This window comes from Sus scrofa, chromosome 14 (assembly GCF_054392235.1).
Source record: "Sus scrofa isolate SSC_HxYL_T2T_F1_AM1 chromosome 14, Sscrofa_HxYL_maternal_Yorkshire_Landrace_v2.0, whole genome shotgun sequence".
In the NCBI taxonomy this organism is placed as follows: domain Eukaryota; kingdom Metazoa; phylum Chordata; class Mammalia; order Artiodactyla; family Suidae; genus Sus; species Sus scrofa.
In genome coordinates this window covers 17123884-17195572 of record NC_139396.1, presented here as the reverse complement: position 1 = coordinate 17195572, position 71689 = coordinate 17123884, and the positions used below count along the sequence as shown (strand labels likewise).

The 71689-nt window shown below is 45.7% G+C and overlaps 1 protein-coding gene across 1 annotated transcript; it reads right to left on the bottom strand.

Annotated features, from left to right (window-relative positions):
* Positions 1 to 39029: 39029 nt before the first annotated feature.
* On the bottom strand, positions 39030 to 46863 carry LOC146396362 (NUT family member 2G-like). Its single transcript, XM_084997523.1, has 6 exons — positions 46713 to 46863; positions 44116 to 44812; positions 43049 to 43177; positions 41865 to 42036; positions 41141 to 41436; positions 39030 to 40689 (listed from the first exon to the last, which is right to left on the bottom strand). Exons 1-4 carry the CDS (start codon positions 46738 to 46740, stop codon positions 41895 to 41897), a joined length of 996 nt encoding a protein of 331 aa, XP_084853649.1. The 5' UTR covers positions 46741 to 46863; the 3' UTR covers positions 39030 to 40689; positions 41141 to 41436; positions 41865 to 41894.
* Positions 46864 to 71689: the final 24826 nt, after the last annotated feature.

Here is a 71689-nt window from a genome sequence, read left to right as displayed (position 1 = left end):
CTCCCAGGTCAGTCCTGGGCATGGGCAGGTTCTCTGTGGTGGCCAGGCCTCCACACAGAGCCAGCTGCTGGGGAGGCTGGGCTGATGCCTATTCTCTGGGGGGTGGGGTGACCCAGTGAGCTCATTGAGTCCCCCAGCCTGCAGAGTCCCCACAAGGCCTGTGGTGGGTATTTGGCTCTGGGGCAGCACCAAGGACAGCAGGTTGTGCTGAGGTTCCAGGAGGAAGGTCAGGGTGGGGAGATCCTCCTCCTCCTTACTGGAGCTGTTCCCCAGCCCTCAGGTCTCCCTAAGAGGACAGGTCTCCGCAAGAACCTCATTGGCCCTGGGTCCTGATCGAGGTCCCTGAGGAGGATGGAGGGATGTCCTGACCTCTTGGAGAGAGAACTGAGCCTTTGAGCTGTAAGGCCACTCACTGCTGGCTGTGCCTTAGAAGGGCCTTGAAATCAATCTCTGGTTTGCAGGATTCTTTGGTGACCCCAGTCTGACCCCAGCGTTAGGGAACACAAGAGTGCCTTGGTCTCTGGTGGCACTCCAGTGGCATGGCTGCAGTGTTTGGGTTGTGCCCCAGGGCTGGCCTTCCTAAGAGCACAGGCTGAGGGTGATCAGGTGGAAGGGAAAGTGAGAGACTCTAATGTCCATTTCCTAAGCCTAGAGCATGCAAATTGGAGGGCAGTGCTGGGGGGCCATAGACCTGTGTGTGGGTGGTTTTAGGGCCAGCTGAAGCCTCATGTGCCATGGGAGGGAGAGGAAAGTGGGCACATGTAAGAGTCACATGTGAGGAAGTGCAGAACCTTTAATTTCCCAGGGGTGTCCCCACCAGCCCACTTCTTAGGCATACCTCATGGCGCTGCTTAGGCATGGAGGAGGGAGAAGAGTTAGAAAACTGACCATGTCCATAACCCAGAGGGACAAAGGTCAGGTGAGACCCCCTTCAGGGGCTGTTCTAGTGGAAAGACTAATACCACAGTGCGGTTAAAGGAACAATGTTGGGACATTGGCCATCCCTAGGTCCCTATTTCTTTTTTAAATGTATAAAACTTTATTTTTTTCTTATCTTTTATTTATATATATATTTTATCAACTGTACAGCATTGTGACCCAGTTACACTTACATGTATACCTTCTTTTTTCTCACATTACATGTTCCATCATAAGTGACTAGGGCTGCCCAGCAGGATCCCATTGCTAATCCATCCCAAAGGCAATATTCTGCATCGATTTACCCCAAGCTTCCAATCCAACCCACTCCCTGGCCCTCCCCCTTGGCAAACACAAGGCTATTCTCCAAGAGAATTATTTTCTTTTCTGTGGAAAGGTTTCTTTGTGCCGTATACTATATCCCAGATATAAGTGATATTGTATGGTATTTGTCTTTCTCTTTCTGACTTGCCTCACTCAGGATGTGAGTCTCTAGTTCCATCCATGTTGCTGCAAATGGCATTATATTTTATTGATAAGTAGGATTCCATTGTGTATATATACCACATCTTCCTAATCCAATCACCTGTCGTTGGACAATTGAGTTGTTTCCATGTCTTGGCTATTGTGAATAGTGCTGTAATGAACATGTGGGTGCATGTGTCTTTTTTAAGGAGAGTTTTGTCTGGATAGATACCCAAGAGTGGGATTGCAGGGTCACATGGTAGTTCGATGTACAGATATCTAAGGTACCTCCCTACTGTTCTCCCTAGTGGTTGTACCAGCATCCATTCCCATCAACAGGGCAGGAGGGTTCCCTTTTCTCCACACCCCCTCCAGCATTTGTTATTTGTGGACTTATGAATGATGGCCATTGTGACTGGTGTGAGGTGGTGTCTCATATTCATTGTGATTTGCATTTCTCTAATAATCAGTGATACTGAGCATTGTTTCAGGTGCTTGCTGGACATCTGTATATCTTCCTTGGAGAAATGTCTCTTCAGGTATTTTGCTCATTTTTCAATCGCATTATTGCTGTTCTTGCTGTTGAGTTGTATAAGTTGTTTGTCTATTTTAGAGCTGAGGCCCTTGACAGTTGCATCATTGGAAACTATTTTCCCCCATTCTGTAAGGTGTCTTTTTTTTTTTCTTTTTGGTTTCCTTTGCTGTGCAAAAGCGTGTATGTTTGATTAGGTCCCATTGGTTTATTTTTGCTTTTATTTCTATCGCTTTGGGAGACTAACCTGAGAAAACATTTGTAAGGTTGATTTCAGAAAATGTGCTGCCTATTTTCTCTTCCAGGAGTTTGATGGTGTCTTGTCTTGTATTTAAGTTTTTCATCCATTTTGGGTTTATTTTGGTGCATAGTGTGAGAGTGCGTTCTAGTTTCACTGATTTGCATGCAACTGTCCAGGTTTCCCAGCAGTACTTGCTGAAAAGACTGTCTTTTCCCCATTTTGTATTCTTGACTCCTTTGTCAAAGATTAATTTCCCATAGGTGTTTGGGTTTATTTCTGGATTCTCTATTCTGTTCCATTGGTCTGTCTGTCTGTTTTGGTACCAGACGCACACTGTCTTGATGACTGTGGCTTTGTAATAGTGCCTGAAGCCTGAGAGAGCTGTGCCTCCTGCTTGGATTTTGTTTCTCAGAATTGCTTTGGCAATCATGGGTCTTTTGTGGTTTCATAAAAATATTTGGACTGTTTGTTCTAGTTCTGTGTAAAATGGAGTGGGTAATTGTATCAGGGTTGCATTGAATCTGTAGATAGCTTTGGGTAGTATGGCCATTTTTACAATATTAATTTTTTTTCCATCCAGGAGCATGGACTATCTTTCCATTTCTTTACATCTTTAATTTCCTTGATTAATGTTTTATATTTCTTGGCATATAAGTCTTTCACCTCCTTGGTCAGGTGTATACACAGGTATTTGATTTTTTGGGTTGCAATTTTAAAAGTTATTGTATTTTTTTATTCCTTTTCTAATATTTCATTGTTGGTATACAGAAATGCGACTGATTTCTGAATGTTAATCTTATATCCTGCTACTTTGCTGAATTTGCTGAGCAGTTCAGGTAATTTTTGGGTTCGTCCTTGGGGTTTTGTATTTATTGTATCTTGTCATCAGCATAGAGTCACAGCTTTATCACTTCTCTTCCGATTTGGATGCCTTTTATTTCTTTGTTTGTCTGATTGCTGTGGCTAGGACTTCCAATACTATGTTGAATAATAGGGATGAGAGTGTGCATTCTTGTCTTGTTCCAGATTTTTGTGGGAAGGCTTTCAGCTTTTCTCCATTGAGTATTATATTTTCTGTGGGTTTGTCTTAAATGGCTTTGATTATGCTAAGGAATGTTCCCTCTAGACCCACTTTGGTAAGGGCTTTTAATCATAAAATGATGTTGGACTTTGTCAAATGCTTTATCTGCCCCTATTGAGAGGATCATGTCATTTTTGAGTTTCGTTTTGTTAATGTGATGTATGATGTTGACTGATTCACCTCTTCTTTTTTGGCAGCATCTTTGGTTTTGGAATGAAGGTAATGGTGGCATCATAGAATGTCTTTGGGAGTATTCCTTCTTCTTCAACCTTTTGGAAAAGTTGTAGGAGTATGGGTATAGGTTCCTCCTTGTTTGTTTGGTAGAATTCACCTGTGAAATCATCTGGTCCTGGACTTTTATTTGTAGGGAGTGTTTTTATGACATATTCAATTTCATTTCTAGTGATTGGTCTGTTCAGTTGATCTATTTCTTCTTGATTCAGTTTTGGTGGGTTGTACATCTCTAGGAAGTTGTCCATTTCTTCCAGGTGGTTGAATCTGTTGGCACATAATTGTTGCTAGTATTCTCTCATGGTTTTTTTTTTTTTTTCTTCTGTAGTATCCATTGTGCCTTCTCCTTTTTCATTTCTGATTTTTGTACTTTGGGTTTTTTTTTTCTCCTCTTCTTGGTGAGTCTAGCCAGAGGATTCTCCATTTTGTTTACCTTTTCAAAGAACCAGCTCTTGGCTTGATTGATTTTGTCTATTGTTTTTTGAATCTCTATTTTATTGATTTCCTTTTAGATCTTTATGATGTCCTTCTTTCTGCTGACTTTAGGTTTTTCTTGTTCTTCTTTTTCTAATGCATTGCGGTGGTGGGTTAAATTGTCCATTTGAGATTTTTCTTCTTTTTGGAGAAAGGCCTGTATTGCTATGAACTTCCCTCTGAGCACTGCTTTTGTGGCATCCCATGGATTTTGAGTGATTGTGTCTTCATGATCATTTGTCTTGAGGTATTTTTTTTTAATTTCCTTCTTGATTTCCTCATTCACCCATTGGATTTTTAGTAGCATGTTATTTAGTCTCCATGTAGTAGGTTTTTTTCTCACTTCCTTTCCTGTGACTGAGTTCTAGTTTCATGCCATTGTGGTCAGAGAAGGTATTTGAAATAATTTCTATACTCCTAAATTTGTTGAGGTTAGCTTTGTGCCCCAAGATGTGATCAATTCTTGAGAATGTTCCATGTGCACTTAAGAAGAATGTGTATTCTGTTGTTTTGGATGTAATGTCCTCAAAATGTCGATTAAGTCTCACTTTTCTGGTACTTCCTTTAGGATCTCTGTTGCCTTATTGATTTTCTGTCCAGGGGATCTGTCCATTGATGTGGGTGGGGTGATAATTCTCCTACTATGATTGTATTCCCATCAATTTCTCCTTTTATCTCTGTTGTATTTGTTGGAGGTATCTGGGTCCTCCAATATTAGGGGCATATATATTGATGATTGTAATATCCTCTTCTTGAATGGATCCTTTAACTATTCAATGGTATCCTTCTTTGTCTTTCTTGATGGCCTTGATTTTAAAGTCTCTTTTGTCTGATATGAGTACTGCAACTCCTGCTTTCCTGTCTTGTCCGTTGGCATGAAATCTCTTTTCCCACCCCTCACTTTCAATCTGGAAGTGTCCTTTGCCCCAAGGTGAGTGTATGGTAGGCAGCAGATTGAAGGATTTTGCTTTTTTATCCCAATCTGCCACTCTGTGTCTTTTGATTGGAGCATTCAGCCCATTGACATTTCAGGTGATTATTGATAGATATGTATTTATTTCCATTTTAAGCCTTATTTTCCAGTTGATTCTATGTTTCTCTTTTCTTCCTTTCCTTGTTTGGTTGGGTGATTTCCATTTATTTTATGCTTGAGTATTTTCTTTTCAGTTTTTGTGAATGTAGTGTTCGGTTTTGATTTGTGGTTGCCCTGTTTCCTTAAGTATGTTAACCACTTCCCATATCTGCTTACTTTAGCCTGATAGTCATATAGGCTAAACACATCATTAAAAAATTAAAAAAGAATCTATTTCTTCTTACTTCCCTTTCCCACAGTGTTTGATTTGGATACCTTTTCTTTTTTTACATCTTCATGTTTAGGTCTATGATGACTTATTTAAGTGATGGCTTTCCAATTGTGGTTTCCTCCATCCTATATCTTCCTTTTTTTTTAATTACAGAAGCCCTTTAAGTATTTGTTTTAGAATGGGTTTCGTGTTGCTGTACTCTTTCAGCTTTTGATTGTTGGAGAAATTCTTTATTTCTCCATCTATTTTAAATGATTTTCTTGCTGGATAGAATATTCTAGTTTGCAGATTTTTTTCCTTTCAGTGGTTTAATTATATCTTGCCACTCCCTCCTGGCCTTTAGTGTACCTGTAGCGATATCAGCTGATTGCCTTATTTGGGTTCCCTTGTAATTAACGCTTTGCTTTTCTCTTGCTGCCTTTGGAATCTTCGCTTTATCTTTAAATTTTTGCCATTTTTATCATAATATGTCTTGGTGTGGGCCTGTTTGGGTTCCACTTGTTTGGGGCCCTCTGTGTTTCCTATATCTTGTTATCAGTATCCATTAGATTTGGAAAATTTTCAGCCAGGATTTCTTCAAATGTATTTTCAGTCTGCTTTTCTTTTTCTTCTCCTTCTAGAATCCGTATTATGCATAAATTTGCCTGCTTTATATTATCCCATAGGTCTCATATTTCTTTCATTTTTTTCCATTTGCTTTTCTGTCTGCTGTCCTGATTGGGTGATTTCCATTATTCTCTGTTCCACATCACTAATTCTTTCCTCTGCATTATTCATTCAGGTCTTTATTGCCTTTCCTTCAGTTTGTATCTCTGCAAATGAATTTTCTAGTTTTCTTGGCTCCTCCTTATATGTTCTCATTCCTTTCTAAGGGAATCTGCATTCCTGTTCCTATCCTCTCTTAATTCCTTCCGTATTTTCACCCTGTCTCTTTTGAACTCCAAGTCTGTCAGACTGCAGAGGTCTTTTTCCTTGTTGACTGCTTTGGGTGAATTCTCCTGTTGTTTTAACTGGGAATTCATTTCTGAGGTTCTTCATCTTGCTTGTGTTTTTCTTTTTGTGTGAATTTGGGGAAGCCAAACTGTATTTTTGTAAGTCTGTGTCTATGCAAGAATACCCCTTTGTATCTTTTTTGGGGGTTACTCTTTATTATTGGTGTGGGGGTTTGGATCTTTGCTGTCTCTTTCTTATGCATGAGAAGTCTGTTATCCCCATGATGCTCAGTATGTTTTCAGGGAGAAGAGGGCAATGAGTAGGGCCAGCATTCAGGGCCTGGTCATTGGGCTCTCAACAGAAGCAAAGACCTGCAGGAAGGCAGCACAGGTTACTCCTATTTACAGGGCCCTAGGAAGCAGTAATGAGCTCAAAAGTACCTTCAAGGTGGCCAGAGAATTTGGCTGTAGCTGCAGCAGGGTGTGTGAGTTTCCAGGGATGTGAGAACATCAACAGCTTGTGTTTGATTTCAGTGTCCTCCTCTGAGATGATTGGAATGGCAGGTGGTGCCTGTTCAGGGATCCCTAGTGGGAGTGGGCCATGAACATCTAGCTTCAGTGGTAACTGTGTTGGTTTGCATCCACCACCTGCAGACCATGCATGAGGTGATCTGTCTGTCTTAGCCCACATAGGAGGTGCTGCTCAGGCTGCTCCGAGTTGCAGGATCCTGGGAAGTGCCAGAGATCTGGCCTATGGGTACTGCCCTGAACATTCAGTAGTGGCAGCAGCAGGGCCAGTGTGTTCCCAAGGGTGCAAGAGAACCAAGAGTTGATTCAGTCACAATGCCTTCCTCTGTGATGCCCTTGAGGTGAATGGGGCTGCAGTAGGTGCCTGTTCCCCAACCCCTAATGGTGTCAGCTCACTGCCACCGCTGGAGCTAGAGATAACTTTGGTGGTTTGCCCTATCACCTGTAAAATCATGCAAGAAGCACCTGGTCCTGCTTAGCCCTGACAGGATGTGGGAAGAAGGTGCTCTTAGTTGCAGGTTCCTAGGAAGGGACAGTGATCAAGCATATGGGCACCTCTTGGAATGTTTGGCAGTGGTGGCTGCAGGGTGAGTGTGCCCCCAGAGGAGTGAGAGCACCATCAGGTGAGGTTCCATTGTAGTGTCCTTTTCTGTGATACCCTCTGAAATGGTTGGGTCTGCAAGTAATTTTTGTTCAGATATCCCCAGCTGTGGTAGGCCACACCACCTCTGGAGTCAGGGATAATTGCAGTGGTTTGCTCCTGCCACCCACAGGTCTGGTCCACCATGGGCTAGCAAGCAGCTTCTCACTGCTCCAGAGCCTAAGTCTCAGTGCTCAGCAACCCCCCCCCCCCGAGAATCTCAGGCTGTGGTGTCTGTGCCAGCAGTTCAGATGATCTGTGCTTCTCTCACTCTGCTTTTCAGTTCTCAGGCCTGCTGCTGTGCTTTCTTCAGTATGTTGGAGATCCCTCTGACTCAGCTGATCTTTCTGTTTGTTAGGTTGCTTCTCAGGGTGTGGGTTCCCTTTCTCCTTCACAGCTCCCTCTCAGGAAAGCGAGTCCTGTCCTGATTCCTTTTCTCTCTCTTTTTTCTTTTGTTCTACCTGGTTATGTCAGGAGTTTCTTGCCCTTTTTGGAGGTTTAAGATTTTCTGCCAGCATTCAGTTGATGTCCTGTGTGAATCCTTTTAGATGGAGATGTGTTTTTTTTTTTTTTATGTGTTTGTGGGAGAGGGTGAGCATGTCCTCTTGCACTTGTGCCATCTTGCCTCTACCCCTAGGCCCCTATTAACTTTGTCTTTACCTCCATTGGGCAGGTGGGTAACTGACCAAGGCCCCACTTTGGGGGCTGAAGTCCCTGAGGAGCTGGACTCACTAGAGCTGGAGTAAGCAGACCCTGTTCCCCCTTCATCCACTGCAAGTTCTGAATCTGGAACTCATCCTCCACTTCAAATTCCATGAACCTTGGGGGTGTTGAGGGTCAGGCCTCAGTGAGAAAAAGGCCTGGGCTCTGGAGCCCACTGAGGGCAGCAGGACTGAGGGGATGAGGAGAGGGTGTCCTTGGGGCTGTCAGGGCCTGTGAGGTGCTATTCCAGCAGGGAGCCACTCTAGGGCAAGTACATGATCTGGGCCACCTCCTGCTTTACCAGCCCTGGAGGGCATGGCCCAGCAGAGACCCAGGTTGCTTAATTGAACCAGGACTACTGGACATATGGTGGCCCATGGGGGCCCCTGCTCATGCCCCCCATCCTTGTGTGTTCCACAGGAATGGTGATGGCCAGCAGCCTTGTCAGGCAGGTATCCCCACAGTAGCCTTGCCCAAATCTAGGTCCTGGGTCTGGAAGTGAGAGTTCTGGAACACACACCTGACACAGGGCTCAGGAGAGGCTGGAGATGGGATGCTAAACTTAGCAGACAGGCCTCACGTTCCTCTGAGAGGTGCTTATTTGTTTGGTTTTGGTTTTGAAACTAGGGGATTCCCATGCAGAAAACCCAGGGAAGGCCAGTCCACTGCTGATGAGGAGAGGGGTTCCAAGTGTTAGATCAGTGATCACTGGCCACCCAGCACACTGATTGGGGTGGAGTGCATTTCCCTGCACAGTCCCTGTGCCCAGAGTGGACCCTTCCTGGGCTCCTAGGGTTCCCAAGACCATCCTGAGGCCTTATGTCAGGACAGGGACAGGTCAGCCTCATGTGGGGGCAGTCCTCCTGGTGGAAGAAGGACAGAATAGCCAAGGTCTCCAGGTGAGGGGAGTAAGGCCTCTGGGATGCAGGGAACAGTATGTGTTGGGTGCCAGCCTCCTCTGTTCTCTCTGCTGGTCACCATCACAGTCATATCCTGCCCTGCGGTCTGGCCCTCACCCACCCCCTCGTCCACCATGTACCCCACAGCCCGGGATGCTGACTCACTTTGCCACCATCTCATAGAATTTCATCCTGTCAAAGCTGCTTGTGTGCTGCCATTCCTGCATGGCCCAACACTGTCCCTTCTCCAACGTCATGGTTGGTTTCAGTGGGCCAGAGAGTGAAGCACTGGGCTGCAAGCCCTCAGGGTCAGTCTCCACTTACAGCCCCACCTCCAGCTGCCTGAGCACCTCCATTCCTTCTCCTCCATGTTCCCCACCACAGCCTGACTGAGGGTCAATAGTGTGAGGGGTGGGTGTCTGTAGAGCAAGACAGGCCTTCCTGGTTTCTCTTGCCACCACCTCACACTCCCCAGAGGATGAGCATCCACTCCCAGGCCATAGCTGGAATGCTGTGCCTTGGGGAACTCTTTCCTCTCCAGGACAGCAGTGTCATATAAAATTCAGCATCATCAATGAGGGAGGGCATGTGCCAGGATAGCTACTAACAGGTCAGATAAGCCCAAGGACTCTTCTGCCTGGTCCTCTCAACTAGGTGTCATTGTGCCCCTTTTATGAAGGACCTTCAGTCTAGGAGAGAGATTCCTTCCAGGCTCACAGCTCTAGTAGGAAAGAACCTTGCCTTAAGAGAGCACTACCACCTCCTTGTTGTAACTGGAAGTCTCCAGAACAACAAGGACCACATATGCATAAAACTCTCTCCTGAGCCTGCCTGTCCTATGCCTCCTCTGAAGTGACAGTCCCTGGCCACCATACACCCAACTTCTTGTTGAAAGGATGCAGCAGCACAGAAGATGGTGCCATTCACCTCTTGGCTCCTGACATTACAGAAGGACCCTCTCTGACTGCTAGTCTGTGTTAAATTTACCATGGAAACACAGAAGGTAATGTGGCTGGACCCACAGGGTGGGGGTCAGCTGAGAGAAGACACTGAAAGGATGTCATGAACTGGACATGTGACACATGTGAGTGACAACATGCCTCTTCATGGCATGGACATCACCCTCAACCTTCCTTCTGTCTAGGCTGAAGGATTCCTAGAAAGCTAGCCAGTGAGTCCATGGCCAGTTCCTCTTTAGTGAAGGCTCCAGGTGAGCTCATGAGCTCTCCAGAATGCACTCAAATGAGGAAGCAAGAGAAAAGTTCTGCATTAGGGCTCTGGGGCAGGTGCTTCTGGGCCAGAGATTTTAGGCACTGCCAGCCTTGGGAGTTCTCAGCTCTTGCTGTTCAAAGAGTCATCCTGAGGGACCCCATTCTTGGAGGAGGATAGGTTGTCTGCCCTGGATGCACCATGTGGCCATGGGCCAGAGCTCACTGGGGGCAGACTGGGGCCAGCTGGGCAGCTGATTGTGCAGCTTGAGGAGGAAGGCCTGTGACCCACTCTCCCTTGCAAGCCTGAGCTACTGCAACAGCCAGTGTGGCCACAACACTCTCCACTGCAGGGGTTGCTAGGAATAGGGTTACAGGACAAGCAACAAGCCCTCCCACTGAGGGCCCCAGGAGCTCCCTTTGGGGGTACCTGAGTAAGGCCAAAGATCTGAGTCTGGTGGGGCAATGCTGGCTTTCCTTCTGATCTGACTTAGACAGTGATTTTGCAAACCCCTGGGGCACTGAGGTCATGGTCAGTATTAGCCACCAGAGATGTCCTGGTGAAGGCTGGCAGGAATAAGGTGCTTCCAGGTGGGAGTAATGGGTTCATGGGTGGTGGCAGGTGCAGCCCCAAGGGTGGCTTCAATGGGGGGCCAGGAGTGGATGGAGAAAAGTGGAGTGCTATGAAATGGGACAGGGAGGCATGAGGCTTAATGATGGCTGCTGTGCTGAGCATGCTGTGGAGATGCTCTTGAGACAAAGGAAAGTGGTGAATGGAGGAGAATGGGCAACTGGGAAGGGAGTTTCCTGGTGAATCAGACTGTACATCTCAACAGGCAAGGGCATTTGAACAGTGGAAACTGTGCAGTCTTGGAGGGTTTTTCATGTTCTCATCTCCAGTTGAGAATTATTCCACTGGTGAATTTGTTCCCATGCACCAAGTTCCCTGCCTCCTGTCTGCTGAGAAGAGGTTAGGCTCAGCAGCACTCACTCAGAGAGCCTCACTAAGGAACTTCAACACTCAGCCCTCACAGACTGTCCCCAAGTCCTGGAGCTTGGAGCACATCTACTCTGAACAATGCTCCTCAGCAAGGTCATTAGCATATAGGGACCCTCTCCAAGCCAGTATCCACTCACTGTAAGTCCATTTTTGGACAGGCAGTGTATAAAGTCTTAGGGCCACACCTTCTGATAAGCAGTTCCTTTGCACTTGCCAATATAAATCTGCTCTTCCTTTCTTTCATGACCTCTCCTAACAAAACTGAAAGGCTGAGAAAGTCACTCTGCACACAGAACCTTGATACAATCGCATAACGCACCTGCCCATCATGCACCTGTCTCACAGAACCACCCATATTGGACTTTGAACAGGGGAGAGTTTCCACCATCCCATCCCCAGGACCCCGAGTCACTGCCATCATGCAGTTGTGTTCCTAGGAGAGGATTCTAAGAATTAAGCATGTATCCCCTGGATTCTGTCATTTCACAGCCACTATTGGCTGCAGAGGATTAGCACAGGCTGAGCGAGTGTCGTGTTGCATAGATCGTGGGAGTACAGGGTGCCTGAGGTCCTTCCCCTTCCAGATCCCAACAATGGAAGGTGAAGACAAACTGAGAAGCGGGCATGAGTCAGGTGCCATTGTGGCAAAGCTGTCTGTTCAGCATAGGGAGGTACCCACCACCATGCACCTAATTAATCTCAACAGGGGAAAAGGAGGTTTCATGGTAGCACAGAAGATCGTCTTCCTCTTCTGGGCTACAACACATCCCCTCTTTAACAAGGTATCAGCCTTCATAGACATTCCATCACAACCATCCCCCCTCCATACATGTGATCCCTGTCCATGAAATGGTGACGTGAAATAGGAACATACTCTTCATCTCAAAGTCAGGCCTGAGCATCTGCTGTGAGATACCAGACAGGATGAAGTAGGTCTGAAGAAATGTGTTTCCACGAAAGGGAAAAAAATACAGAACAACTCAGAAACAGGAGTCTTAGCTTGGTTGAAGTCCCATGGTTGCCCCTCCCTTGTGGAATCCAAGGCAACAGTTCCCTGACCTGAGGAGTGAGCTCTGGGCTGGAAGGAGTGGAAGAGGCCTGGGCTGTGGCAGAGTAACTTTGGGCCCAGCTTAGAGAGGACCACTTCAATGCACATGTGGCCGCAGTCACCCACCCCATTGAATAGTTTTCTGACTGACCATCTCACCCCATGCTCCCATTACATACAGTATGCACCCATTCACATCCCTTAGAAAGATCTAATGAGGCAAGCTTCAGACGCCTAAAGAACACAAGACAGGGCTAGGCTTTCCCCATGACCCTCCCTCTGCCAAGAGCAGATATCAAGCCACTTTCCCTACACACACATTTCAAAGTGCCTTGTCTTCCTTCTAGAAAAAGCCAACCTTCCTGATGCAATCCTTCCTCCAAACCCAGAGCATGTCCTCTTTTTCCACCTCCAAGCATCTGTCGTCCCATGGGTAGGCTGAGGTTTCTACAGGCCCCTCTAGGCCCCCCAGTGTGAGGGGTCCCTGGGGTGCAGTTCTCTCTCCTTCCTGTCCTTCCGTCCAACTATGTGTCCACAGTGAAGTATCACATGTGAACCCCAGGGATTTGAGGGATGGCAGGGTCTTTGGGAACCCATCCCAAGTCTATTGGCTTACCTCCTTGTGAAACCATTCACACAGGCTTGGGCCTAGACCACTGCTGCCTGGTAGCCTCAAAGCAAAAAGTCAAGACCAGGACCCAGAGAGTGACCTGCTTCAGCAGATGCTCAGGATTCAAGTGAAGGAGGCCAAGTTTGAGTCTCAACCTTCAAAGGGGGGACTCAAGTCATTCTGCAGTGGGGTAGGGGCTGAGGGAAGATGGGCCTGGTTGGGTTTGGGGTGACACTCCGTGTTGGCCTCTGGCAGGTAGGCAAGAACCAGAAGTTTCTTCCACATTACACGTGGCAGGATAGTTGGTGTATGCCTCTTTGGGCAATGTATAAATTGGTTTTCAAAGTCATAGCATGAGTTTTGACTTGATCTTCCCTTTCACTTTTTTATTCATCAGCATAGTTTTTCTTTTTCACTTCTTTACCCTAAGCCCGCTCTGCTTCTGTCCTGGATCTTGACTTACTTCAAAACAGCCTAGGCTTTCTGAACAAAATTGACATTTTATCATCTGATAAACACATAAGTATTAATGGCCACATGGAACCTCTTAGTCATAAACTAAAATGAAGGCCTAAACAGTAGAAATTTGACAGAACACTGTAAACTAGGAAGAATGGGAAAAAATAATTATATATACATAATGAAGGCCTAAGAAATGGTAAGTCCCATGACTCATTGACAGTCTCAGACCCGGACCTGCAGTCTCCACGTTATTGGACCTCCACTGGCAGCACAACAAAGCCCATGAAGTGGCTGACTTCCCAAGGACAAAGACTGCCCCAAGGAGAATGTTAAGTTTTATACCAGGATCTTAACTGCTGTCCCAAACGTATAGGACTTAGCACATGATCCCCTGCCTATAAATCCTGATTCTTTCCCAAGGCTGAGGGGTCCTGTGTTCCTTTTGCTCAGTGCTCCCAACCTCTCTGCTGGTTCATAAATCTTGCCTGATATGTCACTGCTCTGGTCAACTGTCTTTCTCCAGTTCTCTAACATTTTGGTGCCAAACCCTGGAGGGATACACACCCACCCCTTTCCAATGTCCAGGCTTCCACAAATGCTCCAAGACTTGGAGGGATAGCTGAAACACCAGCCAGGGCTACACTCTGGGGTGTTCTGCAGGTCCCTGTAGGTTCTAGGGGCAAGTAGCTTTAGTCTGAAAGAGTGGATGCCTCCTCTGTTTCTAAACTCTTTCCCTGCTTTCCATCTCCTAAGCCGGAGTCTTTCAGTGAACAGAGTGAGACTATTGGGACAATTGAAGATTTAGTCCAGGGCTACTCCACGGTGACCTCTGATTTCTCTGGCCCTCTCTCCCAGTTACTACTGCTCAGATGAGTGGAAGTGTCCTCTTCCTTGTGACTGTTGAGCACTGGGATCTCAAGTGCCTTCTGATGATTCCCATCACATGGCACCCCACACTGGCCTCCACTTCAAGGCCATTGGAAGTTGAGTAAATACTGGATTTCTCCTCCACCACTCTCTCCCCAAACCCGGTCTGATGTCATTGCCACTTTTCTTTTACTTTTGCTTTTTTGCTTTTTAGGGTGACACCCATGGCATGTAGGAGGTTCCCAGGCTAGGGGTCTAATGCAGCTTTAGCTGCTGGCCTACACCACAGCCATAGCAACACAGGATCTAAGCCACATCTGCAACCTACACCACAGCTCATGGCAATGCCAGATCCTTAACTCACTGAACAAGTTCAGGGTTCAAACCTGTGCCCTCCTGGATGCTAGTGAGATTTGTTAGCTGCTGAGTCATGATGGAAACTCCCCTCCTTGCCATTTTTTATTTCCTCTTTAAAATCTGGATGTTGAGTCAGCTGGGTTTCCATGTGGTCGCAGGGAACAGGTACTCCCCCTTCTCAGCAAAGACATTTCCTGATCAGGCACAATCATCGTTCAGATCATAGACTTCACAGGGAGAAGCCCTCTGACCATCTAGGTGGTCTATCTCGTTTAGATCTTAGGCCCTCTCAGGGAGATACCTCTCTGAGCACCTGTATGGGTTTTTAGACTCCTCTATTCCCAAATTAACACCATGGGGGTCTCCTCCTGTCAACCTCCACAAGATACAGCTTTAGGGTGATTTCGGACAATCTTTCATCTCTGAGACTCCACCAGATGTTAAGCACAAGTGTCTCATTTCGTTCTGTCACGTGGCTTGGCCCAAACATAAATTAGATAATGGGAGCCAATGGCCTGAGACTGGTCCATTCAATTTCAAAATCCCAGGAGATCTTGAGAATTTTTTTTCCAGCACAATCGGAAATGGTCAGATGTTCCCTACATTAAAGCTTTTATCTATTTTATGTGTGTGTGTGTGTGTGTGTGTGTCTTTTTAGGGCTGTGCTCATGGCACGTGGAGGTTCCCAGGCTACGGGTTGAACTGGAGGTGTGGCAGTTGGGCCATAGCCACAGCAATGCCAGATCTGAGCCTTGTCTGCAACCTACAACACAGGTCATAGCAATGCCAGATCCTTAAGCCTCTGAGGAAGACCTGTGTTCAAACCTGTGTCCACATGGATCCTAGTCAGATTTGTTCCTTCTGAGCCAAGACAGGAATTCCAAGCTTTTATCTCTTTAAGATCTCAACCCTCTCTTTGCTCTGACTGTAGCTCATATCAGGTTCTTCTGTTAAATGAATGCCCTCCTCCCATTTCACCTCACCTGCAGGCAAAAACTAAACAGCCTCCCCCTTATGTTTCTCCAAACTCTGACTTTAATCCTAGTGATGCCTCAGCACCTCCTTCATTCCTGCACAACAATAAGCCTCCTCCTCCCCCTCCCACCCATTCCATGCACCCAAGTACTACAGCCCCTACACCTTCTTCTCTCCCTCCCACCATTGTTCTTCCTCCTCTTCTTCCATGCCCCAAGAATCCTAATTCCCACTCCCAACATGCAGCCCCCTCCCATAACAACAACCCCTTTTATGACCCCCTTGACAAGATCTCGATCAGCAATCCCCCCTGAGGCCCCAAACCTTCCTTTAAGAGAGGTTGCTGGAGTTGAAGGAAGAGTCAGGGTTCATGTGCCTTTGTCTTTGGGAGACTTATCCCAAATAGGGAAAATGTTTAGGTTCCTTCACCTCAGACTCAACTCCCTACACAAAAGAGCTCCAGTATCTTATTCACTCCTACGACTTCACTTGGAAAGACATTTGTGTTATCCTTAGCTGTCCCCTGAAGAAAGGGAATGAATTTATCTGGCAGCCCAAGCCCATGCAGACACCTTACATACCAAGATCCTGCTAACAGTCCTGTTGGAACTCTAGCTATCCCTTGTGTGGATCCTAATTGGAACTATCAGATAGACTCCCAGGACAGTGGCTCGAGAGGCCACCTTATCTCTTGCCTAATAGAAAGAATGAAGTCCTCATTAAAAATAGTTACTTAGGATAAAATTAGAGAAATAATACAGGAACCCCAAGAAAATCCAGCCATTTTTATGTCAAGGCTTATAGTATACTACCCTAATTATCCTACCCTAAATCTAGAAAGTCAAGAGAGATAAGTTCATTTGCATATGCATTTCATCTCCCAATCAGCACAAGATATTAAAAAAATATGTGGAAACTAGAGGACGGTCATTTGTTCCCACCAAGGGATCTCATTAAAGCTGCCTTTAATGGTCTTTAATAATGCCGAGGAAGAACATAAGGCCCCTAAACTAAAGAAGTCCATGACTGAATATCAGCTTCTTGCTTCTGCCATATAGGGAAATCCTCAAAAACAAACCATGGACCCCCTGAGGCATACAAACTTACAGAACAACCTCCCCTCCCAGGGCCTATTTCAAAGGTGGCTTAGAGGGGCATTGGGCAAATAAATGCCATAACCCCAAACCCTGCCAGGCCCTTCTCCAAAATTCAGTCAGAATGGACATTGGAAAGTGGACTGTGGGAAGCCAGGACAGCCCACCATCTCCTCCACAAAACCTACCTTGGAGACCATCAACATGAACCACCTGTTGGGCCTGGCCATGGAGGATGGGTGGGGCCTGAGGCCACCAGGCCCCAGCTTCCTACCACCACTCTGGAGCCTCAGGGAGCTCTGCCAGGAACAGATAAGATTATTTTGATCTTATTGGACTTGGGGGCATTATACTCGGTATTACCTATTTTACAGGGTCTTACCTACACCTCCCCTACTTCTATCATGGGGTTGCCCACTACACCCCAACAGACTGGACCTTTACTTTGCACACTTGTAAACACCACTTTCTGCCACCTAATTCCTAGGTATTCCCACATGTGCTACGCTTATAATAGGGATGAATATTTTGACTACGTTCCAGGGATACATTGAATTTCCTATACAACCAAACACAAACTTCCTATATCTGTGCCAGTCAGATTTGGGGCCCACTCCCCCAGTCATTCCCACCTCCCCTCTGATGTCAATCCCATTGTTTGGGACACCCATATACCCTCCATTGCTAGACATCATTCTCCAATTCTCATAAGACTAAATGATCTTCCTAAATTTCCTATCCAACCTCAATATCTTATTAGCCTAGAAGCACAGAGAGAATGAATGCCTATAATTCAGCTTCTCCTCAAGGCCAACGTCCTCAAACCTATTCACTTTCTGTTCAATATTCCTATCCTTCCTGTAAAAAAACTTGACAGATGCTTCCGATTAGTTCAGGATCTTGGCCTCATCAATCTGGTACTCCTTCCCATTAACACAGTGGTCCCAAGTCCCTATACTCTTCTGTCTTGTATACCTCCTAACACTCCTCATTTCTCAGTTCTTGACCTAAAAGATGCCCTTTTTACCCTTCCTCTACACCCTTCATGCCAGGAATTATTTCCATTCACATGGACTGACCACAATATTCTTTCAGACCCTCAGTTAACCTGGACAGTCCTTCCTCAGGGTTTTAGAGACAGCCCACATTTCTTTGGCTAACCCTCAGCCACAGATAGTAACCACTCAGGGCACTGGAGGGCCAACTCACCCACCAGTGGAGCAGACCCATCAGCCACAACTGAGGCCATTTAATTTCTGGGCTCCACCTGACATGGAGAACTGGCCAGAGGGCCCTGACCAGGTAGAGGGAAAAGAGACGTTGTTGGCCCTTTGCCTCTCCCTTTCCCATTTTTCTTTCTTTTTTTAATTAATTAAATTTTTTAAAATTTTTTCTTCCACTGTACAGCACAGGGAGCAAGTTACTCTTACATGTATACAATTTTTTGCCACTCTTGGTTCTGTTGCAATATGAGTATCTAGACATAGTTCTCAATGCTACTCAGCAGGATCTGCTTGTAAATCTGTTCTAAGTTGTATCTGATATCCCCAAGCTCCCCATCCCTCCCACTCCCCCCCTCTCGCATCAAGCAGCCCCACAAGTCTATTCTCCAAGTCCATGATTTTCTTTTCTGTGGAGATGTTCATTTGTGCTGGATATTAGATTCCAGTTATACGTGATATCATATGGTATTTGTCTTTGTCTTTCTGGCTCATTTCACTCAGTATGAGTCTCGAGTTCCATCCATGTTGCTGCAAATGGCATTATGTCATTCTTTTTTATGGCTGAGTAGTATTCTATTGTGTATATATACCACCTCTTCCAAATCCAATCATCTGTTGATGAACATGTGGGTTGTTTCCATGTCCTGACTATTGTGAATAGTGCTGCAATGAACATGCGGGTGCATGTGTCTCTTTTAAGTAGAGCTTTGTCCGATCATATGCCCAAGAGTGGGATTGTGGGGTCATATGGAAATTCTATGTATAGATTTCTAAAGTATCTCCAAACTGTTCTCCATAGTGGTTGTACCAGTTTCCATTCCCACCAACAGGGCAGGAGGGTTCCCTTTTCTCCACACCCCCTCCAGCACTTGTTATTTGTGGACTTATGAATGATGGCCATTCTGATTGGTGTGATGTGGTATCTCATGGTAGTTTTGATTTGCATTTCTCTTATAATCAGCCATGTTGATCATTTTATCATGTGTTGGCTGGTCATTTGTATCTTCCTTGGAGAACAGTCTATTCGGGTCTTTTGCCCATTTTTCCATTGGTTGACTGGCTTTTTTGCTGTTGAGTTGTATAAGTTGCTTATATATTCTAGAGATTAAGCCCTTGTCGGTTGCATCATTGGAAACTGTTTTCTCCCATTCTGAAAGTTGTCTTTTTGTTTTCTTTTTGGTTTCCTTTGCTGTGCAAAAGCTTTTCAGTTTGATGAGGTCCCATGGGTTTATTTTTGCTCTAATTTCTATGGCTTTGGGAGACGGACCTGAGAAAATATTCATGCTGTTGATGTCCAAGAGTGTTTTGCCTATGTTTTCTTCTAGGAGTTTGATGGTGTCCTGTCTTATATTTAAGTCTTTCAGCCATTTTGAGTTTATTTTTGTGCATGGTGTGAGGGTGTGTTCTAGTTTCATTGCTTTGCATGCAGCTGTCCAGGTTTCCCAGCAATGCTTGCTGAATAGACTTTCTTGTTCCCACTTTATGTTCTTGCCTCCCTTGTCAAAGATTAATTGACCACAGGTGTCAGGGTTTATTTCCGGGTTCTCTCTTCTGTTGCATTGGTCTGTCTGTCTGTTTTGATACCAGTACTACACTGTTTTGGTGACTGTGGCTTTGTAATATTTCTTGAAGTCTGGGAAAGTTATGCCCCCTGCTCGGTTTTTGTTTCTCAGGATTGCTTTGGCAATTCTGGGTCTTTTGTGGTTCCATGTAAATTTTGGGATTGTTTGTTCTAGTTCTGTGAAAAATGTCCTGGGTCATTGGATAGGGATTGCATTGAATCTGTAGATTGCTTTGGGTAGTATGGCCATTTTTACAATATTGATTTTTCCAATCCAGGAACATGGAATATCTTTCCATTTCTTTACATCTTCTTTGATTAAAGTTTTATAGTTCTTGGCATATAAGGTAAAGGTACCTCCTTGGTCAGGTGTATTCCGAGGTATTTGATTTTGTGAGGTGCAATTTTAAAAGGTATCATATTTTTGGATTCCTTTTCTAATATGTCATTGCTGGTATACAGAAATGTGACTGACTTCTGACTGTTAATCTTATATCCTGCTACTTTACTGAATTTATTAATCAGGTCCAGTAGTTTTTGGGTTGAGTCCTTAAGGTTTTCTATGTAAAGTATCATGTCGTCTGCATACAGTGACAGTTTGATCTCTTCTCTTCCTAAATGGATGCCTTTTATTTCTTTTGTTTGACTAATTGCTGTGGCCAGGACTTCCACAACTATGTTGAAGAGCAGTGCTGAGAGTAGGCATCCCTGTCTTGTTCCAGATTTGCGTGAGAAAGCTTTCAGTTTTTCCCCATTGAGTATTATATTTGCTGTGAGTTTATCATAAGTGGCTTTGATTATGTTCAGGAATGCTCCCTTGATACCTACCAATGGACAGATCCTCTAGACAGAAAACCAATAAAGCAACAGAGATCCTGAAGGAAACAATAGAAGTTAGATTTAATTGATATCTTCAGGACACTACATCCAAAAGAATCAGAATACACATCCTTGTCAACAACACATGGAGAATTCTCAGGAATTGACCACATATTGGGACACAAAGCTAACCTCGATAAATTTAGGAGCATAGAAATTATCTCAAGTATATTCTCTGACCACAACGCCATGAAGCTAGAAATTAACCACAGGAAAAGAAATGAGAAAAAACCTACTACATGGAGACTAAATAACATGCTACTAAAAAACCAATGGGTCAATGAGGAAATCAAGAAGGAAATTAAAAATACCTTGAGAGAAATGATAATGAAGACACAACCTCTCAAAATCTATGGGATGCCACAAAAGCAGTGCTCAGAGGGAAATTTATAGTGATACAGGCCTTTCTCAAAAAAGAAGATCCCAAATTGACAGCTTAACCTTCCATCTAAGCAAATTAGAAAAAGAGCAAAAAAGACCCAAAGTCAGCAGAAGGAAGGAAATTATAAAGATCAAACAAGAATTCAATAAATTAGAAATTGAAAAAAAAAAACAATAGAGAAAATTAATAAAACCAAGAGCTGGTTCTTTGAAAAGGTAAACAAAATTGACACACCCCTGGCCAGACTCACTAAAAAGAGGAGAGAAAGAACTCAAATATAATTAAAAATGAAAAAGGAGAAATCACAACATATACTGCACTAATAAAAAAAAAAAAAACATATGAAAATACTATGAACAACTCTATGCCAACAAATTTGACAATCTGGAAGAAATGGTCAATTTTCTAGACTCTTACAGCCTGCCAAAACTGAATCAAGAAGAAACAGACCAACTGAACAGACCAATCACTAGAAATGAAATTGAAGAAGTCATAAAAACACTCCCTACAAATAAAAGTCCAGGGCCATCTGGCTTCACAGGCGAATACTATCAAACATATAAGGAGGATCTAGTGCCCATCCTCCTTAAAGTCTTTCAAAAGGTTGAAGAAGAAGGAATGCTCCCACCATTCTACGATGCCATCATCACCCTAATTCCAAAACCAGACAGAGATACCACCAAAAAAGAAAACTATCGGGCCAATATCATTGATGAATATAGATGCAAAATTTCTCAACAAAATCTTAGCCAGCTGAATCCAACAACATATCCAAAAATTATACACCATGACCAGGTAGGGTTCATCCCAGGTTCACAAGGATGGTTCAACATATGCAAATCAATCAACATCATACACCACATTAACAGAAGTCAAAAATCATATGATCATCTCCATAGACGCAGAAAAAGCATTTGACAAAGTCCAACATCCATTCCTGATCAAGACCCTCTGTTTCTTTTTTGAAATAAATTCTATGTCTTTGTCTATATTCTACGTTTATTCATTCACTACCTTCCACCTTGCTGACTTCCTTTTGTTAATTATGTGTGTTCTTCTTTTGCTATTTCAGAATACCTAAGGCAGTTGTTTAAAATGTTCATCTAGGAGTTCCTGTTGTGGCTCAGTTGTTAACAAATCTGACTAGGAACCATGAGGTTACGGGTTTGATCCCTGGCTTTGCTCAGGGGTTAAGGATCCAGCATTGCTGTGAGCTCTGGTGTAGGTTGCAGATGTGGATTGGATCCTGCATTGCTATGGCTCTGGAATAGGCCAGTGGCTATAGCTCCGATTAGACCCCTAGACTGGGAATCTCCATATGCCATGGGAGCAGCCCTAGAAAAGGCAAAAAGACAAAAGAAAAAAAAAGAAAAAAAAGAAAAAGAAAAATTTCATCTAGCCACTGTGAAGCCTATGTTTCTTTATGCTCATTTGCTTCAGATTTATTAATGTTCCTTTGAATAGCCACATCTACCTTTTTATTTCTATATTTTGTGAGCATTTATCAAAAGTTGCATATGCAGGAGTTCCCGTCGTGGCGCAGTGCTTAACGAATCCGACTAGGAACATGAGGTTGCGGGTTCGGTCCCTGCCCTTGCTCAGTGGGTTAAGGATCCGGCGTTGCCGTGAGCTGTGGTGTAGGTTGCAGTCGCGGCTCGGATCCCGCATTGCTGTGGCTCTGGGGTAGGCCGGCGGCTACAGCTCCAATTCGACCCCTAGCCTGGGAACCTCCATATGCTGTGGGAGCGGCCCAAAGAAATGGCAAAAAGACAAAAAAAAATAAAAAATAAAAAAATAAAAAAAATTTAAAAAAAGTTGCATATGCAGGAAAAAAAAAAAAAAAGCCACGTTACCCAGTCTTCTATCTTGGATATGTGCAAATGAAGACCTTTACTAAACAGACCAGTGCTCTCAGGTCTTTTCTGAGGATGTGCCTTCACTGGGAGTGTGTGTGTGCTTCCCCAGTGCCTTAATCCTCTCCCCCACACACAGTTGCTTTTAAGTATTTAATTTCCCTAAAAACCTCACCTTTGTCTTCTTGGCCCTTACATGTTTTATTGCATTCTTCTGTCAGTCATCTCTGACCTCCACATGTGTGCAGGTCTACAGTTGCCATGAACTTCTCCTGTGCCATTGAATCCATCATCATTTTACTGATATGTAAAATGTCCCACCATCCCTATCTCAGCTTCAAGTCATGTGAGACAGAAATCAGATTCTGGAGACAGTGTCTGGCCTGACAAACCCTGCAATCAAGTTGCACTCTTGTGTTTCTCCCAATGGAGGACCAGTGGTTTGGTCCTCTACTGCACCATATTCATTCACAATGGGTGAGGAATAGAGGAGGCAGAATATCATGGAATTTGCTATCATTTTGAGTGTGACCCTTTCTCAATTGGCTATTCACTTGATTGCTTCAGATTACTCTTTGTCTTCTAGAGCTTCCACAAAGCTATTCTTACCTGATTGTTTCCTTGATATTTTCATGGGGTTAAAGACCTGGAGCCTCCAAATCTGCCATCTTGCCTATATCACTCCTCTCCTTCATTTCTGAAAGGTAGTTTTATCAGATACAGAATTCTTGGTTCATAGTTCTTCTTTTTCATTCCCTAAATATGAAAATCTACTAGGCTTTTTCCTTGATGCTTTCAAAATTCTCTTTGTCATGGGTTTTGTCAATTAACTATAGTATCTGTGTAGACCTGTAGTTTATCTTGTTGGAGTTCATTGAGTTTCTTGGATGTATACATTCATGTATTTCATCATATTTGAGGAGTTGAGGCATTTTTCTCCCAATATTTTCCCTGACTTCTGATTCCCTTTTCTGGGTGTAATTCCTATTATATGTATCATGTGGATTCCTATTATATGTATGTTGGCCTACTTAATGGTGTCCTATATGTCTGTTACATTCTGCTCAATAGTGTCCATTCTTGCCTCTCTCCACTCCTCAGAGTGGATAGCCTCAGTCAGTTCTTCTTCCAAGAGGCCAATTCATTATTCTGCCAGCTCAAATCTGTTAGTAATTCCCCCAATGCCTTTTTCATTCCCAGCTGTACTTTTCAACACTAGAATATACATTTGATTCCTTTTTGTAATTTCTGTCTCTCTATTAGCATTCTCCATTTGGTTAGGCACCAGTTTCCTGAGTTTTTTTAGTTCTTTGTCCCAAATTTCACTTTGTACTATGGGAATATATAAGAGAGTGACTAAAAGTCCTTGTAATGCCTCACCACATGAATCATATTTCCTTTTTTAATTTCCATACCTCATAATTCTTTGTTGAAACCTTTTGTGTTAAAAAATGTAAGTAGACATTGTAGAAATCAGATTCTCCCTTCTCATCATGATTTGATGTTAATGCTGTTTGTCTGGTTGTTGTTGGTGGTGGTATGGCTCCTGTTTCTTCAAGTCTAGCTTGCATTTGGGAAGATGTAATGGTTGTTACTGGTTGGAAGTTTTCTGATATGAGATGCCTATACTGCTTTTGGGAATTGATTGCAAATTAATATAAAGAGTTACTTTGAGATAAATTCTCATGTTCCATTCTATGAACATTTAAGATTCAAATATTTAGCAAAGAGTATTAAATACATGGTGACCTAGGACTTTTCCTTTTAAAAGTATTTGATTGGGAGTTCCCCTCATGGCTCAGTAGAAATGAATCTGACCAGCATCCATGAGGACACAGGTTCAGCCCCTGGCCTTGCCCAGCAGGTGAAGGATTCAGCATTTCCATGAGCTGTGGTGTAGGTCACAGGTGTGGCTCAGAGCTGGCATTGCTGTAGCTGTAGTGGAGGCCAGCAGCTAGAGCTCTGATTCTACCCCTATCCAGGGAACCTCCATATGCTACAGGTTTGGCCCTAAAAAGACAAAAACAAAAACAAAAACACAGTGTTTGCTTGGAAGTATCCAATGGTGATATATTTTTAAAATGTATCTTATATTGTTATTTCCCCCAACACACTTTTTTCTCCCAATGTACAGCATGGGGACCCAGTTACACATACATATATACATAATTTTTCTCCCATTGTAAGTATCTAGACATAGTTCTCAGTGCTACACAGCAGGATCTCATTGTTAATCCATTCCAAGAGCAATAGTTTAAACTCAAGCATCAGATCACCTCATACTCCCAATCCCTCCCACTCCCTCCCCCTCCCCCCAGGCAACCACAAGACTATTCTCCAAGTCCATGAATTTCTTTTCTGTGGAAAGGTTCATTTGTGCTGTATATTAGATACCAGATGTGAGTGATATCATATGGCATTTGTCTTTCTCTTATTTCACTCAGGATGAGAGCCTCTAGTTCCATCCATGTTGCTGCAAATGGCATTATTGCATTCTCTTTTATATCCAAATAGGACTCCATTGTGTATATATACCACATCTTCCTTATCCACTCATCTGTTGATGGACATTTGGGATGTTTCCTTGTCTTGGCTATTGTAAATAGAGCTGCAGTGAACATGTGGGTGCATGTGTCTTTTTGAAGGAACATTTTGTCCAAATATATGCCCATGAGTGGAATTGCTGGATCATATGGTAGTTCTATGAATAGATTTCTAAGGTACTTCCATACAGTTCTCCATAGTGGCTGTACCAGTTTACATTCCCACCAACAGTGCAGGAGGGTTCCGTTTTCTCCACACCTGCTCCAGCATTTGTTATTTGTGGACTGATGAATGATGGCCATTCTGATTGGTGTGATGTGGTATCTCATGGTAGTTTTGGTTTGCTTTTCTCTAATAATCAGTGATGAGTGGTGTCGATCATTTTTTCATGTGCTTGTTGGCCTTCTGTATATCTTCCTTGGAGACATTTTGAATAAATACACACACACACACACACACACACACACACACACACACACACACACAGCCACACCATACCTTGGGCTGTCGGTGACTGCTGTATCATATGACAGGTGTACATTTATTTTCTGAGGAACTTCCACACCCTTTTCCTTAGCGGTTGTACCAATTTACATTCCCACCAACATGATAGGAGGGTTCTCTTTCCTTATTTGTAGACTTTTTGATGATGGCTATTCTGACTGGTGTGAGGTGAGACCTCATGGTAGTTTTTATGTGCATTTCTCCCATAATTATTTACACTTAGCATCTTTTCATGTGCTTTTTGGAAATCATTGTGTCTTTGGAGGAATGTGTATTTAGGTCTTCTGCCCATTTTTCAATGGATTGTTTATTTTTTAACCTGAACTATATGAACCATTTTTATATTTTGGAGGTGAATACCTTGTCAGTTGCATCATTTTCAAGTACTTTCTCTCATTGTGTGGGTTGTTTTTCATTTTTTTATGGATTCCTTTGATGTGTATAAGCCTTTGAGTTTATAGGTCCATTTTTTTTCCTTTTAGGGCATGGTGGCATATGTAAGTTCCCAGGCTAGGGGTGGAATTGGAGCTGCAACTGCAAGCCTACAGCACAGAAACAGCAAAGTGGGATCCGAGCCTCATCTGTGACCTATACCACAGATGCTTAATTCACTAAGTGAGGCCAGAGATCAAACCCATGTCCTCATGAATACTAGTCAGTTTCATAACTGGCTCTGCCAAAATGGCAATTCCCAATTTCTTTATTTTTGTTTTCTTTTTCATTATTCTAGAGGGGGCATCAAAAAGGGTTTGCTGCCATACTTATCGAAGAGTGATCTGCCTGTTTTCCTCCAAGAATTTTGATGTAAGTTTCTGGCCTTTCATTTTGGTCTTTAACCCATTTTGATTTTGTTTTTGTGCATGGTGTTGTATTGCTTGTATTCTTGATAAAGAATGACCCACCAGGAAATGGAGTTTCAAGGTGCAGACCTTGCTATTTTAAATAGTCTGGATGGGGTAAGTATGAGAGAATATCCATTTGTTCTAGGCAAGAGAATTAGGGATCTAGGAGTTCCCACTGTGGCAGTGTGGAAGTCAACAAACCCCTAGTCTGTGAATTTCCATATGTCATGTGTGCAGCCTTAAGAAAGGGAAAGAAGAAAGAGAGAAAAGAAGAAAGAAAAGAAAAATTAGAGCTCTTTAATACAAGGTGATAAAGGTGTGATTGAACAGATACCTACTTATGTTAGGACATAAACTATCGGATAAAGAGAAATGTAGAAAAAGATCTAGAATTTTAATATAGCTTTGTAATATTTTCATACTTTCTATGCTATCTTCAAAGTCCAGGATGACTTCAGACTTAGGGACCAATCTGCCTAACACATGGAAGAATGAAATATAGTTTTATCAAAAGAACATTCTGTAACTGAAGATTGCAGTCTGTATTTACTCAAGAGTAATGACTTGCAATAATAACAGCTAACATTATATGACACATCCTGCTTGCTGGACACAAATCAAAGCACTTTACCTTTATTAACATATGTTATTCTCACAGCATCCCTTGGAGATGGATGCCATTACTGCAACACTCTTACTCCATTTAAAGTTCTGTAAACAGCGTTGCAGAGAAGTTAAGTAACTTTCCCTTAAGCCATAGTTAAATAAGCCAGGATTTGAAGCCTACCTGTCTGGCTGCAGTTTCCATGCTTTCCAAACTTAACCTAAACCACTTCATATAAGCCAAAGTGAAAAGGTTACAGAGTAGCTACAACCATATTTACAGGGCCTAGGACGAAGCTGCCCAGCCCTTCTTAAGCAAATAGCTGGTATTTTTCAGAATTGCCCCATGGCAATTGGCTCAAGGGAAGAAGGGAAAGATCATAGAGACCAGCTGATAGATGCACAGGGTTAACCAGCTTCAAAGGGTTTAGCAAAACGTTGATGATCTTCACATGTGGAATGTACCATAAGTAGAAACTGGAATCCCGCACATGAGTTTAACTCAGGTCACATCTGGCCCGGATGGATGAGGATGCTGATGATTTTGGAGAGGTGGCAGAGTGATGGCTTGAAGTGAGATCTTAATTCTCTGCTCAGGAATGGAAGCTGGGAAGCCTGGGTGAAACAGGAATATTAGCCACTCGACCAGCTGGGGACTACCAACTGAATTGCCTTGATTCTCACCCCCTGTTGAAGGCAAGAATATTTAAAGCAAGCAAAGTCTGTGAAATCAGGTACAGAGTTTATTGTTAGAAACACAGTACACTTAGCTATGTTGTCTGTTTGTCTAAGGCAGAGGCAAAGCAGTAGGATACACACAAAGGAGGAGTGAGAATGCAATCATCCCCATCATTGAGGAGTGTCCCAGAGAAGTGATTTAAAACACTTAGGGAAGTTCATCTGGGTCTTTGTTTCCCATTGGCCAAAGTTCTTATTTCATTTTGCACACCTGATCGGACCCAGGCCCTCCCCAATATGCGTGCACATCTTTGGGTCAAGATGGATTCCTCACTGGCAGTAACATAGCCTAAGTTTTTATTGGCTGGTGACCCCTCCCTTTCTGACCCAGAGGAGTCTTTCTGTGCATGTGAAGTTGGTTCTCCTTCACCGTAAGGATAGGAAGTGTGTGACCTCTTTATCTTTGACCCAAGCAGGGCTTAGGCCCTAAATGCCCATGATGTGTTCATTGCTTTAAGTGTCCAAAAAGGCCAATTCCACTTCTTTAACTTGTTCTTGCATTTTAATCTTCAGGTATAAATAGGTGGCTGATAGGAAATGTTTATGCTCGATCCCATCTATCTCCTGACTCACGGAGAGGCTGATTTGGGAGGAAAGTGTCCTCCATACTCCCAGAGAGACACTGTGAATTCCCCTGTAAGGGATATGAGGCTTTATTATCTTCCCTCAGTAGAGCATTGGCATGAATCTACAAAGGCATAAGGCCATTGTCCTTAGTTACTATCCTCTTAGTTATTATTACCCAGGACTAAAGGATGACCTGGCCAGTGTCTGCACTTCATGGACAGTTACTGTTGAAGCACACCAGAGGTTAGGAATACTCCATACAACATACCCATGGAGTCATCCTTGCTTGTGTGCTAAATGGTGATCCATTTCTAGAATTGCATGTGTTTCTTAGGACTCTTCTCATACCCAGTGCATTAGAGCAAGATCACCAGAAGTGAATCTTAGATGGGGACACTTGGGAAAATCCTTGAAAATGTGCTCATGAACTGGGGACTGAGGAAAATAGGATAAGGCAGGGGAAGAAAGAGAACCTTATCCTGGTCCTCAAGGGACCTCTCTCTGGAACATGAAGAACACAGAGTTGGTCCCCCTGGAGATGAAAGGGCTCAATTTGACCCTACCCCCTGCCAGATACCAGTTTCTGCTGATAGCATAGGCTTGTGACTTCTCGAATAAGGAAGTCTGTGCCTGGGTGTGGGTAATGCCCTGTGAAGGAAGCAGCTGTGAACCCTTAGCAACAACACTCAGCCACCAGGAAAGAGGCACCCCAGTGAAGGAAACCAGGTGCCACCAAGAGCCTCTGCCACAGACCTTTAAAGGGAAGGACAAAAACCATGGAGTTTGGAGTTCCCTCAGGCTCTGCAGGTTAAGGATCTGGTATTTTCACTGTTGTGGCCCTGGTTCCAGCTCTGGCCCTGGTTACAGCTGTTCAGGTTCAATCCCTAGCCTAGGAAATTCCGTATGCCATAAGAATGGAAAAAAAAAAAAAAGTGAAAGCAAGAAAGAAGAAAAAAAGTAAATTCCCATTGTGGTTAAGCTATCAGGAGCCAGACAGGTATCTATGAGGAGGTGGGTTCCACCCCTGGCCTCCCTCAGTAGGTAAAGGACCAGGCATTTCCATGAGCTATGGTGTAGGTCACAAAGGCAGCTTGGATCTGGCATTGCTGTGGCTGTGCTGTAGACCAGCAGCTGTACTTCTGATTCGACTCATAGCCTGAGAACTTCCATGTGCAACAGGTCTGGCACTAAAAATAAAAATAAAGTAAAACAATGGAGCTCAAAAAACTTAGAGGAAGGGCTAAGGGCAGGACTAGAAGGAGCAAGCACTGTCAAAGTTAGCTTAAGCCCCCCATTCTCAATCCCCACTGTGGGCCTGGGCCTCTCATGCAAAAGAATGGTTCAGCCCCTGTAGCCATTGGAGTAAGAGATTCATGGTATAAAGCATAAATGAATACCCAATTCTTTCTCCAAAGCCTGCTATCCCCCCTTGTGGGAAACCCATGGACCTCCTATATACTGGAGCTACATGTCCCTCTGTACCACCTCTTCTCCTCAGACCATTTCTTCAGAGGAGCCATGGAGGTAGGTGGCAGGGCAGGGTAGGTGCCATTCCTAACCCCCAGCCTCCCAAGAAGGAATAAAATGTGGCTTGGTGAGGAACCCAGAAACTTCCTACATAGACTGACCAGATAGACCGTTTATCCTGCCCTTGGCTGGGCACAGCCATAAACCAGGCATTACAGTGCCTCTAAAGGATTCTGCATATTTAACAGAAGAGTGTTGTTTCCTTTCATTCAACCGTTTTAACAAAGAAGTTGACTGGGTTTTGTTCCTTTGCTTGATTCCATATGGAAGACAATAATCACTACTTGCTTAGAAGAAAGAGGTGCCACTTTCTCTTTGTATTGGCCCCAAAACACACCACACCACACATGCACAAGTATATACTAGCAAAGGGGTTCAAGTGCAGGAATACATGCATATAAGCACGCACACACACACACATCCCTTCCCTTTTAGCTCTGGGTCTGGGAGACATGACTAAAGCCAAGAGGTCTCATTGGAAACAGGGTGCCTCAGTCTCCATCTCCAGGTATTCCCAAGATGCCCCCAACAAAGCTGGCCAAGGTCCACTCAAATTCTCCACAACTCCAGTTGAGGTACTAGAACCAGTGTTTCATCTGTTCTTCTGAAATCCATCCAGTCAAGATTTTCTAATTTCCCCAAACTACAAACTCTGCTTTTATTCCATGCAAATCCCCCTGTACCACCAAAGCCTTCAGGCCTGTGGAGATTGACCATGCATGATCATTCAGGGCCCAAGGCAAAAGAAAGTAGCCAGTCCCAGACTGAGCACTGGGGCACTGAACATGTGAGTGTGAGGGCCTGGCTGAGGAGGCATGGCCTGAGCTGGATATAGGAGTGGGTATCCAGCTCCTTAGCCTGTGACTAGATGACTGGGGAGGGTTTGCCTGAGGTCCTTGGTCCTGGGTCTGGGTGGCTGGCACAGGGGCAAGACTCACAGGATGAGGCCAGTGATTGCAGGGCTGGCAGTGGGGGAAGATGTCCTTCACTTGTGTTGTGGGAAGATGAGTGTGCAGCTTCTGGCTCTCATTTAGCTGTTGGAAGACTGAGGAAGTGTTGAGAATGAAGGCCATTTTAAGACATATCTCCCTTCACACAGGGCCAGCAGTCAGAACAAAAACCCACTGATTCTTTCCATGTCTCCCAAGACAGCAAATACCATGGTGTTCTCCACAGTTGAGGGAATGAGTTATAGCAGTCTAAAAAAGGTGCTGAGAGGTGCGTGTTGGAAATGACCTGGAAGGTTTTTCCTCCATCCTTAACAAGTATTTCCTAGAGGATTACATCCTCGGTTCTCGATCGTGGCGTGTGGACTAGGTAGAGAAACTCAGAGACACAGTCTAGGCCAGCAATCCCTTTAAGGATTTTGGTTCGTGGTGACCCCAGTCAATCTAAGATCCTCTCTTTTCTTTTCTTCCCTTTACAAATTATTGTAAATGGGAGAATTTCCAGGAGTCACATTGTGGCACAGCAGAAATGAAGCTGACTACTATCCATGAAGTTGTAAGTTCCATATATGGCCTTGCTCAGTGGGTCAGGAACTAATGTTGCCATGAGCTACTGTGTACATCTCAGATGTGGTTTGGATCCTGCATGGCTGTGGCTGTGGTATATGCCAGCCTCTGTAGCTCCAGCTCAACCCCCAGCCTGGGAGCTTCTATATGCCACAGGTGCAACCCTAAAATATATAAAAAAAAAAAAGAAATAATATTTCCACCCAAAAAAAGCTCTTAAAGATATCAAATTTGCAGGCCTTGTTCCATTACACTGCTTTTTTTCACCCTAAGATGAGGAAAAGTACTGTGAACTATAAGTGCAATATACCAGACCTTGGCAGACGTACCTGACTCACCAAACATGAGATGTGTTTAATAAACACTCTACAAAAGTGGTCAGCAAAGTCCAATTAACCACGGGTTTTGTGAGTGGAGGTCTGTTGGACCACAGCCACACTTGATCTTTCTGTACTGTTTATGGCAGTTTTCACATACAACAGCCAAGGTGAGTGCTTGCGACACTGACAATAAAGACTACAACACCTAAAATGTTTACAATCTGGTCCTTTACAGAAAATTACTCCTCCCATCTGGGGAAAGACCCTAGCTACCAATACTAACAAGAAGAGCTTCCAGGAAACCCCTTCCTCCATTACCTCCTCGGCAAGCCATCCAGTAAACTTAGTTTGTGTCCTCCCTCCTCCCTTCCTCAGTGATTTCCTCTCTCTCTCTGTATATGTGTGTAGGTGTTGCTAGATCTAGAGGCTCCTGGGAAATGGCCCTGATAGTCATCCACAAGTGCTGGCCCTGCTGGACTTCCACTGGGACTGTGCACGTCCTTTCAGTCTTGGTGTACAGATCTGGCCATCATGGGTCCCACCATGGCTGGTCTCTCAGCATTGAATGTGCTCTAGTTCAGCTCACTGAACTCTCAGGGAATTTCCTTGTTAAGCATGGCTGCCCACGTGTTCAGAACTCATGGCGGGTGTGTGCATTTCTGACCAGCAGGTTCCATACTTAGTTGTGATGCTAAGGTTCTGACAGCTGATCTTTCAGCATTTCACTCTTGTCTCCTTGTCTGTGATGTGATGGGAAGAGAAGAGCACCCACTGCCTTCCTCTTGGCTTGTTTTTATTCCCAGTTGGGTTACCAAAATCTAAGGTTAGCAAGAAACTACACATCATTGCAGACGCCCTGTTCAGTGTCTTCTGTATTAAATATGGTGATGTGTTTAAATACAGCTAACACTGCCCTTCTGGGAGCCAAAGCTTCTAATCAGACTGTTCACTCCTCATCATTTTTGTCCTTACTTCACAGTGTGGCAAAGTTTAGCTAAAAGTGATTAAAAATGACAATATCCACTTTGGGAAACCCTAAACCTTAACACGGTTTTCCACATCCAGAAATTCCTCAATAAAAAGAGACCTAAAAATAGTTTTCAGTTAATCATACCATTTTCCAGAATGTAGGAAAAAAATCAATGTATAAACTCTGTTAAATAATCTAAAGCTGTTCTTGTACCAGTTGATATTTTCAAACCAATACGTACTTCAATAATTATACATAATCTCAAATGTTCCAAACAAAAAGCAAAAAATATCCATGCCAATTGGCTCCTTAAAGACACATCTCCTTCTCTAGCTGCAATTGTAATTGTGAGGAACTGTATAGCAGTGAGTTAAATGAATGACCACAGCACTAGGTTACAATAAAATCAAGAATGCTGTGCATTCACTGCTGTAAAACAATTAAAAAATTTTAAGACTTGGTCTATAAAGGGAAACATTTTTAGTACTAGACAAATTTCATAATATATCTTCATGATTATATCATAGTGTAAAATATACTGAGCATAATATACGTTATAATAGATTCTGACCTATTTTCCCATGAAAAGCCTAATTAACCAAAATATATCAAATTTCCAACATATGTTTTTTTGCTCAGATAAAACAACAGCAAATTTAAGATAAAATGCAAATATGCCTTATAACTGATCAGAAAATCAGTGGTTCAGTGATTTGCAGTGAGTGGTACAAATCATATGACCTTATACAGCTTCTCTATAAACAGTGTATATGAATTCTAAAAGTGTGGCCTTAAAGATTTTAACATCAAAATTGATGTGTTGTTCTTTAAAAACTTTTTGAATTTGGAGATCCCTCTGTGGCACAATGGCTTTGGGATCTGGCATTGCCTCAGCAGGCATAGGTTGCCTGGGAACTTCTGTAAGCTGTGGGAGTAGCAAACATGTTTTTTTTTTTAAATTTAATATGAAAGGTTTTAATTGAAACCTTGACAAATCCCTAATAATTGTATTTTAGCTAACGTTTCTTACGGAAATCAGAATTTTTAAATTTAGTAAACAAATATATGTAGTTGCCATGCAATCATTTTACTTCTATTCTTTCCTACAAATATCAGGGGTCAGCAAAAATGTTCTGTAAAATATTTTAGGCTTTAAAGACGATACCTTACCTGTCGCAAATAATCAACTCTGCTGTTGCAGCATGAAAGCAGGCACAGGCAACACCCAAACAAGTGTGAACATGTTACAGTAAAACTGTATTTACCAAAACAGATAGTGGGCCAGACTAGACCCACAGGCTGGCCTGTGCCAACCCCTATCTGCATCATCTTTTGTCTTTTTTTTTTCTTGTCGTTTTGCCATTTCTTGGGCTGCTCTCATGGCATACGGAGTTTCCCAGGCTAGGGGTCCAATGAGAGCTATAGCCACCGGCCTACACCAGAGCCGCAGCAACGTGGGATCCGAACCACATCTGTGACCTACACCATAGCTCAAGGCATTGCTGGATCCTTAACCCACTGAGCAAGGCCAGGGATCAAACCCACAACCTCATGGTTCCTAGGTGATTTCACTAACCACTGCGACACAACGGGAACTCCCATAATCTTTGTTCTTTAAAAGCTTAAATTCTGGAGTCCTTCATTCTCAATGCAGAATTTACATTTTCTTAATAAGTTTAAATTTATTTATGATTGAAAATTAAAGTTTTACATATCTTACATCATTTATGCATGATTATAAATGCCTACATACACACATACACAGGAATGATGATAGAAGAAAAAAGAGGTGGCATATGAAAAAAGGAAGAGCATGAATACTGTGACTTTGTGTATACTAGCTGTTCCCCATATGAAGAAATTAATACTGTTGGCTTTTGTACACTCAAGGAAAATAAGCTTAATTGTGGCTCACAGGCATACTTTCAATTTCCAAGAGTTGTTTTGGACTTTGATTCTGCCTGTAACCATATGCCTCAGAATTTGTGTTAGGTTTTCTAGCAGTATACTGTGCATTGGCTATGTTCCCAAGTTAAGAAGTACAGTTTCAGCAAGGTACAACTCTTGGCTCAGTTTTGCAGGATGAAGTCAGGAGTGACACAATGTCAAGATGATGAAAAACACCAAATTGGCTGAGGTTTATTGGAGCATCCTTACATCATACACATCTTCAAGAAATGCAACTGAGATTTGTTCTTGTGGAAATGGTAAGTAAGCCCACCACCTGTTGTGGCGGGGAGATCAGTGGTCCAAACACTCTGGCACCCAGCTATTCAGTTACAGAGGATGTCCATGTGTCTTGGGGATTCCTCCAGGTGATGACCTCTCTGTCTGCTTCCAGCTAGCTGAGGTCTGTGTGCTCTTATCATAGCTTCAAACCCTCATTATATTCCAAAAGCCATACAGCTCTGATTCTAGTCTGTAACCCATGGATTGTGGAGACAGCTGATGTATGGAGAGAGCACTTAACTTGCTATCATCTAGCTGCACCCTTGTAATTTCACTCAAGGGTAGGGATAATTCGCACACTTGACAAAACTTGCAACTACTACCACCTAATTCTTTTCATGATGTTTTTCCCAAATCGAAGAACATGGGACTGAAAGAAAGGAAAAGAGGAGGGAGGGAGAGAGAGACCAAACTTATTAAGACCCTAGAATGTCAGTGCATCACTATGCAGAGGGAGATAAAGCAGTGAGTGTTTCTGAAAGGGAAAGGAAAGAAAAAAGAGGGGGAAGGGCAGAAATATGAAGTGTATTGGTCAGGGTTCTCCAGAGAAGTTTCAACCAATAGAAATGTGTATAGGGATAGATATTGGTTCATTTTAAGGAACTGACTCATGAGATTTTGGAGGCACAGTTAACCCAAAATCTGATGGGGAGTCCAGCAGGCCTGCAGACTCAGGAAAGAATTTTGATGAGTCCAAAGGCTGTCTGCTGGCAAAATTCCTTTTTGCTCAGGGAAGATCATTCTTGGTTCTTTTACAGCCTTCAGCTGCTTTGATGAAACCCACCCATATCATAGAGGGTAATCTTTTTTACTTAAAGTGCCTAACGATTTAAATGTTAATCTCATCCAAAACATACCTTCACAGAAACATCCAGAACATCTGATCATGTATCTGGGCACTGACCCCAGCCACATTGACACCTAAATTAACCATCATATAAAGAGAACTCGTGGTGAGGAGAAAGGCATGTGCACAGAGAGAGATGAAGTATGTTTTTCTTCGTTTCTGGTTACTCTGTTCCATCATGTTGTAGCAGGAATACTTGAGTTCCAACTAACTCAAATACTGTAAAATTTACACAATGAAAATTTCCTGAAATATGTCATAAACTTTCTTATCTAACCCTAAAGGGTTGGAAGATATGCAAGATCAAAGCAGGAGTCTCTATCTAGTTTTTGTACTTAAAATGTACCTTTCCTCTTTGAGAAATTTAAACTGAATTTTGAGATAGTTATACATCCACATACAATTGTAAGAAATTATAGCGCTCCTGTGTACCCTTCATGGTTTTCACCAGTGGCAACATCTTGCAAAATTATAGTACAAGAGTTTAACAAAATTATTCATGTTGATACAGTCCATCGATTATATTCAGGTTTCCAAGTTTCTCATATATGAATTTTGTGTGTGTATGTGTCTGTGTGTGTCTGTGCATGTATTTACCTCATGCAATTTTATCATATGGATGTATCCATGTATTCGCCACCAAAGTAAAGGCACAAAACAAGAGTTTCATTCCCATAAGGATCCCTCATGTTGCCCTTTTAGTCACACCCACTTTTCTTCTGTCCCCGTAACTTCATCTTTAATCAAAGGTAACCCTGACTATTTTCTTCCTAATTTTATCAGCTCGAGAGTATTATATAAGTGGAATCATACAGGATGTAACCTCTCGGGATGGGCTTTTTCATTCAGTGTAACTTGCATGGTAATTTACCTAAGTTGTTATTTTTATCAGCAGGGGACTCTTTTTCATTGCTGAGTTCCTAATATTGAATCAACCTTGCATATGAAGAATTAATTCTACTTGGTCATAAGGTATCATTCTATATATGCATGATGGATTTAAAATGCTAAACTTTTTGAGAGAGCTTGTGTGTATCTTCATGAGAGATACTCATCTATACCTTTACAATTTTGTACTTTCTTTGTCTGCTTTTGGTATCAAATTAGTACTGGCCTCATAAAAGATTAGGAAAAGTTTCCTCTTCTAATTTCTGGAAGAGATGATGGACAGTTCTACTTCCAATGTTTTGTAGAATACTTCAGGGGAATCATCTGGACCAGGACATTTCTTTTTCAGAAAAATTTAAATTATGAATTTAGTTTCCTTAATGATTATGTAACTTTTCAGATTATCTATTTTATCAGGTATGTTGGTATCTGATTTTTGAGGGGTTGTTCCATTTTCTCTAGGACACAATTCATGAGAACAGTAAAACTGTTCATAGTAATCTCTCACTGGCATTTTAATGACTACAGGATCTATCATGAGAGCCCATTTCCCGCCTGATATTGATGATTTGTATCATGTCTATTAGTTTTGTCATAATTACAACAGGTTAATGAATTGTATTTTACCATTTGACGAAATTTGAAGAAATTTTTTCCATATTTGTAGTTTTTCTGTGTGAATTACATTGATTTCTGCTTTTATCTCTATTATTTCTATCCATCTCTTTTGAGTTTATTTTGCTCTTTCAATTTTCTTGAAGTACAAATTTAAACTACAGATTTGAAACATTTCTTAATCGCATAATGTGAGCATTTAGTGCTATAAATATTCCCCTCATCTTGGCTTCAGCAGGGTTCTACAAGTTTGATATGTTGCACTGTTTTCACTTAGTGCTATGTATTTTTTTGTTATTATCTTTGAAATGACTTCCTGCTTGACACATCTTTTATGACTATGTGGTTAACTTTCAACGTTTTTAGAGGTTCTCCTGTTGTGTGTTATTTAAAGTGTAGTTTGATTCCATTGTGGTTGAAGAATGTATTCTTCATGATTTCATTTCTCTTGAATTGGTTGAAGTGTGTTTTATTGCTCAGGATAAGGCAGAAGATTCATGAGTACATTAAACAAAACATGTAGAAGTTCCTTCATGGCTCAGGAGGTGAGAGGATCTGGCATTGTCACTGTTAGGGTGTGTAGACATTCTATAATCATGCATAAATTATGTAAGCTATTTAAAGTTTACTTTTCAATCATAAATAAATTCCAACATAGGATATAAAGATAATGTAAATGCTACATTGATAATGTAAGATGCCAGAACTTAAGTTTTAAAAGACCAAGGATTGTGCATGTAGGGGTGAGGGTATACTGGCCTTTGTGTCCAGTCTGGCCAACAGCCTGTTTAGGTAAATACAGATTTGTTTTAACATGGTCACACTTAAAAATAAGTGTTGCCTGTGGCTGCTTTCATCCTACAACAGCAGAGTTGACAATTTAAAACAGATGAAGTATACTCTTTAAAGCCTGAAAATATTTACATTGTGATCCTTTACAAGACATTTTCGCTGACCCCCAATATTTGCAGAAAAGAATAGAAGTAAAGTTACTGCATTGCAAATACGTACATTTGTTTACTAAAGCTAAAACTTGATTTCCACAAGAAACATTAGATAAAATATATTCAGGTTTCACAAAGAATTGATCAAACACCTTATGTATTAAATTAAAACCAATTTTTTCCCTCACTGACACTGTGGCATATGAAAGTTCCCAGGAAAAACCCTAGATCCTCATCCCTCTTCACTAAAATCAGAAAATTATCACTGGTTATATAAGGTCTTAGGACTTCTTTATCAAAAGCTACCTGGGGGTGGAAGCCAGTGGGCTGATGAGGTTGGCAACACTGAGCTCAACATGATCTAAGTCTCCCCAAATGCATTAATGGGCCATGAAATCTGAGTCACCCATTCCCCCCATTGTTTTGTCCTCACTGGGGTGAAGAGGCAGATGACTCCACCATTTTGAACATTGCAACAACACAACTAAGACGATAGGATGCTCCCCCACCCACAAGGCACTGAAGCAGAAAGTCCTATTCTTACAGCCAAGCCTTTTCCTCTCTGACCAGACAAAGCACACAGGACACCCTGGAGGAGTGGAGGATCACCCCAGCCTGACATCCAGCCACTTCAGAGAGGCAGAGAGAAACTCTCTAGAGGTAAGGGCTGCCTCCAGCCTCCATTCTCATGACTGGTGAGTGTCCAGAGGGCTGAATGGCACAAAAGCAGCTCTCCATCCCCAGAGTGTTCCAGGATGTAGAGCATGGAACCGATGCCCCAGAAGCCCCCTAGCCCAGCAGGCTGGAGAGACAGGGATGATGAGGCTGTCCCTGGGGCTAGTGAGAGCTGTGTACTCCCAGGAGCAGCCTGGGCATCCTTGTCTCTGTGGAGGAAAGACTTAGTCATTCACCTGTGGTTAGAGTCTGCCTGGAATCTCACACATGCTTCGTTCCTCTCAGATCCCCTCTCTGTCTTCTGAGGACCCGTCTCTTAGGACACAGGCACATGCAAGATGACAGTGGACCAAGTGAATTTCACAACAGAATGATTTTATCCATCCCCCATCGCAAAGGAGCTACTGTGCCCACCCACACACACCCAGACCCAAGTCCCCACCACCTAACCCCACCCACCCCCACCCCCTCCTGGCTCTGGTCATTCTGTCCTTCCTCCCCACCCCTATGGCAGCCAGGATGGTTGCTGGGACCTGGAGGAGCCCAAGGCTTCCATGGGGGCTGCCCAGTTGGACTGGCCCTGGAGGGCTGGACCACCGTTCCTTACTGGCTGCTGTGCCACTTCCTCCTCCTCCGTGTGACACATGGGTCACACCTGCTCCTTTTGGGCTGGGAAGGGTCAACCAGCCCCAGAGCCAGGGTGTGCCTCCGAGAACCTCGCAGGTCAGCCCTAGGCCTGGCCAGGTCCTCAGCAGCAGACAGGCCTCCACACCGAGCCTGCTTTCTAGACTTGGCAGCTTCCAGGGGGCCTGAGCTGAGGCCCATTCTCTGGGGAAAGGGGGCCTGGGAAGCTTGCTGGGCGCTCTGCCCTGCAGTGCACACAAGACCTGAGGCAGGGACAGGGCTCTGTGGCAGCCCCCAGGGCAGCAGGCTGTGGTGAAGGCCCAAGAGGAAGGCCAGGCTGGGGAGCTCCTCCTCATCCTCACTGAACCCGTGACCCAGCCCTGGGGCTCCACTAAGAGGAGAGGCCTCCCTGAGAACCTTGCTGGCCCTGGGTCCTGATGGAGGGCCCGAGCGCTTGGTGCCCTGGCGAGGAAATGGCTGTGCAGTTACAGCCTGAGGGGGCTGCTGAAGTCCTGGAGAGGGCACAGAGCCTTTGTGCCTTAACAGGCCCCTCTCTGTTTGGGGGTGCCTTAGATGGCCATGGAAATCCATCTGGGGTGTACAGGTTTCATCTCTGACCCCGGGCTGTGGGCCTTGCTTGTTCCTCTGGGCATCTTGTCGGGCCACAGTCTTTGAAGGTCTTGAGTCCAGGTGGGGTGCCCTGTGATTGGGAGTGGCTGGCACCCTGTCGTCCCCCTCTAAGGCCAGGAGTTGTTTCTGCACTAGCTGGTGGGAGAGAGGTGGACAGTGACAGCTCTGCACCCTCCAGGGAGAGCCAGGGCTTATGGGCAGGGGGAGGTGAGATGGGACTCACATCCACAGACAGAGCCTGTGGCCCTCCTGCCTTCCTCCTGGACCTAATCCCCTGCAGGGTCTTTGCCCTGTCCCAGCCTCCCCTCCTACCCTTCCATTCCTCCTGCCCTGCACCCACCTGGGCAGCCTCCCGGGTGCAGGGCCTCTCCGTCCGTGGAGGGAGGGACAGAGCCTTCAGGGCCTCCTGCTCTAGGGCCCTACCTGGCCCTGGCTGACCTGGGTCCTTTCTTCCTGGATTTCCAGGGTCACCTGGCTTCTCCCCCTGCCCCCAGTCTCACTAGTGTCAGTCCCTCCCCTGGCCACCTCTTCAGGGGAGAGTCCGTCCCCCTGCTCCAGCTCCTCAGCCAGGCCCGAGAGATCCAGCTCTGGTTCTGGGGAAAGCAACTCTGCCAGGAATCGGGGGTGAATGACCGCCTCCACCTGGAATGGAAGGGAGAGGCTGTGAGCAGCCTTGGCAGGAGTGCCCTGGGAGGCGGGAAGGCCTGGGGGGAACGAGACTAGCAGAGGCCAATCCAGAGCCCCCCTCACAAAGGGGGAGCTTTCAAACTCCCATAGGTATTGTCTCCTCTCACATAAACACACACACACACTCACAAGCAGGTGCACATGCAGACACATGGGCTCCAAAGCACCAACACATAGGCACCGACACAGAAACACAAAGGCCTCCAGAGAGAGAGACACCAACATGTCCAACTTACACATTCACATATACACATCCTATGCACCAAAGTACACTCAGACACACAGGAAGACACACAGATGTCAGGGGCAAGGACCAGAGCATAAATCCCATTATCCTGGGCCAACTAGGGTGCGAAGAGCATCTCTCCCTGGAATCCTGGAGTCTCAGACTCCAGGCCCAGCCCACCTTGGTGTCAAAGTCCTCCTGGGAACACAGCTTGTCCACGTAGCTGAGGAGATCCGGGTCTGGGAAGCAGCCGTCCTCGTCCTGTGGCAGCTCGTATCCATCCTCTCGACATTCCATATCTGACTCCCCTGTGGCTGAGGGTCCAGGACCCACCAGTGCCTGCGGGATGTCCCCATGCTCCCTGCGAGCCTCAGGGGGAATCTCCTTGGGGGCCTTGTTCTCCAGCAGCTGCCAGGCTCTGCGTGGCCTTGGGTGGGTGTGCTGGACTCTGGGGCCGTGTTTCCTTGGAGCACAGGCTGAGGCAGAGCAGGAGGAAGGGAAAGTGAGGGGACACAGCGCCCAGAAGCTGACCCCTGAGCAGGCACAGGGGAGGGCATTGTTGTGGGGCAATGGATATGCATGTGGGAAGGGGGAGGAGCAGCCAGAGCCTCAGGTTTTGTGGGAGGCCAGATTCAAGTCAGGGACAGGTAAAAGTCAGGTGTGAGAACGTGTGGAACATCTAATGATCAAGGGTCTCCCCACCAGCACACTTGTTAGGCCGATTTCACAGGGGCCCCTTAGACAGGGAGGAGGGTGATGAGGTTCTAAATGGACCAGGTCCACACCACAGAGGGGAAAAGGGGGACTGAGACACCCTCGGGGTCTATCCGTGTTGAAAGACCAATGTCCCCTTGAGGGAAAAGGACCAATCTGGGAACAGGGACCAGGCCTAGGCCTCTCTTACCTGTGCCTTGACCTCCAGGGGGAAGGTGATTCACAGACTGAGTGCCCATTTGTGGGATGTGGGTTCCTGAGGAGCCAGCATTGGTGGAGCTAGAGGTGGCGTGCCCTGTGCCCGCATTGTGCAGGACACGTTCGCCATCCTGATCTCATCCTCTGCCTCAAATTGCATGAACCTGGGGGGTGTTGAGGGACAGGCCCCAGTGAGATAACCACCTGGGCTCTGGAGCCCACCCAGGGCAGCAGAACTCAGAGGGTGAGGAGAGGGTGTCCTTGGGGCTATCAGGGCCCTGTGAGGTGCTGTTGCAGCAGGGAGCTGCTCTGGCACAGGTCCAAGATCTGGGCCTCCTCCTGCCTGACCAGCCCTGGAGCTGGAGGGCATGGCCCAGCAGAGACCCAGGTCAATCTCTGGGACCAGGCTTAGGGAACACCTGGTGGGTGGTGTGGGCCCCTGCTCATGTGCCCCCAGACCTTGTTTGACCCAAACAATGGAGATGGCCAATGGCCTGGTCAGGCACATATCTCCACTGAGCCCTTGCCTGAACCCAGAACCTGGGGCTGGGAATGAGAGTGCGGGAAAGCACGCATGAGACAGGACCCAGCACAGGCTGGACTGGGGATCCTACCCTTAGAGGTGAGGCATCTCTTGGCACTGAGAGCTAGCTGCTCCTTTGGTTTTGTTTGGAAACTAGGAGATTCACATGCAGAAATGACAGGGAGGGCCAGAGACCCATGGGCTTCCCCAAGGATGGCCGGTTGCCCATTCCAGCCACCGCTGATGAGGAGAGGCCTACCACACCCTAGGTCAGTGATGGCCAGGCACACAGCATGAAGGGGTGCCAGGCTGCCGGATGGAGTCCTCACCCCTGCACAACCCCCATGCCTTCAGGGGACCCCCACCTGGGCTGCCGTGCTCCCCAAGGCCATCCCGAGGCCTCCCCACATCAGCATCATGGTAGGGCAGAGCTCTTGGGACAGGCAGGCTGGAAGAGCCAAGCTCTCCAGGTGGCAGAGGGGATTCTGGAGGCCAATAGGATTTGGGGATTCAGGGAACAGGAGGTGCCAGGTGCCAGCCTCCTCTTGCATCCTCTCTGATTGCTAGCACCAGAGCCAGATCCTGCCCTGGGGCCTGCCCATCACCCACCACCCACCCCACCATGTCGCCCATGGCCCAGGACCCTGACTCACTTTGCTGCCATTTCATAAAAGGCCATCCTCTCAACGGTGCTCATGTGCTGCCATTCCTGCATGGCCTGCCGCATGCCCTCCTCCAGCGTCATGGTGGGCTTCAGGCGAGCCAGGGTGCGAAGCACTGGGCTGCAAGCCCTCAGGGTCAGTCTCTTGGTACAGCCCAGCCCCCAACTGCCCAACCGCACCCAGCTCCAAGGCCTCCATGGGCCCCACCCCTGCCAAACCCAGGCTCAAGAGGGGGAGACGAGGGTGTCTGGAGAGCAAAGGCAAGCCTTCCTGGTGCCTGGTGCCACCACCTCCAACTCACCAGACGATGATTGTCCACTCCCTGGCTATAGCTGGGACACTCTGGCTGGGGGCAGGTTGCCATCTCATATAAAATGCAGCCCCATCAATGCGGGAGGGCAGGCGCCAGTCTACCAGCTAACAGGTCTGAGAAGCCCAAGGATTCTTCGGCCCAGGTCTCTGCACTAGATGGCCCAGTCCCCCTTTTCGGAGGGACCTCGGGTCTAGGAGGGATGTTCCTGCCAGGCTCACAGCTCTAGCAGGATAGACCCTTGCCCTTAGGACAGCTCGACCACCTCCCCGTTCACACTGGACTTCTTCAGAACAACAAGGACCGGGCATGCAGAAAGCTCCGTCCTGGGCCTGAATGTCCTAAGCCTTATCTGAAGTGATACCCACTGGCTGCCAGAGGCCCAGGTCCATGTTGAAAGGAGGTAGCACCAGAGAAGCAGGTCCCATTCAAACTCTGGCTCCTCACATCCGAGCAGGACCCTCTCGGACTGCTCTCCTGCACTCAATGTTATCATGGCAGTGCAGAAAGTGAGACAACTGGTCTTGCATGGTGGTGGTAGCTGAGCTAAGGCACGGACGGGATGTCATGGACTGGACGTGGGACACATCTGAGTGCAGACGTGCCTCCTCATAGCATGGACTTTGCTGTCAACCCTCCTCCTCTCGAGGTGAAAGGATGCCTGGAAACCTAAGCAGGGAGTCCATGCCAAGGTCCTGTATATGCGAAGGCTCCAGCTGAGCTAATGAGGGCCTGAGAGGTCACTTACATGAGAAAGCAGGAGAGAGCTTCCGCATCGGGGCTCTGGGGCAGGTGGCTGCGGGCCAGGTACTTGAAGCGCTGCCAGCGTCGGAAGTTCTGATAGACACTCTTATGGTGAGAGGCGTCCTCCTGAGGGCCCGTGTGCTGGGAGGCATGCAGGCTGCCTGCCCCAGAGGTGCCATATGGCCACAGCCCAGAGCTCCCTGGGGGCAGGATGAAGGCCATCTGGGCAGCTGGTGGTGCAGCTTGAGGAGGAAGGCCTGGGGCCAAGCCTCCCTTGCCAGCCTGAGCTGCTGCAATAGCTGGGGCAGCCACCCCGCTCTCCCCCGCAGGGCCTGCTATGCAAAGGGGTGCAGGACACAAAGCACTCCCCAAGAGGGCCCTGGAAGCATTCCCATTGAGGGGGGCCTGAGGGCACCCAAAGGCCTGAGACTGGTGGGGCAATGCTGACCTCCCTCCTGACCAGACTGGGACAGGGATGTTGCCAAGCCCTGGGGCAATGGGGCCATGGTCAGCAGGAGTCACCCGAGGTGTCATGGGGTGAGGTGGCTGCAAGAGGGTGCTGCCAGGCAGGAGTAATGGGGCCATGGGCGGTGGCAGGTGCTGCTCCCAAGCTGGCTGGGGTTGGGAGCCAGGAGTGGGGGGAGGATAGGAGCGTGAGGTGCCAGGGGGCATGACCACATCCGTGCCCAGCAGTGGAAATGCTGTGGAGAGAAAGGAAAGGGGTGAATGGAAGAGGAGAAGGGGCAACATGGACGGAAGCTCTCTGGGGGCTCAGAGGGCACACCTCAGTGGAAGAGGACATTTGGCTCGTGGAAACTGTGTGTTGTGCAGATGTCCTGGTGGGATGTTCATGGTCTGACCTGCAGTTGAGAAGGACTTCCCTGGGGACCTTGATCCCCCACACCCAGTTCCCTGACCCTGTCTACCTAGAAATGCTCAGCTCAGCAGCAGGGATGGGAGAGCCTCCCTGAGGAGCTCCCTGACACCTCGTCCTCACAGGCTGTCCCCACAGGCTGTCCCCACCTCCTGGACATGAGCCTGCCCCTCAGCAAGGTCACTGGCAGGTAAGGGCCTTCTCCAAGGTCCTTCCAGGCACCGTGAGGCCTTTGATGGACCTCCACTATCTAAAGTCGAAGGGCCTCACATCCTCCTTAACTCTTCTTCTCGGGATGCTCAGCACATATCTGTTCTGTCTTCCTTTCCTGACCTCACAAACACCTCTCAAAGGCTGCAACGAACGCTCTGCACACAGAACCCTTAGACAAACACAGAACAGCCCCACCAAGCATGCACCTGCCTCTCCGAACCACCCACAGTGGACACTTCACGGGGGCTAAGGTGTGCCACCCCATCCCGATGGCCCTGAATCCCTCCCACCATGCAGTTCTGCTCCTCAGAGAGAAGTCTGAGAAGTCGGTGTGTGTCCCCTGCATTTTTGCCACTTCCCATCCAGGGTTGGCTTCCAAAGATGAGCACGGGCCCAGGGCAGCTCATCTGATATGGGTCATGGGAGTAGAGGCTGCCTGGTGTCTTTCCCTTCCAGCTCCCAATAATGGAATGTGAGGACAAACTGAGAAGCAGGCAGGAGTCAGGTGCCATTGTGAGAAAACCGTCCATTCAGGAGAAGGAGGTACATACCACGAGGCACCGAATTGACCTCCACAGGTGTCCTAGGAGTTTTGAGAGTAGCAGACTAGATCATCTTTCTGCTTCTGTGCTACACTGCTTCACCCCCCCCCTTTACAAAGGAAGCAGCCTTCATAGGCATTCCACCTGCACCAGCCTCTCTCCACATGTAGTAGTAGTGACTTGAAATAGGAACACACTCTTCATCTCAAAGTCAGGCCTCAGCTTCTGCCATGAGACACCTGACATGCTGCACCATGTCTGCAGAGACGTATTTCCAAAAAAGGGAAACCAATACAGAACACCACAGGCCCACGAGTCCTAGCTTGGGTGAAGTCACCTGGTTGCCCATCCCTTGTGGAATCCAAGGCCACAGTTGCCTGACCTGAGAAGTGAGTTCTGGGCGGGATGGAGGGAAACGTTCTGGGTGGTGGCAGCGAGAATCACATCCTGCCCAGCTCAGAGAAGACCCTTTCCTGAGCATGTGGCCACAGACAACACCCACCAGCACTGAATCGTTTTCTAACTATACCCTCCCATTCCACTCCCCCATTAGCCAGAGTATGCTTCAGTTCCAATCCCTTAGAGAGGTCTGGTGAGGCGAGCTTCAGATGCCTGAGGACCACAAGGCGGGGCTAGGCTTTCCCCATGACCCACCCAGGGCCAGCCATAGGACCCTGGCTACACACACGTTCCAAGTGGCTTGTCTCCCTTCTAGAAACCACCAACCTGCCTGCTGCCATCCTGCCTCCCCAACCAGAGCAAGGCCTCTTGAACCACCTCCAAGCAGCTGTCCTCCCCAGGGCAGCCTCAGGTTTCTACAGGCTCCCCAGCTCAGATGTCCCTGGGGTGCAGTACTCTCGCCTTCCTCTCCTTCCGTCCAACTCCATGTCCACAGTGAAGGGTCCCAACGGAAACCCAGGGATTTGAGGGAGGCCCTTTCTCTTGGAAAACAGCCCCTGCCTAGAGGCTTACCGCCTTCTGAAGCCATTCCCACAGGCATGGGCCGGGACCACCATGGGCTGGTGGCCTCAACGTGGACAGTCCAGAGCAGGACCCAGCGAGGGACCTGCCCCAACAGACGCTCAGGACGCAAGTAAAGGAGCCCAAGTTTGAATCTCAACAGTAGAATGCGGGCCTCCAGTCATTCTGCAGTGGGGGAGGGGCTGAGGGCAGGTGAGCCTGGGTGGGGGTGGGGTGCCATTCCATGCTGGCCTCTGCAGGGAGGCAAGAACCAGACGTTTCTTCCACCTTATGCAGGGGCCAGACAATTGTCCAGTGCCTCGTCAGGCAATGTATGTGGTGGTTTTCAGAGTCACAGCACCAAGGTTTGTCTTGATGTTCCCTTTCCCTTTGTTATTCATCAACTTGTTTGTTGTCCTTCAACCCCCTCTGCTTCCGTCCTGGCTCCAGGCTCACTTCCCCAGAGGCCAGAATTTCTGAACAAAATTCAAATTTTTTCATCTGATAACCACTTGGGTTTTTATGGCCACCTGGAACGCAATGTTTATGGTTTGGCTTCTCTCAGCAGACCCACCATTTGTGATTGGTGTGTGTCCGTCTGTCCTAAGGAAGCCGTCCTTGTGTGCCAACCAGCATCCAGCAGGACCCACCTTCCTCATGTTCCCTTGTGCTGGAAAGGCCCAGCCTATCCAAAAAGCCACAGCACAGCCCACGTGTCCAAGACCAGAGATCAGTCTGACGTGTTTCCCATATGATGACATTGCTGGTAAGTCTTGGAGCTTTTCCCTGTATAATGTTTGAATGTAACATTTTCAACAAATCCTCCCTTCTCAGGGATCACAGTCCACGTGTGCCGAATAGCATATGGAGTGCTGAGTCCTCCTCTCCCCTCTTTCCCCTGTCCACTCAGTCCTCGTTCCCACCAGGGATCAGAGATACCTGTTTCATTCACATCTTTTCAGAGATCTTTTGGGCAAGCAACTTTGAATGCCATACATTTGCCTTTGCAGGTAGTATTCCTTTGTCTCTGGTTGAAATGTACCATGTGCACAGGGAACTCCATCTTGGACTTGTGATGGAAAAGGTTGGGGGATAATGTGAGAAAGTGATTACATATGTATCCTACATAGATATATATGTATCATATATCATATATACATACATCTGTCTGTAGGACAGGGTCCTTCGGTTACGCAGCAGAAGTAGACAAAACATTGTAAATCAACTGCAGTGGAAAACCTAACCTCTTGTAAGATCAAAGAGTTCCTCCTGAGAAAAAGTAAAAAAGGAAACGAGAAAATTAAATTGCGTCCCCGTAGACCTGAGTATCTTTCCTTTTGTTGCCTTCCTACTGATATCGTGGCTCCTCTGTTACTGGATGCATTTTTAACATGGGAGTTCCTACATTCTCTTGAAATTCAATGTACTGAAAGGGCAGAGTGCTCAAAGCCAGGCAAAAACAATAGTAAATGTGCAGCTCCATTTGAGTTTTTCATTTCCCATACACAGTGCCTGCATTTAGCCTGACCTGTGTCCCGTGCACCATTTTGGACATATCTTTACTGCAAGTACTTTCCCTGTGTATCTGAAATTTACCTTTCCCTCGGAATCAGCATGCATCTGGCAAGACTCACCCATAAGGGTACCATATTAGGATCCATGGAGTGGGCAGTTCTTGAGGGGAGGAGAACTTGGAGTGGAGACCAAAAGGTGCAATTTGGTCCAACCCAAAAGAAAATGGCAAAGGGACCCCAAATCTGCAGGCTCTTTGGATGAAATGGCAATGGAAGAGCCAAGAGATACTATTGCATCTATGAGCTTTATGTGGTTAAGGACAGAAGTAAGGGAGGAGAAGACAAAATCTTCTCTTTCCTTATGTGAAAGAACCAGATGTGTGTGTGTGGGGGGGGTCTCTTGGTTTAATTGCTTTCTCCTTTGGGGGGACACACGTGCTGCCTATGGATGTTCCTAGGCTAGGAGTCACATCGGACCTGCACGAGCAGGCCTCTGCCATAGCCAGTGCAATGTGGGATCCAAGCTGCGTCTGGGACCTAGAGCACAGCTCAGGGCAACCCCGGATCCTTATTCTACTGAAGGAGGCTGGCATGGAGTGTGCATCCTCACAGATCCTAGGGGGGTTGATGTCTGCTGAGCCATGATGGGAATTGCTGGCTTTTGTAGGTGTGAAAACATCGACTGCCCGTGATGTGGGTGTGCCCTTTGACACAGTGCCAGCTTTTTATCCACCAATGTCCAATCTCCACGTGTCCAAACCCACTCGCATCAACGTCCTCCCCAGCAAGCCCTGCTTAAAAGCTGGTGCATTTCCTGTCTGCATCCCATACCCTTGCGCTTGAGAATCGAGGCTCGTCCTTCCCTATGGTGCTGTCTGCATGGGAATCAACGTAGCATCCCTGACACAGCCAAATGGAAACACAACTGAGGAAACGTTCAGATTGGGAGTTAAGGTCAGCTTATCACGATGCAAGTGATAGGAATGCGTATGTCCGTCTTGTGTGGTGAGAGGCGAGGTCTCGGGAACATCATCAAGGGAGGTGAGGGGTGAAAACCTCCTAGGACTGCAAGCAAATCTCTTGGGAGGCAAGAGTCCCTGTGTGCAGTAGCAGAACTACAATTGCTCCTGCAGTTAGGGTGTTGGGCAAGGAAGGAGAGGTTGAAAGGATTGTTGCAGATTGAGAAAAAGGACATGTGTGGGTGCTTCCAAAGCTTCTTGCCCCTTGCAAAGGAACATGGACTCCAAAGAGGGTGAGAAGCTGAGGCGAGAGTATCTCCTGCAATGCCATGGTGAGCTTTGTAGGAAGAAACTCTGGATGGGGCACTGCAAAACTGAGCACCATGGGAATAGGGCTCTCTATTGGAGCTTTTATACTGAAGAAACATTTCAAGGGTTTTCAAACAAGACCTTCATATGAGAAGATTGCTGAGGCACCCATTGTACCCAGGCATTCAGGAAGGGCAGGCATCCTTGTTGCTTCCTCCCCTTCTTCAGCCACTCCTGCAATTTGTTACAAGGTTCTCACGCATAGCTCAGGTGTAGTATTTGTGGGGGTTTCTTGTTTGGTTGGTTTTGAATTGTTCTTCCCCCAAGACAATGGTTTTACTACTGTACAGCATGGTGACCCAGGTACACACACATGTACACATTCTAGTCTCTCCCATGAGCATGCTCCCTCACAAGTTCCCAGTGCTACACAGCAGGATCTCATTGCTAATCCACACCAAAGCCAATCCTTTGCATCCCTTCACCCCAAGCTCCCAATCCACCCCACTCCCTCCCCAGATGTTGTATTGGCATGAGTCTTCTCAGGGACACTGATAGAACAGTTGCATTGTGGAAACGAGGTGCTCCCAATTCTTCCATCATTTTTGACTGACTTTGGACTTCTGAGGGCCGCACCCATGACATCGGGAGATTGCCAGGCTAGGGGTCCAATCAGAGCTGTGGCCTATGCCCGTGCCACAGCAATGCCAGATCCCAGCCGTGATGGCAACCTACACCGCAGCTCACATCAACACCCGATCCTTAACCCACCAGGCGAGGCCAGGGGTGGAACCCGCAACTTCATGGTTCCTAGTCAGATTCGGTTCTGATGCACCATGACACGAACTCCTTCTGTTGTTCATTATTTTATACTACCTCAGAACCCTACATCCCGACATCGAAGAGGCAGAGGTTGTCAATTCAGTGGCACTGTAATGAGGGAAACCAGTCATGGAAGTGGGTGTCTCAACGTCCTTTGGACCATGAGCTCTGATTGTTCCTGCAGAGAGCTTCGGGGCAGGCACTGGCGGCTGAGGAGAAACATCTCTGGAGATGGATCACTAGCATCAGGAGACAGTGAACCTTCCACTCCCACATGGAAATTGAAAGGCACCGAGAGATCCCAGGTTTGTGTCTTGTGGACGTTTCAGGTCTGTGCCCTTGGGAGCTCTGGGTGTCATCAGATAGATGTAAGGGTCTTGAGAGGTATCCTGTGGAGGAAGAAATGCTCTGATGTTGCCACGGACCAGAAAAGGGATCTGAGGGTTCAAGTTTCTTTGGCGAGCATTCCCAAGTCAGGTGGGTATGTTGAATCTGCTGCTACTTCTTTGTGGGTGGATGGCCACCTGAACTTCCATGATGTCGTGCCAGACGTAGGGAGGGAGAGGAATAGTGTTCCCAAAGTACCTGCTGTCATGTGACTGGCCAAGAGGGTCAAGTTTAGCTCACCAGCATAACCAGGACAACCAGAACCGTACAAAGGAGACACACCTGTGCACCAACCTTTATTGAACAAGCTCCATGTATTAAAGAAAGACATGAAGAACAAACATGCGTGGAGAATCGCGGCATTTGGAAATTCTCTAGGCATGGTGACAGGAGCACCATCTCTGAAGAGAGGTTCCCAGATCTCCAACAGCGTGCTAGAATGGTTCTTTAATGGATCCATCCAATTTGCTAGGGGAAAGACCCTTCTCTTTCTAGACAAGCAAATCCCAACCCAAAGAGTCCACACAGCCTAAGGTACTGTGGCCCAAAGGGCATGAATGTCCTTGGCCCACTTTGAGGATTCTGTGCTTAGGCTGGATCTCTGCAAACTCTTGTATGGGGATCCTATCTAAATGCATGGGTTTCACCAATGCAGTGTGACTGTGGGGGCTCATCTCCCAAGAGATAGGGTTTAAGAAGAGATGGCCACAGAAGCTCTCAGGGAGAAGACAGGAAGACAACCCCAGAGAGCTTTGCAGCGAATGCAAATCCTCCATGACATTCCTGTCTTGTAGGGAGCTCCTGGGCCAGCTCTTCTGATGCTTCCTTCCCTCCCTCCTCTTCCCACCTGTCCCCTGCTGACTGAGCTGTTGTGCACAGAGACTACCATCCTCCAACCGCTCCTAGTGTCTGTTGAGGAGGGTCCGCTTGGGTAGTCAGTAGCGCACGTGGGAGCAAAGACGGTGGTTTCCCAAGGGGTGGCCTGCCTGAGGTTGGGGCCCGTCATGGTGGCCTTTAGCGTTCATTCCATGACAGCCCTGCTAAGGAATATGGGGACTCTTCAGCCATTGGGTGTGACCGCTCTGTGCTCTTGTGCACGCTGCAGACTCCTTGTGCCCTCCTCCATGTGGGTTCATGCCCGCATGGAGCTCAGGTCCGGAGCAGTGTTTCCACCACAGCTTTTAGCAGCACTGTGGATCAGGCTGCTGGGAGACTTGAGGGACTGTGGGGCCTATGGAGGCAGGGGACTAAAGTGTGTGAGTGATTAAAATGGGTGGCATTCCAGTGTGCCCGCCGTTCCAAAGCATAGGAAAGCTCGAAGGAAGAATTTCCAATTTGAAAACCCTCATGGGGTTCACAAGAAGTAGCTCAGGGCTCGGGAAAAGGAGTGAAGATGTACCATCCAGGCTGCTAGTTTCACTGGTGTCTTCCTTTTCCACATACCAATGTCGGTCAGCACTTCTGTTCAAAGGGCATGCTTGGGTCTCTGTTGGGGGCAGCCTTGCTGAATGTAGTGCTGACCACCTAGTTGTAGTCAGATGTAAATCGTGATGGATTTTCAAGCCTATGGGAGATTGGTACAAGGCTACCTGGTGGTCGGGAATCTGGTAATGCGTCAAATGTGAGGGTTGGTTGGGTTTTGTCTATGGATATGTGTGTAAGGGGAGATCATGCCTGTGTTTGGGTGAGCGTTTGTCTTTGGAGGGTGCTGAGATGTAACAGAGGCATAGTCCAGGAGCTGGCGTTTAGGTGTTTGTAAGTTGGTGTTCAGGGGCCTATTTTTCATGGATGTTTTCCGCCATGAAGTTTGGGGTGGTGTGTCTCATGGTGGACTTGGTAGGATTATCTGCCTAGGCCTCAGGGCAATGTTAGGGAAGTCCAGGGGCCGATCTGTGTATTTGTGCCTTTGGGGCCTGTAGTGAAACTTCGTGGTTGGGACTTGACCCCAGCCAAAATTGAGAGTGGGACTGGAATCTACCTTGCCCTCAGCTTGGCACCTCAAGCCAGGATCCCAGGTTCAGAGAGGATTCGAGCGCACAGACTTCTTCTTTTTGGTGGCATCTGCCCCATGTGGAGTTTCCCCGTCAACGGACGGAGTGCCACAGCAGCAATCGGGACCACTGCAGTGAACACTCAGAATCCTTAGCCTTCCGTGCCACAAAAGAACGCCTCGACCTGCTCAACCCCACTGTCTTTGCACTGTCAGACCCCTCACCAGGTGTCAGGATTTGATGAAGCTCTGGTTCTTCTGCTTCGTGGCAGGAAGAATTTGGCATGAAGCGAAGCCCCAGGTAAAGAGTGAGTTTCGGAGCATAAGACCCTGGGGGGAGATACGCGTAAGCTGTCCAGGGAGCAGAGCAGCCCCAAGAACCAAGAGAGCTACATTTCTAGAATCCAAGGCCCAGTGGGGAGGGGAGAAGACTGCCTTCTTCCTCATTGGAGGGTGGATATCAAGGCTTCCATCTCCAGCTCCTCATTGTGCCCTATATGGATGGTGTGCCCTGGGCTGTCACAGTGCTTGTTCAAATCGGTGTGTATTGCCAGGAGTTTGGTCGTATATCAACTGGGGTAATTCATCTCAGGTTTCCATCTACTGTCCTCTTTTACCTAGGCGTGTCCCCTCTCCCCTGTGTTTCTGTCTGGGTGAGGTGCAGAAATGCTCCTTGTCCAGGACTCTTCTCTCCTTGACCTCATGCAGCAGGACTCGACCTACATATCTGTTATCTTGTGCTTGAACTCTTGGGGGTTGTGTCTTGAGCGTGTCTGGCACTTCGATGCATCTGGTCTTCCTTCAAGTCGGGTAAGTCATGGCTGGGTTCCTTTTCTTGAGTGATCATCAGCTTTAGACCATTTTGAAGACCCCTTTAAAGCTTGTCTTTAACCCATCCCCCGTGGGCGGTTTCTGCTCTTTAAGAATCCTCCTCTGCCCTTCCCTTTAGGATGATTATTTGTGTGTTCATGGCCTGTCATATGGCTCTTTGCTTTTTTGTGTGTAGCACATGTTCCAGAGCCATGCATGTGTCTTTTGATGTGTAGAGGGTGAGTCGGCCTATCTTCTGGGACAGGTGAATGCTATATAGGTCGGCGTGCCGTATTGGTGTGCTTCTGGATTCTGCATGCTGGAAGAGTGCATGCCCTTGGATGGAGCCTTGGGGAGTGTGGGTTTATGGATATGCGGAGAGTGTGTTATATGCGTGTTTGGAGGAAAGGACGTAGGGTGCTAGGTTTGCAATTGTGTCGTGTACTGAGTAATTGTGGGTCTGCTTGGGTGTTTTGGAAAGTTGTGTGTATAATGCGTTTGAGTGTGTATTCCAGGGGCATGGGCATTTGGAGGCATATTCGCTGGGGCTATGCACTTGTAGTTTTCAGGAGGGACATGTTAGGCTTATATATGTGGGGACGTGGGGAAGTGTGTGTCTGCTGAAGAGATGAGGTTCTGTGTTTCTACAATGGCGTGGGAGACGTGATTTCTTGGTGTGAGAAATATGTGCTGTGGTTATGTGTCACGAGTTTGCAGATGGATGAGCTGGGTCCTAGGATCATTGGATATGTGGAAGTCATTTCCTATGTGGTTTGCTGGCGATAGGTCTATGTGTCCTACGTGTGTCTACTCGTTTGTGTGTCTATCACCAGGTGCATGAATGACCAGGTTGTGTTCCTATGGTATGGAGGTGTTGGGAGTGTGCCACGTTGCTTCTTGGCAGAGTGCCGAGGTGTTTCTACAGGTCCTAGGTAAGAAGAGGTGTGTCCACATTGAGGGTGAGGGCTGAAATACATATGCAGTTGACACCCACACAGGTGCAGTGTCCTGGCAGGGCAGTTGTCTTCTGGAGAGGTGGCACCATGTGTAGTGTTTGGGGCATCTGTATGTTCAAGGGTTGGGAGTATTTGTCTCTGTGTGTCCATAGGTGTTTGAGACGTGTACATGTGTATTAGTACGTGTAGGCGGATTGTGGCTGTGTGTGTATTTGAGGTCCTGGGGCTTCTGTAGTATGTATTTGGAGGGATGCCAGAGGTAGGTGTGTGTGTTTGGAAACACAGAAATCTCATAGGCGATGTGTGTGTGTTCTGGAATCCTGGCCTAGAAGTCCTGTAGGGCTGTGGCCTTGCCCATGGGCTGTGCTGAGCCGACTGTGTAGGAGCTGGTGGTAGTGAGCCTGTATACGAGGTAATCATTGTGTACCACTGGTCGGTGTTTGTGTTCAAGCCCCTGTTGGGTATGTGCATGTGAAGACCTCAGGTGGTATAGATTTTTTTGTGGGGAAGTGGGTGGAATGGTGGGTTGGCCTTTTCTTGTCTTTTCAGGGCAGACCCATGGCATTGGGAAATGCCCTGGCTATGGTGGAATTGGCACTGCAGCTGCAGCTGCCAGCCACAGCCACAGCAAGGCCAGTTCCAAGCTGCATATGGGACCTGCTCCATATCTGAAGGCAATCCTGGATCCAGGGATTGCACCTGCCTTCTCTCCTATACGGGTCAGGTTCATTCCAATGTAGCCACGACGGGAATGCCTGCTGGAAGTTTTTTCCTCACAACGTCATTTTCAGTTCTTGGCATCAGCCCAGTCATCTTTTCTAGGTCATCGGAGTTAAGTCTTGGCAGATTGTACTTTGCTAGGGAGGTGTCCATTTCGTCTAGGAAGTCTGTTTTCTTGGCATAGAGTTGCTTTTAGTAGTCTCTTCTGATCCTCTGTATTCTGGGATGTCCATTGGAAGCTGGCATGCATTTTGATGGTTATTGATTTGAGTCCACTCTTTTTTCCCTGATGAGTCTGGCTAAGGGTTTATCCATATGGTGGATGTATTCAAAGAAGCAGTTGTAGCTGCATTGATCTTTCCAATGGTTTTCTTCGTTGCTCTTTCCTTTCTGCTCTGATCATTAGGATGTCGTTCCTTGTGTTTGTCTTTCTCTGGTTGCTTTGGGCGTAAGGCCAGGTTGTTTGTTGGTGGTTTTCCTTGTTGGTTGAGGTAGGCTTGTATTGCTGGAAAGGTCCCTCTTCGATCTGCCTTTGCTGTGTCCCATAGGCTTTGGATTGTTATGTCTTTGGTGTCACTTGCTTCTTGGGATCTTCAAATTTCCTCTTTGGTTTCTCCAGCACTCCCTTGGTTGTTGAGGAGCATGTTGTCGAGTTTCCGTGCGTTGGTGTTTGTTGCCGTTGTTTTCTTGGTGGTTGATTTCGAGCCTCATAGCGTTGGGTTCACACAAGCTGTGGGATAGGATTTCAATTTCCTTCCATGTACAGTGGCTTGCTTGGTGACGCAGCATGTGATCTGTCCTAGGGAATGTCCGGTGTGCCCTTTAGAGGGGTGTGTATGCTGATCATTGGGATGGAAAGCGCTCTACATATGGAGGAAGTGCCCTGTGGTCCAATGCATTATTGAAGGCCTGGGTTCCCTTGTTGATTTTATGTCTGGAGGAGCGGTGCGTTGATGGGAGTCGGGTGTGAAGGCCCCCTGCTCTGACTGTGTTAGTGTCCATTTCTCCGTTTACGGTTGTAGCAGTTGCCTTCTACATTGCGGGGATCCTGTATTGGGTGCATATAGGTTTCCAATTCCCATCTCCTCTCCTTGGATTGATCCTTGACCGTTACGTAATGACCTTCTTTGTGTCTTATTAATATGCTTTATTTGAAGGTCTCTTTTGTGTGATGGGGGTGTTTCTACACCGTCTCTCTTTTAATTCCCAAGCACGAGGAATATTTTCTTGCATCCTCTCACTTTCAACTTGTATATGTCCCTCAAACTGAAGGGGGTCTCTTGAAGACAGCAGGTCTACCTATCTGTCTATCCCTCTACCTATCTGGATCGAGATCGAGATGGAGATCGAGATGGAGAATGAGTCGGAGCTCTCGATGTAGACACAGAGAGAAGGAGATGCGTCTTCTTTTTGTATGCATGCAGCCAGTGGATGTCTTTCGGTTGGGGCATTTTGTGCATTTCCATTGAAGGTGCTTCTTGATCTGTATGTTCTTATGGCCATGTTATTAGCTGTGTCAGATTGGGTTTTGTTGGTCTTTTCCCTTCCTCCCTTGTTCTCTGCTCTTGTGGTTTGATGACTACCTCTAGTGGGGTGTTTGTTGGGTGTTTTTTGTTTGTTCTTTCCCCAAGACAATTTTTTCCACTGTCCAGCATTGTGACCCAGTTCCCCATACATGGATAATTCGTCTTTGTGCCATTATCATGCTCCATCATAAGTGATTCGACCTCATTCTCAGTGCTACACAGCAGGATCTCCTTGCTAATCCCTTCCAAAAGCAGTCGTTTGCATCCAATAACCCCAAGCTCCCCATCCATCCGACTCCCTCCCCTCGCTCTAGGCAACCACAAGTCTATTCTCCAAGTCCATGAGTTCCTTTAGGTGGAAAGGTTCCTTTGGGCTGTATATGACACTCCTCATATGAGTGATGTCGTATGGTAGTCGTCCTTCTCTTTCGGACTTCCTTCACTCAGGATGAGAGGGTCTCGTTCCACCCATGTTGCTGCAGATGGCATTAGGGTGCTCTGTTTTATGGTGCAGGAGTATTCCATTGTGTGTATATACCGCGTCCTCTTTGGCTCTTAATTGTTATTTCCCTGATACAATCTGGTTTTCTACTGTACAACGTGGTGACCCAGTTACACATACATGTAGGCATTCTATGTTCTCACATTATCATGCTCCGACAAACGTGACTAGACATTGTACCCAGCGCTACACAGCAGGATCTCATTGCTAATCCATTCCCAAGGCCATAGTGGGCAGGCATTAACCCCAAGCTCCCCATCCACCCCACTCCCTCCCCCTCCCCTCCCCCTTGTCCACCACAATTCTATTCTCCAAGTCTATGTGTTGCTTTTCTGTGGAAAGGTTCATTTGTGCCGTATATTAGATTCCAGATATAAGTGTGTGGTATCCTCTTCTTGAATGGATCCCTTAACCGTGAATTAGTGTCCTTCTTTGCCTTTCTCAATGGCCTTCGTTTTAAAGGTGATTTTGTTGGATATGAGCAGCGCTACTCCTGATCTCCTGTCTTGTCCATTGGCATGAAATATCTTTTCCCATCCCCTCCCTTTCAATCTATACGTGTCCTTTGCCCTCGGGTGAGCTTGTCTAGGCAGCAGATTGACGGTTTTTGCTTTGGTACCCACTGTCACTCTGTGCCTTTTGATGGGAGCATTCGGTCCAGGAACAATTCAGGTGGTCATTGATAGATGTTTCTTGATTGCCATTTGAAGCCTTGTTTTCCCGTTGAGTCTATGTTTCTCTTTTCTTCTTTCTTTTCTTTTGAGGGGATGGGTTCCATTGATTCTCTGCTAGAGTCCTTTCCTTTTCCAATTTTTGAATGTAGTGTTGGCTTTTGGTTTGTGGTTGCCCTGTTTTGTTGTTATGTTAACCCCTTCGTATGTCTGCTCACCTTAGCCTGACCGTTACATAGGACCAAACGCGTCACTGAACCAAGAAAAAGGATCTACATTTTCTTCCATTCCTCGCCCTCATTGTATGATTTGATGTAGTTTATTTCATTTTATGTTTTTGAAATCTTCATGGTTAGATCTGTACGCTGGCTTCTCTAAGTCACTGCTTTCCAATGGTTTTTTTCTTTTTTCTTTTTTTGAATTGGAGAACCCTTAGAGTATTTCTTTCAGAATTGGATTTGTATTGCAGTACTCTTTCAGTGTTGGTTTGTTGGAGAAATTCTTGCTTTCCCCTTCGATTTGAAATGATAGTCTTGCTGGATAGGGTATTTGGAGGAGGCAGATTATTTGTTCTTTCTTTCAGAGCTTTCAATGGGTCTCGCTACCCCCTTCTGGACTGTAGTGTTTCTGTAGAGCAAACTGCTGATAACCTTATTGGGGTTCCCTCATCATGAATGCCTTGCTTTTCTCTTGCTGCCTTTGGCCTCCTCCCTTTCTGTTTACCTTTGGCCTATTGATCAGAATAGGTCTTGCTGCATGCCTGTTTGGGTTCAACTTGTTTGGGGCTCTCTGTCCTTCCCGTAGCTTGCTATCACTCTCCTGTAGTTGTTGCTTTAAAACCTCGATTGCAGGACTCCCTGTTGTGGTCCCTGGAGAATGGCCATGGCCCCTGCCCCTCTCCCCCAGCCACAAGGACCAGACCCTCCCTTTGGCTGATGACATGAGGAGATTTCCCACCAGATGGCCCAGCCCTGAGCGCACTAACTCTAGGAAGTTCCAGCCGCTCTGTTTCTAAGCCCCACTGACCCCCTGAGCAAGACCGGCTGCCTCCACCAGGCCTGGGTATGGGCATCTTCTGAAAAGGCTCAACCAAGACCTTGATAGAACACCAGATGTCTAAAGGAATGAGAAAGGAAGAGGGTCCCGGTTAGGGGTGTGCTGGTGCAGCCCAGGGCCTTGCCAGAGCTGAGGTCTGCAGGGGCTTGAGCTGGCCAGGCTCCACTGCCAGACCAGCTCTCTTGGGCCCTGTTGGTACATATGTCCCTTCTCGGCCTTGGACAGTGCCTTCTTCTGGACCTCCAGGGGTTCTCCAGGCACAGAGGCCCATCTGCTGATAGATTGAAACCTCTGATTGTCCTGAGGGTCAGTCAGGAGCTTCCTACATCAGGATGCCGGTGCCTGCCTGCATGGCTTACACAGGCTCATCAGCCATGGGATGCCAGGGTTTGGAACTTCCCAGAAGTACAACTGAGTGACTGTGCATGGCAGAGACTCAGCTCTGACCTAGCTCTGTTGCTTGTAGCCTAAGTCCCCTGTCCTCCAGAGGGTGGTCCCAGGGGGGTGCCCTCATCTGTGACCTCCCTTTTTCAGGGTGTCTCATGGGGATGGCCCACTGGGGCTTAGACGGCTCACACGCCCCTACCCCAGCATCTTCACCAATATCACCTGCTTCTCCCATGGGACAGATGAGATCCAGAAGCACATGCCTCTCCCTGAGCCCACGGTCCCTCCTCCTCACACCCAGGTCCAATCGCAGTCTCTGCAGGCTACTGGCTCTCCTGGACCTGGCACAGGCTTTGTGCCCCCAGAGACTGGCCCCTGCTGCTGTTCATGCTCGAGGTCCTGCAGCAGGCCTGGTGCAGACCCCCCGAGCTCCTGTGCTCCTGTCTCTGCCTCAGACTCCAGTCTCCATTTGGCAAAGAGCCACCCCTCCCCCACCAGCTCCATCAGCTTTCCAGGGCCCCATATTGGCCTTCCTGTCCAACAGTGGCCACCCCACAAACCAAGCCTGCAATCTCCAATAACCAAAGGAAAGTCTCCTCCTGCTGCTGCCTTGGGGCCCTATGGCCCCTCCTGTCATCCGTCCTTACTTCTTCTGTTGGGGTCCTCCATCTGACTCCCTGGACAAGGGGAGGGGACATGAGAGGGAGAGTGTCCCAGGAGGAAGGTAGGAGTGGGGATGCTGGTGGAGCCCAGCTGGGGACAGAGAGGGGGTCTTCCCTTGAGACTCCTTCCTGCACTGGGAGTGCCCAGGCTTCGGAGGGAATCGGTCAGCTCCAGCTGCCATCACCAATCCCACGGGCAATGGGGCTTAAATAACAAGAATGTATCAACTCACCGTTTCGGAGCCCAGCCTTCTGAGATCCCGGTATAAACAAGCTGGGTTGGCCCTGAGGCCTCTCTCCTTGGATTCCAGATGCCCATCTCCTGCCTGTGCCCTCACATCAGCTCCCTCTGTGGGACTCAGGGTCTAAATCTGCCCTTTCTATAGGGGCACCCATCCTATTGTATTCGGGGCCACCTTAGTGACCTGATTTCAGCTCTTTCTGTACAAACTCTGCTGCAGGGCTTGCGGTGGTGCTGCCCTGGAACTGAACCTGAGAAGGAACCATGAGAGTTCAGGTTCGACCCCTGGCCTCACTCAGGTAGGGAAGGATCCAATATGGCCATGAGCTGTGGTGTAGGTCTCAGACCCGGCTTGGATGTGGCATTGCTGTGGCGGTGGTGTAGGCTGACTGCCAAAGCTCCGATCGATCGATGGATCGTTTGGATGCCAAGCCTGGGAACTTCCATATGCCGCCCCAGCAGCCCCATTCAAACAAACAAACGTAGGCAATGGAAAGACAAAGGAAAGACTGCTCCACCTAAGGTCATGTTCGGAGGTCCTGGGGGAGAAGACTTCCACATATGAACTTCAGGTGATAGAGTTGTAGCTCCTTTTGGCAGGTGTCTCCAGTGCCAGGGATGAAGGGTCTTTTGGAAAGTAAAGGAACATCAGTCCTGGGGTTGGGATGAAGGAGGATCAACTCCCCAAAGTGAGGGAGGGATGTTTCCAGAGTGCAGGGCACTCGAGCCGGATCAGAGCCCATGACCCAATGCCATGAGGCAGGGGGTTCCAGCCCATGGCATGTAAGGCTCTTGAAGGAACAGAGTCTAGGTGACTGAGAGGGAAGCTGAGAGAGGAGCTCCAGAGCCAGGCTGTGAGTAGAGGTCCAGGCCTCACAGAACTCTGCTCCTACATTGGATTCCCAGCACCCTCTTTCAGCATGCCCATGGCCCAGCTCTCCATAGCCTGAAGGGGAACAACTCACTGCCCACCTTTCTGGCCCCCACCCCCACATGAACGGCTGCTTTCCGTCCAAGGGCCCCAGCCAGCCTGGCCCAAGGGGTCCACACCTCCAGCACTTGGAGCCTGATGTCTCCTTTTTGGCTTAGCTGGCTCAGGCCAACCCGAGGGAGTTCCTGGAAGCAGTGTTGTTGCAATCCTTCCTGCCCTCTGCCTGACCCAGTGTTCTCATGTAGCCAGCAGGATCCTGGGAAGCCTCACAGTGGACCCAGCCTTCAGGACTCACAGTGCTATGGTGGGTGACCTACCTCTTCCTAACGTTTGCCCATTTACTGGTGGAATAGGTCCCGCTGTTATGGTCGTGTCTTGGCAGTGCCTTATTCCCTCGAGACACCAGACTTGGGTCAGATGTGTGGTTGGCAGGTAGTTTCTCCAAACCTGTAGCTTCTTTTCACCTAGGAAAATGTTTCCATTTGATGAGGTCCGTTTTCTGTCTGGGGTAGTGTTTTGGCTGTCATGGGGAAGAACGCTTATCTTTTCATTGTTGCTGATGTTGTTGTTGCCTATTCCAGTGGTATTGATGTAGTTATCTTCCGTTTGATTGAAAGGACAGTGAGGTAGCATGTTGTGCTATTTCCTGCTGTGTCGCAAAGTGAGTCGGTCATACATACACACACACCCCTTCTCCCTCAGATTCTATTTCCATATCGACTACCGCTAACTGTTGGCTAGAGTTCCCTGGGCTCTACCACAGGTTCCTGTTGACCGGTCATTCCATGTACTCCGTGTGCAGAAGCCAGTCCCAAACCCCCAGTCCCTCCTGCTGTGGACTTGGCTCCTTTGGGACCCATCCGGTTTTCCAAGGCTGGGAGTCTGTTTCTGTTCCGTGCACACGTTCATCTGTGTCCTCTCTTTCGGTTCCACTTAGAAGTGGTATCATACGATGTTTGTCTTTCCCTGTCCACCTTCACTTAGGATGATAATTTCCAGGTCCATCCTTGCTGCTGCAGCGTTCATGATTCCATTCTCTTGTATGATTGTGTGATGTCCCCCCGTACATATGAACCTCATCCTCTTTATCCATGCCTCGGCCGATGGACATTTAGCTTGCTCCCTTGTCTTGGCTATTGGAAATGGTGCTTCAGTGGACATTAGGGTGCATGTATGTTTTGAAGGGCCTTTCTTTCCTTTTGATGAAGTCCAACTTTCTGTTCTTTCCTTCCCTTTTGGGGTAATGTTTTTCTTGTCATGTGGAAGACCCCTTTGCCAAGCCCGAGGACCCAGAGATTTGCTCCAATTGTTTTTGCTTGTGGCATAAACGTTGCATCGTTTGTATTTATACACATTTTACATTTGCACTTAATGTTCCATGATGAGTTCATTTTCGTATGGGATAAAAACCCTATCCCTATTCCATTCTACTGCCCTTGAGCTTCCATATTAGAACATCCCAGGTATTGCTCTGGATCTATTTCTGCATTCTCTCTCTGTACACTGAACTCTGTCTGCCTCTATCCCGCCAGCAATGCCAAGCTGCCCTCCGTAGAGCGTTCTCATAAGCCGAATAACCTCCCACTTTAATATGCTTTCTCAAAATTATGTTTGATGTTCTGGCTCCTTTATCTTTTCTTTATACTTTTTAGAATATGTTTGTCCATGTTGACAAAAAAAAAAAAAAAAAAAAAACTTCTGTTAGATTTTGACCATTTTCTATGTTGTGTCTTCACATCCTTGGGTATAATACATGTCCGCATTGTTGTAGGCCTTTTTCATTTTATCATACAGATCCTCTATCCTGCATATGTATCCCTGGATTTTCCATTGTGATTGATAATGATGAGGGCTAATGTTAGAGACCGAATATATATCCTTCTGAGTGGGTTACTTTACACCAGAACACAGCAAAGCATTTTAAATCAAGTATGATGGAAACAATTAAGTGTTAACAATTGAAATTTGAAGAAGCACTGTAAACCACATGTAGTAAAAAAAAATAAAAGTCATTCTGTAAATAACAACATAGTTTATCTTTTAAAATTAAAAAGAAAATTAAAATATAATCTGATATATTTGAGTATATTTAAAGTTGTCTTCATACTTATATCCTGGCTGCTTTATTTCTGGTCTAATTTTTATAACCAGAAATTCTACAGTTATTGAAATTCAAAGTACTGAAAGATCAGGTTGGTCATAGGCAGGCAATGATAATAGTACATGTCCAGCTAAATTTGAATTTTTCATTTCACATAAATAGTGCATTAATTTAGCCTTAACTATACCCTGTGCAACATTTCAGACATATCTTTACTGCAAGTACTTTCCATATTTATCTGAAATTTACCTTTCCCTCAGAATGGGCATTTATCTGGAACACTAGCCATAAAGGGTAACACATTAGGCTATTAGTTGTGGGCAATTCTTGAGAGGATGAGAACTTGGAGTAGAGACTGACATGTGCCTTTTGGTCCAACACTAAATAAATTGTCAAAGGGATCCAAAATCTGCAGGCTCTTTGGATGAAATGAAAATGGAAGAGCCAGGATATACTACCAAGTGTTTGTGCTTAGTGGGGTTAAGGACAGAAGTAAGGGGAAAGGAGAAATAATCTTCTCTTTCCATATGTTAAAGAAATAAATATCCTAGAAATCTGTGGTGGGGGGCAGTCCCTTCTTTTTATTTATTTTTCTCTTTAGGGCCAGACCTTCAGCATATGGAAGTTCCAGAATAGGAGTCAAATCAAACCTGCAGCTGCAGGCCTACACACAGCCACAGCAATGTGGGATGTAAGCTGTGTCTGTGACCTACAGCATAACTCAAGGCAACACCAGATCCTTATTCTACTGAGGGAGGCCAGGGATCCTACCCACATCCTTGGATACTTGTCAGGTTCATTTCTGCTGAGCCACAATGGAACTCCTCGTATTTCTAGGATTAAAAAAAAATCAACTCCCTTGGCACAGTGCCAGTATTTTACCCACCAATGTCCCCTCTCCTTTTGGACAAAGCCAGTCCCATCTAAGTCCTGGCCTGCAAGCCCTGCTTATAAGCTTGTGAATTTCCTGTCTGCATCCCATAGCCTTCCACTTTAGAATCTAAGCTCATCATTACCTATGGTCCTGACTGCATGGGAATCATGGTAGCCTCCCTTAGAAAACAAAACAGAGACACAAATAAGAAAAAGTTCTCTGAGCCTTATTATCGTGTTGGGAATTAATGTCAGCTTATCACTATCCAAATGATATGAATGAGTATTCATGTTTTGTGTGGTGAGAAGAGAGGACTCTTAGGAAACTCATCAAGGGAGATGAGGGGTGAAACCTAATAGGACTGCAACCAAATCTCTTGGGAGGCCAAATTCATTCTCTGCTGTAGCCCCACTACAACTCCTACTGATGTTAGGGCGTTGGGGAAGGAAAGAGAGAGGTTTAAAAGACTGTTCCACAATGAGAAAAAGACTTGTGTGGATGCTTCAGAAGCTTCTTGCCCCTTGCAAAGGAAGATGGACTCAGAAAAGGGTGAAAAGCTGAGGTGAGAGGATTTCCAGCAATATAATGGTGAGATTTGTATCAAGAAACTCTTGATGGGGGGTTAAAAAAATAACCTGGAACTACTTCTCTGTATTTGAGCTTTTATAATGAAAAATTTAGATGTTTTTCAACCAATACCTTCATATGAGAGGATTGGTGAGGCAAGCATTCTACACAGGCTCTCAAGAAGGGCAGGCTCCTTGTTGTTTCCTCCCCTTGTTCAGTCATTCAATCAATTCCTTACAAGATCCTCACTCATAGCTCTGATATAGTATTTGATGAGTCTTCCCAGGGACAATGATAGAAAAAAATGCATGGTGGAAAAGTGACATCCCCAATTCTACAATTTTTTGAAACATCAAAATTCTATATCCTAGAGGCAGAGATAATCAAATTAGCTGACATACAATTAGGGAAAACCAGTCATGGAAGTGAGTATTTCAATGTCCTTTGGACCCTGATCTCTGATTATTCCTGCCAGGAGCTTCAGGGCAGGCAGTGGCAACTGAGGAGAAACATCTCTGGAAATGGATCACTAGCATCAGGAGACAGTGAATCTTCCACTTCTGCATGGACATTAAGGACACAGAGAAATACCAGGTTTGTGTCTTGTGGACGTTTCAAGTCTGTGCCCTTGGGGGCTTTTCATGTTGTTAGATGTAAGGGTCTTGAGAGGTATCCTGTGGAGTAAGAAATGCTCTGATGTTGCAACTGACCATAAAAGGGATCTGAGGGTTCAGGTTTCTTTAGCACACATTACAATGTCAGGTCAGTACAGTGAATCTGCTCCTACTTATTTGTAGGTTGATTGCCAGCTGAAATTCTGTGATGTAGTCAAAAAAGTAGGGAGGGAGAGTAAAATTGTTCCCAAAGTACCTGCTGTTTTGTAATTGGCCAAGAGGGTCAAGTTTAGTTCACCAGCATAGCCAGAATAACCAAAACCTTACAAAAGAAACACCTGTGAATCCACCTTTATTAAAAAACCTCCAGGCGTTAACTACCTACCCTGAGAAAAAAAACATTCAAGGAGAACAAATGCATTTGGAAAAACTCTAGGCATGGAAACAGGAGAAATTTCATTCAGAGTGTTTTCTAGGTCTAAAATTCATTGCTAGACATTCTTTTTAATGGACCCCTCAGGCTTGATAGGGAAAAGAACCTTCTATTTCTAGGGAAAACAACAACAACAACAACAACATCAGTAAGGAGACCTAAGGAACTGCAGCCCAAAGGGCTTGAATGTACTTGGCCCAATTTGAGGATACCGTGCTTAGGCTGGAGCTCTCCAAACTCTTCCATGGGGATCGTATCTAAATGCATGCATTTCATGTTTGCAATTTTAACATGGGGGCTCAACTCTCAAGAGACAGTTTTATTTTATTTTTTTGTTTGTTTTTGTTTTTTGTTTTAATGATACAAATGAATTGATTTACAAACCAGATAAAGACTCACTGGTAAAGAAAACAAACTTAAGGAAACCAAAGGGGATAGTGGGGGAGAGATAAATCTGGAGTCTGGGAATAACATATACACACACATATAAAATAGGTACACAACACAGACCTATTGTGTAGCACAGGGAGCTATATACTCAACATCTTATAATGGAAAAGAATCTGTTTTCTTTTTTTTTCTGTGTTGCAATCTTTTTTTCCATTTTTTTATTACTCAAATGAATTTATCACATCTGTAGTTGTATAATGATCATAACACTCTGATTTCACAGGATTTCCATCCCACAGCCCAGGCACATCCCCCCACCCCCCAAACTGTCTCCTCTGGAGACTGTAAGTTTTTCAATGTCTGTGAGTCAGCATCTGTTCTGCAAAGAAGTTCAGTCTGTCCTTTTTTCAGATTCCACATGTCAGTGAAAGCATTGGATGTTGGTGTCTCATTGTATGGCTGACTTCACTTCGCATGATAGTTTCTAGGTCCATCCATGTTGCTAAAAATGCTGGTATTTCATTCCTTTTAATGGCCGAGTAATATTCCATTGTGTATATGTACCACTTCTTCTTGATCCACTCCTCTGTTGATGGACATTTAGGTTGTTTCCATGTCTTGGCTATTGTAAATAGTGCTGCAATGAACACTGGAGTACATGTGTCTTTGCGAGTCGTGGTTTTCTCTGGATAGATGCCCAGGAGTGGGATTGCTGGATCAAATGGGAGTTGTATTTTTCATTTTCTGAGGAATCTCCATACTGCTTTCCACAGTGGTTGCACCAATTGACAATCCCACCAACAGTGTACTAGCATTCCTTTTTCTCCGTACCCTCTCGAGCACTTATTGTTTCTGGACTTTTGGATGATGGCCATTCTGGCTGGTGTAAGGTGGTACCTCAGAGTGGTTTTGATTTGCATCGCTCTAATAATGAGTGACATTGAACATCTTCTCATATGTTTCTTGGCCATATGTATGTCTTCTTTGGAGAACTGTCTGTTTAGATCAACTGCCCATTTTTTGATAAGCTTGTTTGTTTCTTTGGTATGGATCTGCAGACGTTGTTTATAAATGTTGGAGATTAATCCCTTGTCAGTTGATTCACAATGATTTTCTCCCATTCTGTGGGTTGTCTTTTTGTGTTGTTTAGGGTTTCCTTTGCTGTGAAGAAACTTTTCAGTTTGATTAGATCCCATTTGTTTATTATTCTTTTTATTGTCAATACTCCAATAAGTGGATCTGAGAAGATGTTGCTCTTGTTTATGTCAGAGAGTCTTTGGCCTATGTTTTCCTCTAGGAGTTTGATAGTGTCTGGTCTTCTATCTAGGTCTTGAATCCATTGGGAGTTTATTTTTGTGTATGGTGTTAGGGAGTGTTCTAATCTCATTCTTTTCCATGTGGCTGTCCAGTTTTCCCAGCACCACTTATTGAACAAGCTGTCCTTTCTCCACTGTCTATTCTTGCCTCCTTTGTCATAGATGAGTTGTCTGTAGGTGCATGGGTTGAATTCTGGGCTTTCTATCCTGTTCCACTGATCTATATTTCTGTCCTTGTACCAGTACCATGCAGTTTTGATGACTTTTGCCTTGTAGTATAGTCTGAAGTCCAGGAGCCTGATTCTTCCAGCTCCATTTTTCTTTTGCAGGATGTCGTTAGCTATTCTGGGTCTCTTGTGCTTCCAAACAAACTTTAAAGTATTTTGTTTGAGTTCTGTGAAGAATGTCCTTGGTAATTTGAAAGGGATTGCATTGAATCTGTAGATTGCCTTGGGTAGTATAGTCATTTGGATAATATTAACTCTTCCAATCCACAAGCATGGTATATCTTTCCATTTATTTGTGTCATCTTTGAAATATTTCATCAGTGTCTTATAATTTTCAGAGTACAGGTCTTTTGTCTCTTTAGGTAGGTTTACTCCTAAGTATTTTATTCTTTTGGATTCAATGGTAAACGGGATTGCTTGCCTAGTTTTTCTTTTTGCTCTTTCATTGTTTGTGTGTAGAAATGCCATCAATTTCTGTGTATTGATATTGTATCCTGCGACTTTGCCAAATTCATGGATGAGCTCTAACAGTTTTCTGGTAGAGTCTTCAGGATTCTCTAGGTATAGTATCATGTCATCTGCAAACAGTGATAGTTTTACTTCTTCCTTTCCAATTTGTATCCCTTTTATTTCTTTTACTTCTCTGATTGCTGTGGCTAGGATTTCTAGAACTATGTTGAAGGATAGTGGTGAGAGCGGACATCCTTGTCTTGCTCCTGATCTCAGCGGGAATTCTTTCAGCTTTTCACCATTGAGAATGATGTTCGCTGTGGGTTTGTCGTATACGGCCTTTATCATGTTGAGGTAGGTTCCCGTTATGCCCACTTTCTGAAGGGATTTTATCAGAAATGGGAGTTGGATTTTGTCAAAGGCATTTTCTGCGTCTATTGAGAGGATCATATGATTTTTATCCTTCAGTTTGTTCATGTGGTGTATCACACGGATGGATTTGCAGATATTGAAGAACCCTTGCATCCCTGCGATAAATCCCACTTGATCATGATGTACAATCCTTTTAATGTATTGTTGGATGTGGTTTGCTAGGATTTTATTGAGGATTTTTGCATTGACGTTCATCAGTGAAATTGGCATATAGTTTTCTTTTTTTGTGGAGTCTTTGTCTGGTTTTGGTACCAGGGTGATGGTGGCCTCATAGAATGAGTTTGGGAGTATCCCTTCTTCTGCAATTTTTTGAAATAGTTTCAGAAGGATCGGTGTTAGCTCTTCTCAATGTTTGATAGAATTTGCCTATGAAGCCATCTGGTTCTGGACTTTTGTTTGTTGGAAGTTTATTAATCACAGTTTCAATTTCAGTTCTTGTGATTCGTCCATTCATCTTTTCTATTTTATCTTGGTTTAGTCTTGGAATATTGTACTTTTCTAAGAATTTGTCCATTTCTTCTAGGTTTTCCGTTTTATTGGCATATAGTTGCATATAGTAGTCTCTTATGCTCCTTTGTATTTCTGTGATGCCCATTGTTACTTCTCCTTTTTCATTTCTAATTTTATTGATTTGAGTCCTCTCTCTTTTTGCCTTGATTAGTCTGGCTAAGGGTTTATCAATTTTGTTGGCCTTTTCAAAGAACCAGCTTTCCGTTTCATTGATCTTTTCAATGGTTTTGTTTCTCTTTCATTGATTTCTGCTCTGATCTTTATGATTTCTTTCCTTCTACTAACTTTAGGTCTTGTCTGTTCTTCTCTCTCGAGCTGCTTTAGATGTAAAGTTAGCTTGTTTATTTGGGCTTTTTCTTGTTTCCTGAGGTGGGCTTGTATTGCTATAAACTTTCCTCTTAGAACGGCTTTTGCTCCATCCCATAGGTTTTGGAGTGTCATATCTTCGCTAGGTAATTTTTAATTTCCTCTTTGATTTCTTCAGCAACCCATTGGTTGTTTAGTAGCATGTTGTTGAGTCTCCACGTGTTTGTGGTTTTTTTGCAGTTTTTTCTTGTTGTTGATTTCCAGGCATATAGCATTGTGGTTGGAAAAGATGCTTGATATGATTTCAATTTTCTTAAAGTTACTGAGGTTGGATTTGTAGCCCAGGATGTGCTCAATCTTAGAGAATGTTCCATGTGCACTTGAGAAGAATGTGTATCTGTTGCTTTTGGATGGAATGTCCTATAAATATCTATTAAGTCCATCTGGTTTAATGTTTCATTCAGGGCCTGTGTTTCCTTATTGATTTTCTGTCTGGTTTTCTGTCCATGGCTGTAAGTGGGGTGTTCAAGTCCCCCACTATGATTGTGTTATTGTCGATTTCTCCTTTTAAGGTCGTTAGTGGTTGCTTTATATATTGTGGTGAAACTGTTGGGTGCATAGATATTTAAAATTGTTATATCATCTTCTTGGATTGATCCTTTGATCATTAAGTAATGTCCTTCTTTTCCCCTTAAAATATTTTTTACTTTAAAGTCTATTTTGTCTGATATGAGTATTGCTACTCCAGCTTTCTTTTGATCCCCGTTTGCATGGAATATTTTCTTCCATCCTCTCACTTTCAATTTGTATGTGTCCCTAGAAGTGAAGTGGGTCTCTTGAAGACAGCATATATATGGGTCTTGTTGTTGTATCTATTCAGCCAGTCTATGTCTTTTGGTTGGGGCTTTTAGTCCATTCACATTTAAGGTAATTATTGATATGTATGTTCTTATTGCCATTTTATTAATTACTTTGGATTTGTTTTTGCTGCTCTTTATCCTTTCCTTCTTCTCTTGTTCTTTTCTGCCTAAAGAAGTTCCTTTAGTATTTGTTGTAAGGCTGGTTTAGTGTTGCTGAATTCTCTCAACTTTTGTTTATCTGTGAAGGTTTTGATTTCTCCTTCAAATCTGAATGAGAGCCTTGCTGGGTAGAGTATTCTTGGTTAGAGGTTTTTTCCTTTCATCACATTGAGTATATCATGCCACTCCCTTCTGGCCTGCAAGAGTTTCTGCTGAAAAATGTGATGATAGCCTTATTGGGGTTCCCTTGTATGTTATTTGTTTCTTTTCCCTACCTGCTTTCAAGATTTTCTCTTTGACTTTAATTTTGGTCAGTTTGATTAGTATGTGTCTTGGTGTATTCCTCCTTGGGTATATTTTATATAGTACTCGTTGTGCGTCTTGGATGTGAATGAGTGATTCCTTCACCGTGTTAGGGAAGTTTTCGGCTATTATCTCTTTTTTTTTGTTTTTTTTTTTTTTTTTTGTCTTTTTTGTCTTTTTGTTGTTGTTGTTGTTGCTATTTCTTGGGCCGCTCCCATGGCATATGGAGGTTCCCAGGCTAGGGGTTGAATTGGAGCCGTAGCCACCAGCCTACGCCAGAGCCACAGCAACGCGGGATCTGAGCCGCGTCTGCAACCTACACCACAGCTCACAGCAACGCCGGATCGTTAACCCACTGAGCAAGGGCAGGGACCGAACCTGCAACCTCATTGTTCCTAGTCGGATTCATTAACCACTGCGCCACGACGGGAACTCCGTCGGCTATTATCTCTTGAAATATTTTTTCTGTCCCCTGCTCTCTCTCTTCTCCTTCTGGAACCCCCTATAATACGGGTGTTGGTACATTTCACGTTGTCCCAGAGTTCTCTGAGACTCTTCATTTCTTTTAAATCTTTTTTCTCTTTTCTGTTCTGCATCCGTCATTTCCACTAATCTGTCCTCCACCTTGTTTATTCCTTCTTCTGCCTCCAGTATTCTGCTGTTAGCTGATTCTAGTGAATTTTTTATTTCAGTGATTGTATTTTGTATCTCTTCTTATTTAAGCTGTATATCTTATATCTCTTTGGTCAGTGTTTCCTGTAAGTTATCCATCTTTGCCTCCAGTTTATTCCCAATGTCTTGCATTATCTTCAGCAACAACATTCTAAACTCTTTTTCCTGGAGGCTAAGAATCTCCTCCTCACTTAGCTGATTTTCTGGGGTTTTTCCTTAATCCCTCATCTGAGTTATAGTCCTCTGTCTTTTCATTTTTATATGTTTTTGGTGTGGTGACCTTTTTATGGATAATAGAGTTGTAGCCTCTCTTACTTCTGATGTCTTCCCCC

Coding starts and splice junctions, on each gene's coding strand:
- LOC146396362 (XM_084997523.1), bottom strand. CDS start 46,740: ATGCCTGTGGGAATGGCTTCAGAAGGCG. Junction 43,178..44,115: donor GCTCTCTCCTGCTTTCTCAT/GTAAGTGACCTC, acceptor GAGGGCTTGCAG/CCCAGTGCTTCGCACCCTGG. Junction 42,037..43,048: donor TTTTATGAAATGGCAGCAAA/GTGAGTCAGGGT, acceptor AACACCCCCCAG/GTTCATGCAATTTGAGGCAG.